The 70,449-nt window shown below is 47.5% G+C and overlaps 3 protein-coding genes and 1 long non-coding RNA gene across 6 annotated transcripts; 2 read left to right on the top strand and 2 right to left on the bottom strand.

Moving 5' to 3' along the window:
* The first annotated feature begins 44,298 nt into the window (after positions 1-44,298).
* LOC141994470 (uncharacterized) lies at positions 44,299-45,883 on the top strand. The gene is made up of 2 exons (XM_074964706.1): positions 44,299-44,773; positions 44,905-45,883. The coding sequence occupies exons 1-2, from the start codon at positions 44,378-44,380 to the stop codon at positions 45,589-45,591; spliced, it is 1,083 nt and encodes a 360-aa protein (XP_074820807.1). The 5' UTR covers positions 44,299-44,377; the 3' UTR covers positions 45,592-45,883.
* A 678-nt stretch (positions 45,884-46,561) lies between these two features.
* On the top strand, positions 46,562-48,907 carry LOC141994471 (uncharacterized). 3 transcript variants are annotated; one of them, XM_074964709.1, is made up of 4 exons: positions 46,562-46,611; positions 46,720-46,777; positions 47,342-47,446; positions 47,583-48,907. In XM_074964709.1, exons 2-4 carry the CDS (start codon positions 46,735-46,737, stop codon positions 48,341-48,343), a joined length of 909 nt encoding a protein of 302 aa, XP_074820810.1. In that variant the 5' UTR covers positions 46,562-46,611; positions 46,720-46,734; the 3' UTR covers positions 48,344-48,907. The 3 variants fall into 3 exon arrangements, with proteins under 3 accessions (XP_074820810.1, XP_074820808.1, XP_074820809.1); XM_074964707.1 differs by having other exon boundaries at positions 47,580-48,907; XM_074964708.1 differs by having other exon boundaries at positions 46,608-46,777; positions 47,580-48,907.
* Positions 48,908-55,111: 6,204 nt separating this feature from the next.
* On the bottom strand, positions 55,112-56,872 carry LOC141994469 (uncharacterized). Its single transcript, XR_012641133.1, has 4 exons — positions 56,823-56,872; positions 56,657-56,714; positions 55,986-56,090; positions 55,112-55,852 (listed from the first exon to the last, which is right to left on the bottom strand). It is a non-coding gene; the product is annotated as an uncharacterized LOC141994469 (long non-coding RNA).
* Positions 56,873-57,550: 678 nt separating this feature from the next.
* LOC141994468 (uncharacterized) lies at positions 57,551-59,335 on the bottom strand. The gene is made up of 2 exons (XM_074964705.1): positions 58,661-59,335; positions 57,551-58,529 (listed from the first exon to the last, which is right to left on the bottom strand). Exons 1-2 carry the CDS (start codon positions 59,054-59,056, stop codon positions 57,843-57,845), a joined length of 1,083 nt encoding a protein of 360 aa, XP_074820806.1. The 5' UTR covers positions 59,057-59,335; the 3' UTR covers positions 57,551-57,842.
* Between the last annotated feature and the right edge of the window lie 11,114 nt (positions 59,336-70,449).

Genomic DNA, 70,449 nt, shown 5'->3' with positions numbered 1-70,449 from the left:
CAAGTGGGGACTACATACCCATGATTTTCTGTATTATTTCAATGTTAGTGCTCCCGTATGGAGAACACTTCTCAGTACAATTAGGCGTGGGCAAATCCCGAGCGCACATTACTGGTCTCAGCGTAATCAAAGCTCCAATAGTTCATGTCGCACTTTACTCCCCTGGCTAGGGGTGGCTGAATTGGAGTGTGCTATTGTAAATATTTCAGCCACGTTAGAGGTTATAGAAAATAATACCATAGATGCAATCTAAGCCCTGCAATTAGAGGTAGCCTCTTTATCGCACAGTGTATTACAAAATCGTATGGTATTAGACTATCTATTAGCCGCTCAAGGCAGCATTTGTGCCTTGATTAATTAAAGTTGTTGTTTTTACTCAAATCAGGATAAGCGTATGGAGACTGATGTTCATAATATAATGGACCACTTGAAGGTGTTATATGACGTGGGCTCTGAGACTTCTGCATGGGATGACCCTTGGTAGTGGCTAACCTCCGGGCTTCCGGATCTTGGCACCTGGGGGAGATGCATTGGGCTGCTGCTATTGATTGGACTAGTGGGGTTTGTATGTGTGTTTGTCCTTCTTCAATGTTGCGTGAATTGCTCCTCCGCCCTCCTGGCCTGACTAGCAACCCCCAAACCAGTGCACACGCTCACCGTGCGCTGGTGGCAGTAACGAACATACCGCAGTCCACCAAGGGGTGGAGTGTAGGGGCAAGGTTGTGGAAGATTGGCGAGGAGCTAAGTGGCGGACCGTGTATGTCACTGAATGTAAATGGAGGATGCAGGCAGTTCAATGAACTTTATCCGACAGATCCTGCCAAAATATAGTTTAGCATAGTTCAGCATACTTTTTGCCTGTAAACAAGTCAGTTTATATAACAAGAATAAATCATGAATGTAACAGATGTAACCGGTTGTTGACCCCAAGTAACCTCAAGATAAGCACGGAGAATATAACACCGCAGAGGACTCCCCCCGGCAGAGTCCTGCCTGGTCAGCTGTCCCAAATGGCCAGATTAAAAATGTCCTTTTACATCTTCTAGGCTTTTCCCTTTCTCTGGAGGTGATAGATCGGATCACCTTCCTAACAGCCCCATGTTGACTAGTTTGGAACGTGAGGATGTGACCGTTCGCTTCCCAGCTCATGGCTGCCTCTGCTGCTTAGCCAAAGGCATTGGTCTAAGAACAGGGCCTCAGACTGTCACAGTGAGAGAAGGCCCTTACACAGATTCTTTCTTGTATACCTCTATTACTAGCTAAATGATAAACATATACCTAAATTCTTAAAGTATAGGCCTTTACAGGCAGGCCTGAATATCTATATCCTAACAGGGAGGGAGAGAGCCGCATCCCCAGGTGGCCCTCCACAGGACGGTGGGCACCGGTGGTTCGCAAGCCTGAGGGGTGGTTGCCCCCACCACATGGCCGGAGCTTGAGCAGGAGCTGGGGGTTACCCCAGTTAGGCTAGAGGAACTGATATCCAAGCTCCGGCTGGTCAAAGCAGGACTTGCGGAGTGAAAAGCGGCAGGAGACCTGGGATGCTCCGCATGGTGGACGAGGCACTGCTGGCTCAGAGTCAGAGGACAGGACGATTAGAGACTGATTTGAAGCAAGCATATGAGGCCCGTTCACTAACCCAGGAAGTCATCACCGGTACAGCCAAATGGGCTGAGTGGTTAGAGCACAAATGCGTGGTTATGGCAGCTCGCATTGCAAACCACCAGCGGCGAAAGGGGGGACAGTGGGACATGCACCCCCTTGCCGTATGCACCCTGGTGCACAAAAGTGACTGGGACCCAGAGACCTGGAACGGGGACCTTTGGGAGACAAGCGAGGACGAGTCACCTGTGGATGGGGAGGGCGGGAAGGCAGGGCTGTACCCGCAACTGTGGCCCATTGTTGAGACATGATACAAGGGACCGCACGGGGATAATGATAATATGGTATGAAGGGATACTATCTGGGAATTTAAATCCTCTGAGATACAGGATTTCGTGCAGCATTTCAAGCAGCATCCCAAAGAATCACTGCTGGCCTGGCTGCTGCAGTTGTGGGACAAGGGAGTGGATGCGATTAGCCTTATCCCCACTGAGCTAGGCAGGATGGGCTTGCTAACCATAGACCCCCTCCTTTGTAGAAGTCTCGAGGCAGGGGCTGCTATGGAGGCGGACTTCCTGTATCCCTGCCTTATGTCATGGTTGACCATGGCTATCAAAACCATCTGGAGTTTGCCCACAGACATGGATGACGGGTTGGGACAGTGGGCTTCCATCCCAGAGGGGGTTAGCCAGCTCCAACAGCGGGGCATGCTCACCGGCATATTTGTCGAGGATTTTGAAGGGGCCTGACGCCATGGAGCTGACCCGCACCATCCATACCCGGCTTCTGTGGAATGCCCCCCCACAAAGGCGATGATCCTTCCAATGGTTGGGGGGGCCATAGGGTCAGTGGGAGATGCAGCACAGCTCATGATGCAATTAACAGATATTGATGGTATGATGAAGACCACAAAGCCGTGGCAGGTGAATGTGAAGCAAAAGGAGAGGGTTAACCACAATACTATGTTCAAAGACCTACTGAAAGAGGGGATTCCCTTGGAGGAAGTGGATGGGAAAACCAACGCTAAGCTGTTAAGACGCTGGTTACAGCTCAAGCCGGAACAGCATACCAAGGAAAGGGTGGGGGCCCCGATGAAAGGAGGGCCCCCAAACAAGGTAGATAGTACCCCTCAGTGGCCCCAACCGTCTGCGCCACTGGCAGACTCTATTGAGTGGAAGCTGCCCACCCAATATTGACGGGGTGGTGGGCCTGAGTGTCATCCTTTTGCTGATATCTCCCCATCCCCCCCTTGCAGGCACAGTGAACTAGGCAGTCGCCTAGGGTGCCAAGTTATACGGGACACCAGATTCGAGGAAAAAAATCAAATAAAAAAAATGAAAAAGATGAAAAAAATACAAATAAAATAACAAAGACGTCATTATTTCAATTCCTGTGAGTGTACGGAGGGAATATGAATTATAATTAATTTCTCTACATTTCTGAGAATTTATGAATATGTCAAATCTTTTATTTACTGCAAAAATAAATATTTTGGCAAAAAAAATGTCAATTTGCAATGTAGGGTCCAGATGACCCACTCCGCAACTTTGATAAGTAATAACTCAGCCACAGTGAAACACATCTGCCACCAGCAAGAGCTGCAATGCTAGTGACACCTAACTTGAATATACATCAAGGTCACATAGCCAGAAATCCATGTAGAGCGGAGATATCACAAGTTGATACATGTCAAATGGTCATTTTAACACGTCACAGTTAGATGGTTTAGAATTGAGCCAATACTGTGGAAAATTGTGTTTCTTGGTGCCAAAGGATAAAAAATAATGTCTTTCAGCATTATAAATCCAAAATGTGAGTATCTTTAAGCGTTATGAAACCTTAGCATTATTATTGTGCTGTATAATTATGAACTTTTCTTTGTTGTAGCTGGTTCACATGTAATAAATAAGGTCCATAAAAGAAAAGTAACAGCATTAATGCTTAATAGACTACAAAAGTGATGACGTCACACTCCAAGCGGGTAACCGTGAGGAAAGGGATTAGTTTCCAAACAACCAGTGTCAGCTTATAACGTTGAAAAAGATCATTTTGTTTCCGTGTAAACACTGTAACTAACTGTTATAACAGGTAAGGGAGTGTATGTTACTAATCATTGAACCTTTAAGCAGTGAAAAGGCGTGTTAGGATGGCTGCAGTGTGGTTTACATCACCAACCATGTGGTGTGTCAGCCATCGTTAATGCTATAACGCTTGCAGTAGGGAGCACAGTACATAATATTCAAATGCCCCATGGCAGAAAAAGAAAACTCTCAGGAGCTGAGTATCATAAAAGAAAGGCTGAGAAGAAAAAGGACCAAGCAAAACAGCAGGGATCCTTCCTGAAATATCTTCTCTTTAATCCAAATAAAGATGGAAGCAGTTCACAGCATTCAGATGAAGGAATTTTACTTGGAGAGGAGGTTAGCTCACATCCTCATGGAAACAGTTTGGAACATCAAGATGAAGGTATATTACTTCAAGATGAGGGTAGCTCACATCCACAAAAAAGCAGTTTTAAAACTCAAGATGATGGAAATTTACTTCTAGATGAAGGCAGCTCACAGCATCAGACTGATATGGAAGTGGAGAAAATTTATTCACCTTCAGAGACACATGCAGAAATTGAAGTAAATGAAGTAGAAGGAAGAAAGGATGAGGAAGTTACAAACAAGTTACAATATGGGGACCCAGCTTCATGGCCTAGATGTGATGACAGTGAGCAGCAAATCCTTGTGGAACATGGACCCGAACAAGTTCATGAATTTCCCTTCCTTAAGGATGGAAATATAAGAAAATTCTCTGCTCAGCATTATAAGAGAAAACTCATTAATGGGGAAGAAATTCATCGAAACTGGTTACAATATTCAGTGTCGAAAGACTCTGTGTTTTGCTTTTGCTGCAAGTTGTTTAGAAATCAAGCAATTGGTACATCACTTACTGAAAATGGTTCGAAGGTCTGGAAAAACATATCTTCAATTCTCTCTTCTCATGAAAGAAGTACAGAATATTTGGAGTGTTTTCAAAATTGGAAAGTACTTGAATTATGATTGAAAAAAAGGAAAAACTATCGATGAAGAAAATTTACGTGTGATCAAGGAAAAAAGAAGAATATTGGCAACAAATATTAGAGTCTCTGATTGCTTTAGTGAGAATTCTCGCTGGGCAAAATTTAGCATTCCACGGCCACAGTAGAAATGAAAAATTATACACTCCAGGTAATGGAAACTTTTAAAAATTTGTTGAATACCTAGCTTTGTTTGATCCAGTCACGAAGGAGCATCTACGTAAAATAACTGATCATGAAACACAGGTTCATTACTTAGGAAAAAATATGCAGAATGAATTGATTCAAATCCTAGCAAATGCCATTAAAAAGAAAATTGCAGAAGCTTCCCATTCTGCAAAATACTTTTCAATAATACTGGACTGTACACCAGATGTGAGTCATGTTGAACAAATGACGATGATCATTCGTTTTGTGGATATGGAAAAGTCTGCAGATGAAGATAATGTTGAAGTGCTCATAAAGGAACACTTTTTGGGTTTCGTACCACTGAAGGAGACGACTGGAGCATTTATGATTGAAACTATTCTACAAGAGCTTGAAACAATGTCATTATCTGTTGAAAACTTACATGGCCACAGCTATGATAATGGGAGTAATATAAAGGGTAAAGACAATGGTGTGCAAAGAAGAATGATGGAAATCAATCCTAGGGCCTTTTTTGTTCCTTGTGGTGTGAATTCTCTGAATTTGGTTGTCAATGATGCTGCTAGATGCTGTTTGGAGGCAAGCAGTTTCTTTGCCCTGGTGCAACGTATTTATGTGTTTTTCTCAGGCTCAACACGCTGTTGGGAGATTCTGACTCGCCATGTGAATTCTCTAACTGTAAAACCACAACAAGATGGGAGAGTCACATTGATGCTTTGAAGCCTCTTCACTATGAACTTGGAAACATTTATGATGCCCTAATTGAAATTTCTGATGATACTACCTTTACTGGATCATCTGGCAATACGGCACGTTCAGATGTGGAAGCTCTTGCAAATGGCCTTTCCAAGTTCAAATTTGTGACTTCACTCATTTTGTGGTATAATATCCTTTTCGAGATTAACCTCACTAGTAAGCAGCTTCAGGAAAAGAACTTGAACATACATTCTGCTATCCAAAAACTGCAGCAAACTAAAAATATTCTGGAGGAATTCAGAAGTGATGAAGGGGTTGAAAGAACACTGGTAGATTCTCTCGAGCTTGCTGAAGAAATAGACTTTCTGACAGAATTTGATCCAGAGCCAGTTCGCATTCAGCAAAAGCAACAGCAGTTTTCATATGAAGCACGAGACACCCATTCAGAACCCAAAACAAAGGTTCAAAGTGAATTTCTACTTCGCAGTCCTCGACTCTGCTATTCACTTGGTTGACAAAAGATTTCAACAGATGCAGCAGTTAGAGTCAGTATTTGGCTTTCTATTTGATATCCACAGCTTGCAAAAGAAAACAGCAAAACAGATAAGAGAATTTTGTATAAAACTGGAGTCGGCATTGACTCATGAAAATTCAAAAAACATTGATGCTGCAGATTTGTTTAGTGAGCTTCAGGCTTTTTCAAGACAACTTAAACATTCCACTCCTGAAGAAGTACTGAAGTTTATGAAAATAAACACAGACAATTTTCCAAACATTTTTATAACTCTAAGCATTCTTTTAACTTTGCCAGCTTCCGTAGCTAGTGGGGAACGTAGCTTCTCAAAGTTAAAATTGATAAAAACGTATCTGCATTCAACAATGGTGCAAGAGAGACTTGTTGGACTTGCCACAATGTCAATAGAACATGAAAACTGGATCTAAAAGAACTAGTGACTGAATTTTCAAAATTTAAAGCAAGAAAAGTCATGTTTTAAGAGCACAGAGTGTTTTTTATTCAGAGTGTTTTGTAAATACAGGTTAAAGTTCACTGAAGAGTTTTCTTATTTCTTTCTATATTGGAAGTGGTAGTAATGGCAGTTAAAGCAGGATAGCGTAATGGACGATTTTGGATTTGTAATAATAAAAATAATTAACATTTTTAATGCATTTTTATTTGAAATTGGACTGAAATATCATCTAGCTGTTGTGTACAAATCTATTCTGAAAATTGTGTCTCTATTTTATCTGATCTCAGAAACATTGGTTGGACAGATGGACAAACCGAATAATTAAGCCTCTGTTTAAAAAAAAAGCTTAAAAAGCATTAAAAGGAAAAAAGGGGTCAAATGTTTCCCAGCTTACCAAAAACCTCAGCCTAGATCTGCTCTTGAGGTTTGGTGGGCATCGATTGCATGGTTCGCCTAGGGCGCCAGTTGCTGGCAGCTAGTCTAGGACCGCCCCTGCAAATCATATTGACATTCAGTGGAAGTTGGGTCCCTGGGCTCCTTTTGAAGATCACAGCTCACATGGTCAGACCATGAGGCTGTATCTTACAAAAGAGCCACTGCCGATGAACTGAGCCATAATGGAGTCAGTCTCTGAGCCATCTAATGCAGACTCTAGTCAGGATCCATACCACTTGCCCATATCTTCAGTGACTTCTTCTACCTTCAGTGGATTGGCCAGCAATGTGTTTGGGAGTGTCCTAGCATGATGGATGGTGGCAGTCACAGCAAGGCTTTGAAGATGCAGGACAAGGTTACAGCAATATCTTGGCATAAATCCACAGCCAAGCCAAGTTTGTCATCACTGTGCATGTGCAACACACTTAGTGCAGCAGGGCCACAGAGGGGGATGAGTCTGCTACAGCCTTGGCTAGTGGAAGTAGATCTTAGTTCAGACAGAAGCTCATGCTGTGATTTCCAGGGTATGATGGGTTTGACCCCTTGGGAAGTCACCTGATGTGCTGAGATACCACTGAGCCTACTTGTTCTGCCAGCATGGGCCCCCTTTTACCTGTCTTGCTGAACCAGGCTCTTAAAACCTCCTCTAACACACACACAGGCATGGCCACACCCAGCTGCAGATCAGCTCTGTGAAGACCCAGCTTAAGGGACTTGCTCCAGCACTCAGATGTCCACCTCCCTTGGAGTACAGACCCAAAGATATATTATATTCACCTCTTCCCTCAATGTGGAAGAGAGTATGCACAATTTCTCACCCCCACCCCCAGTTAGAAATCACATAAATTGGGTTGTATTATGAACCAGAAATAAATTTATTAACTATAACAGGTGTATTTTAAGTAGTTAAGGAGGTAGCACACAAAACAAGGCTGATTACTAAGAAAATCATAGAAGATTAGGGTTGGAAGAGACCTCAGGAGGTCATCTAGTCCAACCCCCTGCTCGAAGCAGGACCAACACCAACTAAATCATCCCAGCCAGGGCTTTGTCAAGCCAGGCCTTAAAAACCTCTAAGGATGGAGATGCCACCACTTCCCTAGGTAACCCACGCCATAAAATAAAATAAAACAGAGCACGCATACTAAGCTTAATACATTAAAGAAACTGGTTACATGTGAGTTCTCACCCTAAATGTGGTTCTAATAATCTTCTTCACATGCCAGACACCATTCCAGCCTGGGTCCAGTTCTTTCCCCCAGTGTCCTAGCGGGGAGCCAGCTATGGTCACTCAATTAGGGTGAACTGGAAAGAATGGGGTAGACAATCCCCATAAAGCTGGTGGATATTCCAATACTTAGATTTACCAAGACAGCATAAAACAGCTTCTTTATTACCTTACTGGTTACTCAGAAGTCCAAACAACACAGTTCCCTTAAAGTGATGCTGCCTCAGGCCTCCATCTAGGTACCCATGTCAAATAAGATGAAAATTTCTGTAAATCTTATTTCATCATATAAAAGAAAAGGTTCTACCAATCCCAAAGAATCGGACACATTACCTCCCAGGTTATTGAATATTCCATATCTTACCCAAATATACGCTACAGCCAATTCTTATTAACTAAACTAAACTTTATTAAAAAACCAAAAGAGAGAGAGTGTATGGTTAAAAGATCAATATACATACAGTCCTGCTTTGAGCAGGGGGTTGGACTAGATGACCTCCTGAGGTCCCTTCCAACCCTGATATTCTATGATTCTCTATGATTCAGACTTGAGTTCAGTTCATTTAGGTGCAGATTCATAGCAGATATGGTGAGCTTTGTAGTTGCAAAGAGTTCTTTTAGAAACAGTTCATAGGTTATAGTCCAATGTCCAAATATCATATTCAGGGCATACCAACATAATTGGGACCTCAGTCTTGCGACTCAAACTTCCTCTGATGAAGCCTAAGCAGATCTGAGATGACAGAATCAGGACCCAAGGGTCTTTTTAAGCAGTGTCCTAGCATCCACTTGACCACACAGCCCTGGTTAAATAATAGGCTTTTGATGTAACCCTTTGCTTTCTAAACACCGCTAGTAATTAGTTATAAAAATTAACATAGGACAATTTATCCATTAGGCAGTCGATTACAAACTTCAAAGAGACATGACATTATTTTACCCAAGAGTCATCCAAATGTTAATATTCCCTTTTGATCTCTGAATCAATAGTTAGTGACAGACAAGAACTGTCTGTTTATGGGTAGCATCTAAGAGACATACAATTAGTATTATTTCTAACAATATAGGTTTGCATTTCAGAGTTCTAGCCTATTTAGCATGAATGGCCCTAATTATAATTCACATACCTTTCCAACATGACTTTAAAGGTGGGCTTTGGGTCTTCCAGCCCGCAAGCTGTTTAACCCTTTCTAGCCATGCGTCACACCCCCTGTTCAGTCTTAGTTGTTCCAGCAGTCATGTTGGGTAGGGTAGCAGGAGAGAACTCAAGGCCAGGATTACCTCACTCCCCACCCTTAAGTAGGATTTGCATAAGGCGGGAAGTCCTTTGTTTCCTAGTTTGACACACACACACCCCAGCTTCTCATGGAAAAGTACAGAATTCAAAATGGATTCCAGTATCATGTGACATGGTCACATGCCTCTGTAGGGCCCCTGTAGCCATTCTTCACAGGCTGACTCATATGTTCACAGGAAGACTAAGCTCTTTTACAGTCCATTGTCTCTTGTTGATGGGCCATCAGCACTGTCAGGTTTTTTCATTGTTGTACCTGAAGTGTTAGCAGGGGGTGTCACCCAAAGTAACATAGTTGAAATAAAAAGAAAAGGAGGACTTGTGGCACCTTAGAGACTAACAAATTTATTAGAGCACAAGCTTTCGTGAGCTACATCTCACTTCATCGGATGCATACAGTGGAAAATATAGTGGGGAGATTTTATATACACAGAGAACATGAAACAATGGGTGTTACCAAACAGACTGCAACAAGAGTGATCAGGAAAGGTGAGCTATTACCAGCAAGAGAGCGGGGTGGTGGTGGGGGAAAGGGGTTTGTAATCCAACCCCTCAGACAGAGATAAACACCTACAAGATCTCTGTCAAGCGTTCTTACAATACTCACCTGCTGAAGTGAAGAAACAGATTGACAGAGCCAGAAGAGTACCCAGAAGTTACCTACTACAGGACAGTATGAAAATAACAGAATGCCACTAGCCATTACCTTCAGCTCCCAACTAAAACCACTCCATCGCATCATCAAGGATCTACAACCTATCCTGAAGGATGACCCATCACTCTCACAGATCTTGAGAGACAGGCCAGTCCTTGCTTATAGACAGCCCCCCAACCTGAAGCAAATACTCACCAGCAACCACACAACAAAAACACTAACCCAGGAACCTATCCTTGCAACAAAGCCCGTTGCCAACTGTGTCCACATATCTATTCAGGGGACACCATTATAGGGCCTAATCACATCAGCCACACTATCAGAGGCTCATTCACCTGCGCATCTACCAATGTGATATATGCCATCATGTGCCAGCAATGCCCCTCTGCCATGTACATTGGCCAAACTGGACAGTCTCTACATAAAAGAATAAATGGACACAAATCAGATGTCAAGAATTATAACATTCAAAAACCAGTCGGAGAACACTTCAATCTCTTTGGTTACTCGATTACAGACCTAAAAGTGGCAATTCTTCAACAAAAAAACTTCAAAAACAGACTCCAATGAGAGACTGCTGAATTGGAATTAATTTGCAAACTAGATACAATTAACTTAGGCTTGAATAAAGTCTGGGAGTGGATGTGTCATTACACAAAGTAAAACTATCTCCCCTTGTTTATTTCCCCTCCTACTGTTCTTGTAAAGTGCTGGAAATGGCCTACCTTGATTATCACTACAAAAGGTCCTCTCCCCCCTCCCCCCCCCAGCTCTCCTGCTGGTAATAGCTCACCTTTCCTGATCACTCTTCTTACAGTCTGTATGGTAACACCCATTGTTTCATGTTCTCTGTGTGTATAAAATGTCCCCACTATATTTTCCACTGTATGCATCCGATGAAGTGAGCTGTAGCTCACGAAATCTTATGCTCAAATAAATTTGTTAGTCTCTAAGGTGCCACAAGTACTCCTTTTCTTTTTACAGATACAGACTCACACGGCTGCTACTCTGATAGTTGAAATATGGATACATAGTCAATATTCCTAATTTCAGATACAGAAATGATACATGCATACAAATAGGATAATCACATTCAGTAAATCATAACCTTTCCAATGATATCTCATATGCCATCCTGCATAAAGTATATCTGTTATGTCATATTCATATCGTAAGAATATTTTCATAAAGAATATGGAATGACATGTCAGACCTCCCTTCTGAGGTTACTGCCAGAGGGTTGGTCACTGACCAATGAGGAGGCAGTATGCCTAAAATCCCTTTTTGTGGTTATACAACCTCCAATTACCAAAAACTGTAATGTAATTCATAGGTGTTTTTGCAAAGTTCTGGGTTTCTGTTCCCAGGTTGCCAGAAAACATTGTGTACATAATGCATAATGTCAGATGTTAAAGTGTAGGAATCTTGGCATTTAGCCACCAATGCCATGAAGCAGTGTACCTCAGTTTCCCCTTCCACGCACCAGTCTAGATTGGTTATGCTTTCTCTTCTCTGCCCAGCTTTAAGCCTGTCTACAGATACTAGCTGAGAAGCAGTACTCTTATAGGACTTTCTTGTTACCACTCCCAGTCTGTACCAAAGGTTTTTCCAAAAATCATGCATGTTACATATTTTTATAGTATTTACCACCAGTGTCCAATTCTTTGTTTTAACCCACACAGTGTGTAGTAAGAGACATAAAATTGCCAGCAAATTCATGACAGGGAGGCGCTTCCAAGTATGATTATCATAACACGCCTTCTATCTAAACAGTTCAGTTTGTTTAGAATTTACTGTATTTCTCACCCCCTCAGTAAAGGTTCTTACTTCAGGTATGTCTTTGGGGTTTTGGCAAGGAAAGGGTGTAAGAAGACCTCCTATGTTTCTGGCCCACCCCCTGCTGTGTAGCATTTCCTCTCCAGTGTTAAGCCCATATAAAGGATCCACCTCCTCTCCTGAGATTCCTTTGTGTTCATCACCCCCATCACTCAATGTCTGATGCTTAGCTGTGGGGAGGGGTTTGCCTGCCCGGGAAGTGGAAGTGGCTGTGTCTGCCCCTTCATCAGGTGGATCATTAGCATGTTCACAGTCACCAAAATGCTTGGAAGAATCCCCCTCCCCTGCCTTAGCATAATAGAATATCAGGGTTGGAAGGGACCACAGGAGGTCATCTAGTCCAACCGCCTGCTCAAAGCAGGACCAATCCCCAACTAAATCATCCCAGCCAGGGCTTTATCAAGCCTGACCTTAAAAACCTCAAAGGAAGGTGATTCCACCACCCTCCTAGTGAAAAAGTTTTTCCTAATATCCAACCTAAACCTCCCCCACTGCAACTTGAGACCATTACTCCTTGTTCTATCATCTGCTACCACTGAGAACAGTCTAGATCCATCCTCTTGGGAACCCCCTTTCAGGTAGTTGAAAGCAGCTATCAAATCCCCCCTCATTCTTCTCTTCCGCAGACTAAACAATCCCAATTCCCTCAGCCTCTCCTCATAAGTCATGTGTTCCAGTCCCCTAATCATTTTTGTTGCCCTCCGCTGGACGCTTTCCAATTTTTCCACATCCTTCTTGTAGTTTGGGGACCAAAACTGGACACAGTACTCCAGATGAGGCCTCACCAATGTTGAATAGAGAGGAACAATCACGTCCCTCGATCTGCTGGAAATGCCCCTACTTATACAGCCCAAAATGCCATTAGCCTTTGTCATAAATAGAAAGGGAAGGGTAAACCCCTTTAAAATCCCTCCTGGCCAGAGGAAATCTCCTCTCACCTGTAAAGGGTTAAGAAGCTAAAGGTAACCTCGCTGGCACCTGACCAAAATGACCAATGAGGAGACAAGATACTTTCAAAAGCTGGTAGGAGGGAGAGAAACAAAGGGTTTGTGTGTCGGTCTACATTTTGTCTTTGCTGGAGATAGACCAGGAATGAAGCCTTAGAACTTTTAGTAAGTAATCTAGCTAGGGTATGTGTTAGATTATGATTTCTTTAAATGGCTGAGAAAAGAATTGTGCTGAATAGAATAACTATTTCTGTCTGTGTATCTTTTTTGTAACTTAAGGTTTTTGCCTAGAGGGGTTCTCTATGTTTTGAATCTAATTACCCTGTAAGGTATTTACCATCCTGATTTTACAGGGGGGATTTCTTATTTCTAATTCTATTTTTATTAAAAGTCTTCTTGTAAGAAAACTGAATGCTTTTTCATTGTTCTCAGATCCAGGGGTTTGGGTCTGTGGTCACCTATGCAAATTGGTGAGGCTTTTTATCCAACATTTCCCAGGAAAGGGAGGGTGCAAGTGTTGGGAGGATTGTTCATTGTTCTTAAGATCCAAGGGTCTGGGTCTGTAGTCACCTAGGCAATTTGGTGAGGCTTTTTACCAAATCTTGTCCAGGAAGTAGGGTGCAAGGTTTTTGGGAAGTATTTTGGGGGGAAAGACGTGTCCAAACAGCTCTTCCCCAGTAACCAGTATTTGTTTGGTGGTGGTAGCGGCCAATCCAAGGACAAAAGGGTGGAATATTTTGTACCTTGGGGAAGTTTTGACCTAAGCTGGTAAAGATAAGCTTAGGAGGTTTTTCATGCAGGTCCCCACATCTGTACCCTAGAGTTCAGAGTGGGGGAGGAACCTTGACATGGTGGCAGAGTGGTGGGATTAACCTGAAATCATTTTGAGATCCAGTTGAGATTTTTTTGAACTAGAAATACAGATTTTAAAAAAAAAGGAAGTCCAGAAGCAGCTGAAACTGAAAGCAGCTTGTTTTTCTCTGCTTTGTGGCCAAGCAGAGACAAAAGGGGATTATCTTTGTGAATTGCAGGTTTTCTTTGCCTGGAGGCAGGGTACTTAACTCCTGCAGGGAAATTCACAGTCTTCCAACCCAGAGTTTTTTGTTTCCCTAAAAGTAAATAGAAGGAGGGGTGTTCTACCCATTTGCCTGAAGACAAAAGTGGCAGGGGTTTTTTTTTTGGATTTTGATTTTTTACAAGGAGCACAAGTTTAAAAAGGAAACTTGTTTTTTCTTTGGGCTGGGTAAACAGGTTTCCAAGTAGTTGGAAGTTTTTGCTTTGATTTGGGCCCAGAGCAGAGACAAGGGAATTGTCTTTTTCTGTAGCCTGACAATCACTATCAGAGAATAGGTATTCTATTCCAGCACAGCAAAATTTTACAGCCAAGTTTTGTTTGTTTATTTCTAAACCTCGGGTGTAAAGTTAGTTAAAAACAGAGAGGTTAGAATGACAAAATCTGCGGCTAGACTACAGCTGGAATTAGCCAAATTTCAGGCTGAGGAAAAACAAAGGGAACATGAAAGACAGATAGAACTCATGCGGCTGGAGAAGGAGGTACAGGAGGCTGCCCACAAGAGGGAAATGGAGGCAAGGAAGCATGTGGAGGAGGAGAAGGAAAAAGAGAGGAAGCATGTGGAGGAGGTAGAGAAGATAAAGGCTCAGCAGAATATACCAACAAACCCTAGCAATCCTTCTCCAGGTACCACTTCCCATCCCAGAAAGTTCCCCACCTACAAGGCAGGTGATGATACTGAGGCCTTCTTAGAAAACTTCGAAAGGGCCTGCCTTGGGTACAGCATCTCTACCGACCAATACATGGTAGAGCTGAGGCCACAGCTCAGTGGACCCTTAGCTGAGGTGGCGGCTGAAATGCCTAGAGAACACATGAATGAGTATGAACTGTTTAAATCCAAGGCAAGAGTCAGAATGGGGATAACACCCGAGCATTCTCGTCGGAGGTTCAGAGCCCTAAGGTGGAAACCAGACGTGTCATTTACCCGACATGCCTACCACATTGTGAAACATTGGGATGCCTGGATATCAGGAGCAAGTGTTGAATCTCCAGTAGATGTGCCCTTCCTAATGCAAATGGAACAGTTCTTAGAGGGTGCTCCTGAGGAAATAGAAAGATACATCCTAGATGGGAAGCCCAAAACTGTAATCGAGGCAGGAGAGATTGGAGCCAGATGGGTGGAGGTGGCAGAGAAGAAAAAAACTGGTCGCAGTTGGAGCGGAGACCAGAAGGGACAACCCCAGACCACACCCTATTACCGGGGGCCGCCCAAAGCCCCACCTACCTCCCAAAGAACCCTCCAGACCCCTTATCGTCCCACCACCCCGTTCTCCAGCAACCCTCCTCGCCCCAGTGACCCATCAGCTGGACGATGTTTTAAATGTAACGAGCTGGGGCATGTAAAGGCCAACTGCCCCAAGAACCCCAACAGATTACAGTTCATTGCACCGGAATCACACCAGAGGTCCACAGGCCCAGATACCTCCCAGATATCCTTGGAGCGGAGGGAAACTGTGAGTGTGGGCGGGAAGAAGGTCACCACGTGGAGGGACACCGGAGCACAAGTGTCAGCTATCCATGCTTCCTTAGTGGACCCCAATTTAATCAACCCAGAGATCCAAGTGACGATTCAACCCTTCAAGTCCAACTCTTTCGATTTGCCTACAGCCAAGTTGCCTGTCCAGTACAAGGGCTGGTCCGGAACGTGGACTTTTGCAGTCTATGATGATTATCCCATCCCCATGCTGTTGGGGGAAGACTTGGCCAATCATGTGAAGCAGGCCAAGAGGGTGGGAACGGTCACCCGCAGCCAGGCTAAACAAGCCGTGAGGCCTAGCTCTGTTCCGAAAACTTCTATCAGGACCCGGTCAGAGGTGATGGACCCGGACCCCAGACCAATGTCTGCAACAGCAGTAGTGGATCCAGTCCCAGAGACCCAGACGGAACCAGTCCCAGAACCGGAACCAGCTGAACAACCAACACCAGACCCATTGCCAGCACTGAATCCAGTACTTGCAACCTCAACACCAGAGGGCCCCACCGACCCTGAACTGGCAGCAGCCGATAACCCGACACAAGAGGCTCAGCCGGAGCCTGAACCCCAACATAGTGCACCAGCGGAGAGCGGTTCACAGTCAACAGAAACAGCTCCATCCCCTATATCGCTTCCAGAGGGACCAAGCCTAGGTCCACAATCCAATGAGGAACTGATGGCTCCAGCATCAAGGGAACAGTTCCAGACCGAACAGGAAGCAGATGAAAGCCTCCAGAGAGCTTGGACGGCGGCACGGAGCAACCCACCGCCTCTCAGCTCTTCTAATCGATCCAGGTTTGTTGTAGAAAGAGGACTTTTATACAAGGAAACTCTTTCTGGTGGACACCAGGAAGACTGGCATCCTCAGAGACAGTTGGTAGTTCCAACTAAATACCGGGCCAAGCTCTTGAGCTTAGCCCATGATCACCCTAGTGGCCATGCTGGGGTGAACAGGACCAAAGACCGTTCGGGGGGGTCATTCCACTGGGAGGGAATGGGCAAGGATGTTTCTACCTATGTCCAGTCTTGTGAGGTGTGCCAAAGAGTGGGAAAGCCCCAAGACCAGGTCAAAGCCCCTCTCCAGCCACTCCCCATCATTGAAGTTCCATTTCAGCGAGTAGCTGTGGATATTCTGGGTCCTTTTCCGAAAAAGACACCCAGAGGAAAGCAGTACATACTGACTTTCATGGATTTTGCCACCCGATGGCCGGAAGCAGTAGCTCTAAGCAACACCAGGGCTAACAGTGTGTGCCAGGCACTAGCAGACATTTTTGCCAGGGTAGGTTGGCCCTCCGACATCCTCACAGATGCAGGGACTAATTTCCTGGCAGGAACTAGGAAAAACCTTTGGGAAGCTCATGGGGTAAATCACTTGGTTGCTACTCCTTACCACCATCAAACAAATGGCATGGTGGAGAAGTTTAATGGAACTTTGGGGGCCATGATACGTAAATTCGTAAATGAGCACTCCAATGATTGGGACCTAGTGTTGCAGCAGTTGCTCTTTGCCTACAGAGCTGTACCACACCCCAGTTTAGGGTTTTCCCCATTTGAACTTGTATATGGCCGTGAGGTTAAGGGGCCATTGCAGTTGGTGAAGCAGCAATGGGAGGGATTTACACCTTCACCAGGAACTAACATTCTGGACTTTGTAACCAACCTACAAAACACCCTCCGAACCTCTTTAGCCCTTGCTAAAGAAAACTTACAGGATGCTCAAAAAGAGCAAAAAGCCTGGTATGATAAACATGCCAGAGAGCGTTCCTTCAAAGTAGGGGACCAGGTCATGGTCTTAAAGGCGCTCCAGGCCCATAAAATGGAAGCATCGTGGGAAGGGCCGTTCGCGGTCCAGGAGCGCCTGGGAGCTGTTAATTATCTCATAGCATTCCCCACCTCCAACCGAAAGCCTAAGGTGTACCATATTAATTCTCTAAAGCCCTTTTATTCCAGAGAATTAAAGGTTTGTCAGTTTACAGCCCAGGGAGGAGACGACGCTGAGTGGCCTGAAGGTGTCTACTACGAAGGGAAATGTGCTGGTGGTGTGGAAGAGGTGAACCTCTCCATGACCCTTGGGCGTATGCAGCGACAGCAGATCCAGGAGCTGTGCACTAGCTACGCGCCAACGTTCTCAGCCACCCCAGGACTGACTGAACGGGCATATCACTCCATTGACACAGGTAATGCTCGCCCAATTAGAGTCCAACCTTACCAGGTGTCTCCTCAAGCTAGAACTGCTATAGAACGGGAGATCCGGGATATGTTACAGATGGGTGTAATCCGCCCCTCTGAAAGTGCATGGGCATCTCCAGTGGTTCTAGTTCCCAAACCAGATGGGGAAATGCGTTTTTGCGTGGACTACCGTAAGCTAAATGCTGTAACTCGCCCAGACAACTATCCAATGCCACGCACAGATGAACTATTAGAGAAACTGGGACGGGCCCAGTTCATCTCTACCTTGGACTTAACCAAGGGGTACTGGCAGGTACCGCTAGATGAATCTGCCAAGGAAAGGTCAGCCTTCACCACACATCTCGGGCTGTATGAATTTAATGTACTCCCTTTCGGGCTGCGAAATGCACCCGCCACCTTCCAAAGACTTGTAGATGGTCTCGTAGCGGGATTAGGAGAATATGCAGTCGCCTACCTTGACGATGTGGCCATATTTTCGGATTCCTGGGCAGACCACCTGGAACATCTACAAAAAGTCCTTGAGCGCATAAGGGAGGCAGGACTAACTGTTAAGGCTAAGAAGTGTCAAATAGGCCTAAACAGAGTGACTTACCTTGGACACCAGGTGGGTCAAGGAACTATCAGCCCCCTACAGGCCAAAGTGGATGCTATCCAAAGGTGGCCTGTCCCAAAGTCAAAGAAACAGGTTCAATCCTTCTTAGGCTTGGCCGGTTATTACAGACGATTTGTACCGCACTACAGCCAAATCGCCGCCCCACTGACAGACCTAACCAAAAAGAAACAGCCAAATGCTGTTCAGTGGACCGAAAAGTGTCAGAAGGCCTTTAACAAGCTAAAAGCGACCCTCATGTCTGACCCTGTACTAAGGGCCCCAGACTTTGACAAACCGTTCCTAGTAACCACAGATGCGTCCGAGCGTGGTGTGGGAGCAGTTTTAATGCAGAAAGGACCTGATCAAGAATTCCACCCTGTAGTGTTCCTCAGCAAAAAACTGTCTGAGAGGGAAAGCAACTGGTCAATCACTGAAAAAGAATGTTACGCCATTGTCTACGCTCTGGAAAAGCTACGCCCATATGTTTGGGGACGGCGTTTCCACCTGCAAACCGACCATGCTGCACTGAAGTGGCTTCACACCGTCAAAGAAAATAGCAAAAAACTTCTTCGGTGGAGTTTAGCTCTCCAAGATTTTGATTTCGACATCCAACACATCTCAGGAGCTTCTAACAAAGTGGCTGATGCACTCTCACGTGAAAGTTTCCCAGACTCAACTGGTTAAAATCGTCCTTGAGATGTGGAAAATATTGTTAGTCTTTATGTACTTGGTAGCATATTTAGAGATGCATGTGTCTTATTAACTCTGTTTTCCTAGAGCTCCAGGAAGAAATCCCAGCCAGTGTTTCACCCTAGCTGAGATTTGGGGGGCGTGTCATAAATAGAAAGGGAAGGGTAAACCCCTTTAAAATCCCTCCTGGCCAGAGGAAATCTCCTCTCACCTGTAAAGGGTTAAGAAGCTAAAGGTAACCTCGCTGGCACCTGACCAAAATGACCAATGAGGAGACAAGATACTTTCAAAAGCTGGTAGGAGGGAGAGAAACAAAGGGTTTGTGTGTCGGTCTACATTTTGTCTTTGCCGGGGATAGACCAGGAATGAAGCCTTAGAACTTTTAGTAAGTAATCTAGCTAGGTATGTGTTAGATTATGATTTCTTTAAATGGCTGAGAAAAGAATTGTGCTGAATAGAATAACTATTTCTGTCTGTGTATCTTTTTTGTAACTTAAGGTTTTTGCCTAGAGGGGTTCTCTATGTTTTGAATCTAATTACCCTGTAAGGTATTTACCATCCTGATTTTACAGGGGGGATTTCTTATTTCTAATTCTGTTTTTATTAAAAGTCTTCTTGTAAGAAAACTGAATGCTTTTTCATTGTTCTCAGATCCAGGGGTTTGGGTCTGTGGTCACCTATGCAAATTGGTGAGGCTTTTTATCCAACATTTCCCAGGAAAGGGAGGGTGCAAGTGTTGGGAGTATTGTTCATTGTTCTTAAGATCCAAGGGTCTGGGTCTGTAGTCACCTAGGCAATTTGGTGAGGCTTTTTACCAAACCTTGTCCAGGAAGTAGGGTGCAAGGTTTTTGGGAAGTATTTTGGGGGGAAAGACGTGTCCAAACAGCTCTTCCCCAGTAACCAGTATTTGTTTGGTGGTGGTAGCGGCCAATCCAAGGACAAAAGGGTGGAATATTTTGTACCTTGGGGAAGTTTTGACCTAAGCTGGTAAAGATAAGCTTAGGAGGTTTTTCATGCATGTCCCCACATCTGTACCCTAGAGTTCAGAGTGGGGGAGGAACCTTGACAGCCTTCTTGCAACAAGGGCACACTGTTGACTCATATCCAGCTTCTCGTCCACTGTAACCCCTAGATCCTTTTCTGCAGAACTGCTGCCTTGCCATTCAGTCCCTACTATGTAGCGGTGCATGGGATTCTTCTGTCCTAAGTGCAGGACTCTGCACTTGTCCTTGTTGAACCTCATCAGATTTCTTTTGGCCCAACCCTCTAATGTGTCTAGGTCCCTCTGTATCCTATCCTTAAAGAAACAGAGTTAGTTTTCACAAGTACAGCAAGAAATTTTTTTTGCCAAAGTGGGGCTAGGAGTGGGATACCCTCGGTCACCCCTCTCTCTGTTCCCAAGAGGTCAGCTGTATGGCTGCTCCCCTCAGGGTGGCCAGATACACAGTTCCCCCTTAAAACCTAAGCCACAGGTAAGGTGCCTTGGATTACAGATGCAGATCCAGCAACTTTCTCCTGGGCAAACCCTCCCCTGTAATGAGCGGGGAGACACTCCTGTACTCCCCTCACGTTCCTTCTTAATTTCTTTCTCGGGGCCCTCATCAGGGTAACTTGTCCCCTGTTCAGCTGTAGGCTTCCAGCTCCCAGCCATGACAGATCCTTCCCTGGTGAGCCCTGTATCCTTCTCCCTCTTTGAATTGGGCTGGCCCACAGTCACAGAGCCCATGGAATCTTCACCCCTCCTGCAGCAGTTTCTCAGATCCCATCTTCCCCCTCTAGGGCAGTGGTTCTCAAAGCCGGTCCGCCGCTTGTTCAGGGAAAGCCCCTGGCGGGCCGGACCGGTTTGTTTACCTGCCGCGTCCACAGGTTCGGCCAATCACGGCTCCCAGTGGCTGCGGTTTGCGGCTTCAGGCCAATGGGGGCTGCGGGAAGGTTTACCTGCCACGTCCGCGGATTTGGCCGATCGTGGCTACCACTGGCCGCGGTTCACCGCTCCAAGCCAATGGGGGCTGCAGGAAGCAGCACAGGCCAAGGGACATGCTGGCCGCCCTTCCCGCAGCCCCCATTGGCCTGGAGAGGCGAACCACAGCCACTGGGAGCCACGATCGGCCGAACCTGCGGACGTGGCAGGTAAACAAACATGTCCGGCCCGCCAGGGGCTTTCCCTGAACAAGCAGTGGACCGGCTTTGAGAACCACTGCTCTAGGGCACATCTCCCTATGCATCCTAGAACAGGATTTGTCCCTTACTTAGCTGCAACTTCCTGGCAGCCAGCAACCTGGACAGTCTCCCTAACCATGGGCGGCGAGTTCTATGGGCCCATGGTGCCCGGGCACCAGGAATATTCCTGTCCCAGGGGCCCAGCTCCAGCAAAGTTTCCCACCTCCCCCCTACACACACACTCCCCCCGCCCTTCCCCCAGCCCCACCTGCCGCCCCCAGGAGATTTAAAACAGCCCGGGGGCTCCCGCTGCCACCCAGCAGTGCAGCAGGGCTGAGCGGCTTCCTGCGCCCTCGTTCCACGTGGCTGCTGGCAGGTCCTTGCAGCCCGTGTGAGGGGGTTGTGCAGCTGTGTGCTGCCCCCGCCCCAAACACCCCTGCGTCCAATGGGAAGCTGCAGGGGCGGTGCCTGGAGACATCGGCGTGAGGAGACCCCCCACCCCCCGCCAGGCCTGCCCGGCCTCGGAGCCGCTGCCGGAGGGGGTGCCCCAGGTAAGCATCGAACCCCCCCATCCACTTCCAGAGCCTGCACCCACACTCCCTCCACAAACACACCCTTCGGCCCCCAAATTTCCTCCTGCACCCCCACCCCCCTCTCACCTCCAAACTCCCTCCCAGAGCCTGCACCCCTCCCCCCTAACTCCCTCTTGCACTCCCACCCCTCCCCTGCACCTATTTTTGTCCCCAAACTCCCTCCCAGAGCCTGCACACCCACCCCCTCCTGCATCCCCGCCCCTGCCCAGAGCCTGCATCCAGCACCCAAACTCCCTCCCAGAGCCTGCACTCCAGACCCCCTCCCCCACCCAAACTCCCTCCCAGAGCCTGACCTCACCACATCTGCACCCAAATTCCCTTCCAGAGCCTGCACCCCTCCTGCACTCCAATCCCCTGCCCCAGCCCAGAGCCTGCACCCAAAGTCCAACCCAGAGCCTGCACCCCAGACCCTGTCCCCCACCAAACTCCCTCCCAGAGCTCGACCCCTCACACCCCCTGCACCCAAACTCCCTCTCAGAGCCTGCATCCCCATCCCTTCGTGCACCCCAATCACCTGAACCCCAGACTCCCTCCCCCACCCAAACTCCCTCCCAGTGCCTTAGGCTGGTGTGTGTGTGGGGATTCTGGGTGTTCTGGGCACCACCAAAATTTCTACAAACCTGCCGCTCCTGTTACCATCAGGCAAACCATTCCCCAGAGAGAACAGCCACCAGACAGGAGCTTTCTACCCACCCCCACTCCTTGTGGCAAATTGCTTTGCATTCCTGGAGAGGAATTAAAGAGACACTCTCCCATTTCCACAGAAATTTCTGCACCAATATCTCTCCATGCAGGGAGTTCCTTGCCCTGCACTCTGGCAGCCTTCGTGTGCTTACTGGCTGGCTGTGTAGTGGCAACCTTTACAAATCCTGTGTGATAAGTGACAACTGCCTGAGGTGTCTCTGAGCTCTGAGTAGCAGCTTTCAGAGACACCTCAGGCAGTTGCCACTTATCACACAGGATTTGTAGAGGTTGCCACTACACAGCCAGGCAGTAAGCACATGCCAAGCCAGATGGCAGAGGTTTTGTTAGTAGGGGGTCACAAAATTATTGCAACAATAAGCAAATGATTGTTCAATCAATAGAACAATGTACATAGTAGAGGATGAGTGAGGCAAAATCCTTTCTCTGGCTTGGAAATTACTGAATATTTTGGGCCTAAGAATGGATAGTTTACAGGGAGAATTTCCAGAAAATAAATCAGGGAAAATGGCCCTTGAGGCTTTTGGAGGATATGGCACAGAGGAGGTTAAGGTCTTATTTATGATCAGATGGTAAGTATTTCTATTGAGATGCAGATAAACGTAATAAGGTGTCTTCCATTTAGGCTAGCGCACAAATGAAGTTTAAAATGCATTACCCTGCTGAAAGCACTTACCAGCCATGGCTGAGAAGTACAAATGAGTTATCTGGAGACACGTCTTGCAATAATGGTTTTCAAAGAGAGGACTCTCTAAATGCCATGTCTCCTTTGGAACTGAAAAGGTTAATGGGACTTTGGACATGGTGACTGGCTGCAGCAGAACTGGCCACAAGGATGACATTTAAGTGATCCTTGCCAAATTTAACCCTGTGCGGCTACAGGGGTGCGTGCCTCAGACATGTTGACAGATGCAGGGGTGTGTATGGAGATGGGTAGATAGAGCTGTGTCTGCAGATGGACAGACTGACTGGGATGTTTCAGAAGACATGTATGTGAAAGTAAGAAAACTCAGGTAGGTAACCATATCCGATGAAGTGGGCTTTAGCTCATGAAAGCTTATGCCCAAATAAATGTGTTAGTCTCTAAGGTGCCACAAGTACTCCTCGTTTTTTTTGCTGATACAGACTAACACAGCTGCCACTCTGAAACCTGCCAGCATGAGGACAGAATTTCATTGCTGAATCAGGAACCATGGGAGCCAGAGCATGAGTTCACATCTATACATTTTTCCCAGGGCACATCCCCCAGCTATTCCAATCCCTCCACCCCTTGCCCCTGCCCAAGCTCTCATAGTGAATCACACTCCTGGGGAGAAATCCTGGCCTACTGACTGCAGAGGGACTGGGAACCCACCCTGACCTGCAGCAGCCGCTTCCATGCCACCCCACACAAGCTCTGTTGGTGAGCCACAATCCTGACCTGTAACACCTTCTGTTATTCCAGTTCTGCACCCTAACCCCCCTCCCCACAAGGGCACACACACACTCTGCAGACTGAACCAGCTGCACCCCTGTCATACCAGTCCTGGGTCCCACACATCTCTGCCAATGCACCTCAGTCCTAACCTGCAGCCCCTGCTATTCCTGTTCTGAACTCAACACAACTCTTCGCATGCACCTCCCATGTAGTCTCTGGAGACAGCTGAGAAGAAGGATGATCAAGGGGAGCACCAGCCAGAGACTTGGGAGCCCCAACTTCTATTCCCTGCTGGGCCATGTGACCTCGAGCAACTCATTTAGTCTTTCTCTGCCTCAGTCCCCCATCTGCATAATGGGGATGATAGCTCTGGTGCTGTGGGCATAAATACATTATAGGTTGTGAGATGCTTGGATACCACAGTGATGGGGACCAAAGATGTACCTGAGATTCATCAGGGTCATCCCCTTTTGCCAATGCCAAGGGCAGGTAGGGTCGAGGTTATGAGCAGATTCCATCCATGTCTATTTTGAGCCACGATGTGAGCCTGTTGGGGGTTTGACTGGATGGTAGGACTGTCTCCTTGAACATGCACAGCCTCTTTTCCCTACAGAACAACTTTAGGCAGTCAGGATGGGGTCATTCCACCAACATGCCCAAACCATTGTAGTTGGTGCCTGTTGGTGATTGTTGTCACACACTGCATTTTCACTCTTCAGAGTAGATGGCACGGGTGAAATCTTGGCTCCAAAGTCAATGGAGGGGCGAGTTATATTCCCTTGTGGTGCCCAGGCTCCAGCAATATTCCGGGCTGGGGGCCCTGCTCCACCAATGTTTGGAGCTGGGTCTCTCCCCTGGCCCTGCCTGGAGCAGCCCCTGGTTCGGAGTGTCCGCCCCGGCCCCCGCCTGACCCCCCCCCCCAACCCGCCTGAGTGAAAGCAGCGCAGCGCAGCTCTCGGGCAGCAGGCTGAGGCAGTTGCTACTACTACTGCACCTCAGGAGGGGGAGGAGGCACACAAGTGCTTGGCACTTGACACCGAGGGGGCTTCCAGTGGGAGACATCTGGGGTGGACCTCCTTGACTCACCTGAGCAGCTGCTGGGGTTTCGGTGAGTGTTTGACCCTGTGAGCCACATCCCCCACTCACCCCCAGCCACCACTCCTACAAACACTGGACAAGGGGCAGCCCCATCCCCCAGCCCCAGTGAGGCTATGGCGAGGGGGAGCAGGGGAGGAAGGAAGTCACATGTGATGGCAGTCCCCTCCCCCCAGCACCCACCACCCCCTCCCAGAGCCCACACCCCCTCTCCGGCCCCCAGCCTCCCTCCCAGAGCCTGCACCCCCAGCCTAGAGCCTGCACCCAAACTCTGTCCCAGAGCCTTCACCCCTCACCCCCTCCTGCACCCCCAGGCCCTGTCCCAGCCCAGAGCCTGTAGCCAGCACCCAAACTACGTCCCAGAGCCTGCACCCCCACCCCCTTTCCACACCCCCCACCTGCACCCAAACTCCCTCCCAGAGCCTGTACCCAAACTCCCTCCTACACCCCCACCCCTTACCCCAGCCCAGAGCCTACAACCAAACTCCATCCCAGGGCCTGCATCCTCTCCCTCCGCAGCCCCTCCCATCCCCAAACTCCCTCCCAGAGCCTGCACCCCTCCACCGATCCTGCACCCCCACCCTGTGCCCTAGCCCGGAGCCTGCACCCAGCACCCAAACTCCATCCCAGAGCCTGCACCCCAGACTCCATCCCAGAGCCCAACCTCTCAACCGTCCTACACCCCAATTCCTTGCCCCAACCCAGGGCCTGCACCCCAGACCTCCTCCACCAACCCAAACTCCCTCACAGAGCCATAGGCAGGTGGGGGGCGGAGTTCAGGGGTGGGCTCTGAGCATTCTGGGCACCACCGAAATTTCTACAAACCTGCTGTCTCTGCTATTCACTTTGAATGGAGCCAGAATTTGACTTCTACATGGGATGTCAGATTAGAGTGAGATCCATCAAACTTATTGCATTTGTCACCTAGACCTAACATTTGAACTCAGGGTTCCATCAAGGAAGCAATAACGTGCCTCAAACTCATCCCACCGAAGGTCTCTGGGCTTGATGTTCCACAGCTACTTTTGTTCTCCCCTGTGGCTGGAGAGAGATGTTGGAAAAGGCTGGCAGCTCCGTGCCTTTTCCCCAGGACATATAATTTGTTTTTTCATGTTTATATGAGATTTCAAAGGGGAACACAAATACATTATGGGGGGAGGGAGGAAAGAATAATAGCAGAAGTGCTGACATTGAAAAGAAAGCTATTTTTTCTCTGAGTAATTCTCTATGAAATTGTTTGGCAGAAGCATATCTTGAAAATTAAATGGATCAGAAGGAAAAGGAGAAAATTCATTTTGATTATTTTCTTTTAATCTTAATTTCTTTTCTTCTTGTCTGGGAAGAGAAAAGCTTTTTGACTGGTGAGAACAGAGGTCATTTCTATACTGAGGAGGGAGGAATCCTAGCAACAGAGTGAAGAGGTTAGAAGCACACTTCATTGGGGGTATACAATAACATCTAGAGCAGATTCCTTTTCTATTAGGGACTGCATCCATGACTCATTCCAGGTGGGTTTAGAAATCCAGTCCAATTTTTCCCCACCCATTGAAGAGCCAGGACAGATCCTCCCAGAAACAAAGATCTCTCTGGGTTGCCATGACCACCTATTCCGGAGCATTTGTCAGGTCAGTGATGTGCTCATCTAAAGTAGAGGGGCATGTTCATACCCTTTGTTTGCCAGCTTGAGAAACTGGCTGGGTGAATTTAAAGGTGAACTGTAAAGCAAAACAAAAGACCATAAACCTCCTTGATTGGGAGACAGTCTGGCCCAGTGGAGAGTGCACTGGACTGGGACTCAGCAGACCTGCATCTATTTTCAGTTCTGTTGCTGGTCAACCTTGGGCAAGTCACTTCACTGCTCTGTGCCTCAGTTTCCCAATCCCTAGAATATTTAAGGAACTAGCCAATGCAATCTCTGAACTATTAACGGTTATTTTTGAGAACTCATCGTAGAATATCAGGGTTGGAAGGGACCTCAGGAGGTCATCTAGTCCAACCCCCTACTCAAAGCAGGACCAATCCCCAATTTTTGCCCCAGATCCCTAAATGGCCCCCTCAAGGATTGAACTCACAACCCTGGGTTGAGCAGGCCAATGCTCAAACCACTGAGCTATCCCTCCCCCAAGGGTGGGTGAGGTTCCAGAGCACTGGAGAAGGGCAAACGTTAATACCTATCTTGAAAAAAGAGGTCTCAGGGAATTATAGACCAGTCACCCTAATGTCAATACACAGAAAGATACTGGAACAAATTATTAAACAGTCAGTTTGTTCAAACCTAGAGGATAATAAAGTGTTAGGTAAAAGCCAGCATTCATTTGTTAAGAACAAATCTTGGCAAACCAGCCTAATTTCCTTCTTTGACAGAGTAATTGGTCTAGTGGATGTGGGGAAGCAGTAGATGTGATATATCTCAACTTCAGAAGGCTTTTGACAGAGTCCTACATGACATTCTCATAAGCAAAAAGGGAAATATGGTTTAAGTGGGTGCACAACAGATTGAAGGACTACTCAGAGTAGTTAACAGTGGCTCAACGCCAAACTGAGGTGACATCAAGTGGGGTCTGTTCTATTAATTTAGAGGGGGTATAGGGGCCAAAGTTGTTAATATCACCCAGTCACTGTCCAACAGTAAAGAATGTTAAACAAGGTCCAGGGTATGGTATACAAAGAACTTCAGCCTGCTTAGTACCATGGCGCGCTCACCATAAACATCCCTTTAATAATCTATTAAAGATACAGAAAAGAAGGAAAAACAGTTAAAGTCTTTGAAACATACAAATGAAAACTTTATTTAATGCTTTACAGCATTTTTTGTTCCCTTTCCCTTTAGCTGGAGGAAGTTTTAGGAGGAACCCCCTGTAGTGAGGGGATAGCCGCGGCCAACCCGCCAGAAGCCGGGGACACTAAGGAGCTGTTGGGGCTGCCACTCGCCATTTACCCCAGCGAGACCGACAACAACCCCAGAACCCCAGATCTAGGAGTGTAGGAGGGAGGCCAGGGAAGCCGAATAGGGTTTGGCTGTCAGGGCCGGCTCTAAGTTTTTTGCCACACCAAGCAAAAAAAAATTTGGCTGCCCCCCTGGGCCTTTTTTTGGCTTTTACACATGTTTGCACTTTGCAATGTTTTTTGTTTTGTTTTGTTTTTTGACTGTTTAAAATTTTTAAAAAAATGAAAACAGACAATTTGTAGTTAGTGAAATAAAACAAATTTCTTACTAGCGTACTCGTTTACTCACCGGGCCGGCCATGGAGTGAGCTGGGCTGCGTCTGCCTGGGCAGAGCTGGGGCTGCCCCTGCACCGGAGGCCTTGGCATAGGCAGGACATCAGCGCCGACCCCAGGGCTCACATGGTCTGTGCGGGACGGACCAAGTCATGCTGCTGGCGGGGTGCCCAGCCCTGCTGTTGCTGCTGAGTAACCAGAGGGGCCTGGAGCTGCGTGGGAAGCACCGAACAGCTCTGCCTCCTGTCTCTCCTTCCCCTTGAGCACGCCTGGGGACTTGACGCTGCCCTCTGGAGCTGGGCGTCGCAGCCCCGTGCCAGCAGGAGCAAGCAGCAGGCGTTGGGGCTGGGGCGAAGGGGGCTGCTCAGTCCTTCCAGCTAGGGCACAATCACCTCCGCTCCCCCGGTGCCAATCCCAGTCTGAAATGGCTGTAGCAGCCCTGCCCATGGCCCCACGTCTTGCTATGCAGTGTGGGAGCTGTGGGCAGGGCTGCTACAGCCATTTCAGACTGGCATTGGTGCCATGGGAGCGGAGGTGATTGTGCCCTGGCTGGAGGGACTGGGCAGCACCCCCCAACACTCCCTGCTTGCTCCTGCCAGCATGGGGCTGCAACACCCAGCTCCAGAGGGCAGCGCCAAGCCCTGGGGCGTGCTCGCGGGGAAGGAGACAGGACAGGCTCTAGGCACCAGCAAAGCAAGCATGTGCTTGGTATGGCCGAATGCTGCCCCTGGAAATGTGCGGCCCCAAGCATGTGCTTGCTTTGCTGGTGCCTAGAGCCGGACCTGTTGGCTGTGTTACTGAATACAAGCCGACCAGCGTATTGCAGCTGGATTTCCCAGCTGGCAAGATGGCGGACACTCTGTCACTGTTAGGGCCCTAGGTGGGGACTCAGTGGAGCAGGTGGGCCTGCGTCCCCCTACTTCCTGCCACCCCACCATCAGGGGTGGCAGCCTCCCCACCTTTAGGCCAAGAGGCCTACATTGGTCTGACGCCCACTGAGCTAGAATGCCAGATGGTTTAGCTGGCTCTCCCATCAGTGAACTAATCTCCCCCTAGACTGCTGGGCTGCTCTGCCTGACAGCAGGCCAGAGCCCCCTTACCTGGTTGCTGCCTGCCCTGAGTGAGGGTCCCGGTCCGCTAGACTTACTACTGAGTGGCCTGACTGCAAGCTAGAGGCATTAACTGAGTGCGGCCCCATCCTGATTGAAGGTGCGGGGCCTAGACATGTGCTGCTACCCTGCCTGACTGTGGGCCAGACCCATTAATTGTGTGCTGCCCCACTCTGGCTGAGCGTCGGGGCTACCAGACCCAATTTATACCCAGCCTGGGATTGAAGGCTAGGGTCTATTAACTGGTGGCTAATTCCCCCAGAATGGACTTGCTCTAGGAGCATCGCAGCAAGGGGGTGTGGTCTCCCTCCCTGACAGATGGGGAGAGAACTGCGACCACCTTACCCATGGTGGAGAATGCAGGCAGCGATAGTGCCCTGAGAAAGAGTGGGGACTGCCCTTGTGCTTAGACAACAATCTTCCTGAACACTGCTATGGAACTCGAGCAACTCATGAAGTGGTGGGCCGAAATCCAACATCAGCGGTAGGCTGCCCAGCTACAGCAATAGCCGCCGGAAGCAGAGAGGCAGGATAGGAACCGGAACTATAAAAGGCAGGTCCTCTGGCTCAGTTGAGGCACAGCTGCCAGAGAAGCATGACATATTTCCCCCTCCCCCCCACCCGCCCGCTGCTGAAGCCTGAACATGACAGAGGTTGCTATAGTGCCAGAAACCCAGAGGGACTGCTGAAGCTGCCAGATACCAGGGACACCAGGGAGATGTTGGGGCTGCCACTTGCTGTTTTCCCCAGTGAGACCAATGACAACCCTGGAACCCAGGTACCCCCGGACTTGGAGTGTAGGAAGGAGCCCAGAGAAAGGAAATAGGGTTCGGCTGTGTTACTGACTGCAAGTCAGCAAGTATGTTGCGGACTGATTTTCCCGCTGACCCAGTTGCAGACCACTCTGTCACTGTTAGGGTCCTGGGCGGGGATGCAGTGGAGCAGGTAGGCTTGCGTCCCTCTACCCCCTGACACCCCACTATCAGGGGTGGAAGCCTCCCCACCTTTAGGCCAGGAGGCCTGCATTGGTCTGACGCCTGCCTGAGCTCAGACACCAGATGGTTTAACTGGCTCTCCCATCAGAGAGCTAATCTCCCCTGAGACTGCTGGGCTGCTCTGCCTGATAGCAGGCCAGAACCCCCTTACCCGATTGCTGCCCCACCCTGAATGAGGGCCGCAGACAGCTAGACTCACTACTGCTCTGCCTGACCGCAGGCTGGAGCCCTTTACCTGATTGCTGCCATGCCCTGAGTGAGGGCCCCAGGCAGAGAGACTTACTACTGCGTGGCCTGACTGGAAGCCAGAGCCATTAATTGAGTGCGGCCCCATCCTGATTGAAGACTCTGGGCTATAGACTTGCCACTACCCAGCCCGACTGCGGGCCAGACCCATTAACTGTGTGCTGCCGCGCTCTGGCTGAGTGTCGGGGCTACCAGACCCAATTGATACCCAACCTGAACTGAAGACTAGGGTCTATTACCTAGTGGCTAATTCCCCCAGAATGGAATTGCTCTAGGAGCATCGCAGCGAGGGGGCATGGGGAGAGAACTGTGACTGCCTTACACGCCCCTATTCCCCTATCCCTCACCCCCACTTGTTTGAATATCTTAGGTGGTAGCAAAAATAACTGTCCTTTTGGGAGAAAGAGAAAAAATTAGCTGAGATAAGCACTAGCTGCTGTTAAAGTCCAATCCTGTTTCATCCCAGGTGGTGGTTGGGATTCAGCTGGAGCTCATAGGGGTGGCCATGTCACCTAGATTCCTTCTCTCTTTAGCTTGGGTTGCTCAGGACAGGTCTCAAAATTAGAATGAAGAAGGTTTGGGGTTCCAGGAAATGGTGGGGTGATAGCCATGATGGAAAAGCTTGCTCCAGTAGTCTCTCTGTCCTGATTCCCCCACTCAAGTCTACCCAAAAGGGAGTGATGGGTAGAATAGCCCATCCCCTTATTTTGTTCACCAATTAGACCTAACATCAGACACACCCCTTTTGGTTCATTAATATCTGATTCCACATCTTGGTGGGTATTGGTGAGTATCTGAGTGTCTGTTGTGTGGACAGTTTGACTGTGTGCTTGATTGTCTGAAAAGTGTGAACTGGGAGTGCTTTTTTCCAGGTGAGCCTTGAGTGGGCCTGACTGTTATAAAAAGCCAGTCACCTGTGAACCAGCTGAGCAGCAAACAGCGGAGAGGCTAACAGAGGGAGTTTGCCTGGGGAGAACCCACTGAGGCTTTCATCTTGCAGACTTCTCTGAGTAGTTACTACAATGCCTGAGGAAGCTCTTAGAAGGAAGGTAATATGGATGGTGAGCGTTGAGCTGTTGTTACCTGCACAGGATGTGCCATGTTTGTCTTTCTTCCACAGGACAGAAGCGACTTTGTCTCTCCAAAGTGCAAGCTGGTCTCCATATTGGAAGAGAAGGTTCAAGGTCTGGAGAAAAAAGTATCAACCTTGCGTTGCATAAGAGAAACTGAAGATTTCCCGGACAGACGTCAGGATATGCTTCTACAGACACAACATTCTGAAGATTCAGAGCAGGCTGCGCAGTGGGTCAGAAGGACAGTGAAGAAATTTGGCAGCATGTCACCTCCAGAAGAAGAAAGGGGAGCGTCCATGTACCAGATACAGGTAAGCAACCATTTTCATGTTCTCTCCACAGGTACTAACGCAGAGAGTGGACTAGATGATACATCTGAGGGAAGGGAGCAGAAGGAGACTCTACCGATTGGAAGGCATGAGATGCACTGTCCTATGGTTGAGGGTTCCACGACCACCACTCCCAAGAGAAGGAGGCGGGTGGTGGGGTTGGGGAGTCTCTCCTCAGGGGGACTGAGTCATCTATCTGACACCCTGACCGGGAAAACCGAGAAGTCTGCTGCTTGCCAGGAGCTAGGATTCACGATGTGAGGGAGAGAGTGCCGAGACTCATCAAGCCCTCGGATCGCTACCCCTTCCGGCTTCTCCACGTGGGCACCAATGATACTGCCAGGAATGACCTTGAGCGGATCACTGCAGACTACGTGGCTCTGGGAAGAAGGATAAAGGAGTTTGAGGCGCAAGTGGTGTTCTTGTCCATCCTCCCCGTGGAAGGACAAGGCCTGGGTAGAGACCGTGGAAGTCAACGAATGGCTACGCAGGTGGTGTCGGAGAGAAGGCTTTAGATTCTTTGACCATGGGATGGTGTTCCAAGAAGGAAGAGTGCTAGGCAGAGATGGGCTCCACCTAACAAAGAGAGGGAAGAGCATCTTTGCAAGCAGGCTGGCTAACCTAGTGAGGAGGGCTTTAAACTAGGTTCAATGGGGGAAGGAGACTAAAGCCCTGAGGTAAGTGGGGACGTGGGATACCGGGAGGAAGCACGAGCAGAAGAGCGCAAGAGGGGAGGGCTCCTGCCTCATACTGAGAAAGAGGGATGATCAGCGAGTTATCTCAAGTGCCCATACACAAATGCAAGAAGCCTGGGAAACAAGCAAGGAGAACTGGAAGTCCTGGCACAGTCAAGGAATTATGATGTGACTGGAATAACAGAGACTTGGTGGGATAACTCACATGACTGGAATACTGTCATGGATGGATATAAACTGTTCCGGAAGTACAGGCAGGGCAGAAAAGGTGGGGGAGTTGCATTGTATGTAAGAGAGCAGCTGCTCAGCTCCAGGTATGGAACTGCAGAAAAACCTGAGAGTCTCTGGATTAAGTTTAGAAGCGTGAGCAACAAGGGTGATGTCGTGGTGGGAGTCTGCTATAGACCACCGGACCAGGGGGATGAGGTGGACGAGGCTTTCTTCTGGCAACTAACGGAAGTTACTAGATCACAGGCCTTGAAGTCTCCAATGAGAACCAATTACCCTGATATCTGCTGGGAGAGCAATACAGTGGTCCACAGATAATCCAAGAAGTTTTGGAATGTGTAAGGGACAATTTCCTGGTGCAAGTGCTGGAGACACCAACTAGGGGAAGAGCTCTTCTTGACCTGCTGCACACAAACCGGGAAGAATTAGTAGGGGAAGCAAAAGTGGATGGGAACCTGGGAGGCAGTGACCATGAGATGTCGAGTTCAGGATCCTGACACAAGGAAGAAAGGAGAGCAGCAGAATACGGACCCTGGACTTCAGAAAAGCAGACTTTGGCAACCTCAGGGAACGGATGGGCAGGATCCCCTGGGAGAATAACATGAGGGGGAAAGGAGTCCAAGAGAGCTGGCTGTATTTTAAATAATCCTTATTGAGGTTAGAGGGACAAACCATCCTGAAGTGTAGAAAGAATAGTAAATATGGCAGGTGACCAGCTTGGCTTCACAGTGAAATCCTTGCTGATCTTAAGCACAAAAAAGAAGTTTACGAGAAGTGGAAGGTTGGACAAATGACCGGGAGGAATATAAAAATATTGCTCAGGCGTGCAGGAGTGAAATCTGAAAGGCCAAATCACACCTGGAGTTGCAGCAAGCAAGAGATGTTAAGAGTAACAAGAAGGGTTTCTTCAGGTATGTTAGCAACAAGAAGAAAATCAAGGAAAGTGTGGGCCCCTTACTGAATGAGGGAGACAACCTAGTGACAGAGGAAGTGGAAAAAGCTAATGTACTCAGTGCTTTTTTTGCCTCTGTCTTCACAAACAAGGTCAGCTCCCAGACTACTGCACTGGGCAGCACAGCATGGGGAAGAGGTGACCAACCCTCTGTGGAGAAAGGAGTGGTTCAGGACTATTTAGAAAAGCTGGACGAGCACAAGTCCATGGGGCCAGATGCACTGCATCCGGGAGTGCTAAAGGAGTTGGCAGATGTGATCTGGAGGATGGCCATTATTTTTGAAAACTCATGGCGATCTGGGGAGGTCCCGGACGACTGGAAAAAGGCTAATGTAGTGCCCATCTTTAAAAAAGGGAAGGAGGAGGATCCGGAGAACTACAGGCCAGTCAGCCTCACCTCAGTCCCTGGAAAAATCATGGAGCAGATCCTCAAGGAATCAATTCTGAAGCACTTCGAGGAGAGGAAAGTGATCAGGAACAGTCAGCATGGATTCACCAAGGGCAAGTCATGCCTGACTAATCTAATTGCCTTCTATGAAAAGATAACTGGCTCTGTGGATGAGGGGAAAGCAGTGGACGTATTGTTCCTTGACTTTAGGAAAGCTTTTGATACGGTCTCCCACAGCATTGTTCCCCGCAAGTTGAAGAAGTATGGGCTGGATGAATGGACTATAAGGTGGATAGAAAGCTGGCTAGATCATCGGGCTCAACGGGTAGTGATCAATGGCTCCATGTCTACTTGGCAGCCAGTATCAAGCAGAGTGCCCCAAGAGTCAGTTCTGGGGCCAGTTTTGTTCAATATCTTCATTAATGATCTGGAGGATGGCGTGGATTGCACCCTCAGCAAGTTTGCAGGGAGGAGTGGTAGATACGCTGGAGGGTAGGGATAGGATACAGAGGGACCTAGACAAATTAGAGGATTGGGCCAGAAGAAATCTGATGAAGACAAGTGCAGAGTCCTGTACTTAGGTCAGAAGAATCTCATGTACCACTACAGAATAGGGACCGAATGGCTAGGCAGCATTTCTGCAGAAAAGGACCTAGGGGTTACAGTGGACGAGAAGCTGGATATGAGTCAATGGTGTGCCCTTGTTGCCAAGAAGGCTAATGGCATTTTGGGCTGTATAAGTAGGGGCATTGCCAGCAGATGAAGGGATGTATTCTTTCCCCTCTATTTGACATTGGTGAGGCCTCATCTGGAGTACTGTGTCCAGTTTTGGGCCCCACACTACAAGAAGGATGTGGAAAAATTGGAAAGCGTCCAGCGGAGGGCAACAAATGATTAGGGGACTGGAACACATGACTTATGAGGAGAGACTGAGGGAACTGGGATTGTTTAGTCTGCAGAAGAGAAGAATGAGGGGGGATTTGGTAGCTGCTTTCGACTACCTGAAAGGGGGTTCCAAAGAGGATGGATCTAGACTGTTCTCAGTGGTAGCAGATGACAGAACGAGGAGTAATCGTCTCAAGTTGAAGTGGGGGAGTTTTAGGTTGGATATTAGGAAAAATCTTTTCACTAGGAAGGTGGTGAAGCACTGGAATGCGTTACCTAGGGAGGTGTGGAATCTCCTTCCTTTGAGGTTTTTAAGGTCAGGCTTGACAAAACCCTGGCTGGGATGATTTAGTTGGGGATTGGTCCTGCTTTGAGCAGGAGGTTGGACTAGGTGACTTCCTGAGGTCCCTTCCAACCCTGATATTCTATGATCTTTTGTACCAAGCAGGATTTTCACATAGTCCTTGAACCATAGGAGTAGGTCCTTTTGTTCAGATTAATTCAGTCTCTCTCCTTTTCATTCCTTTCCCCATCAGCATTTGTTATAGGTCATTGTGACATGTTCTGAACTTTCACATACTTTTTACCGTTGTACTAACAATTAGAGTAAAGTTGTAGGATCAGTAATTACAGCAGGTCCCATAGGGGTCTATCCTGGGTCTGGTAATGTTCAATATTTTCATTTAATGCCTTGGATGAGAGAGTGGAGAACATACTTATAAAATGTGTGGATGATCCCAAGGTGGGAGGAGTTGCAAGCACTTTGGACAACAGGATTAGAATTCAAAATGATCTTGACAAATAGGACAACTGGTCTGAAATCAACAAGATGACATCCAATAAACCACTTCACTTGGGAAGGAAAAAGGAAACGCATGACTGTACCATGGGGAATAACAGGCTAGGCTGCAGTAGCGCAGTATTGCAGAAAAAGATTTGGGCCCAATCGTGAATCACAAACTGAATATGAGCCCACAGTGTGATGCTATGCTGAAAAAGGCAAATGTCATTCTGTGGGGTGTCAATAGGAGTGTTGTATGTAAGATATGGGAGGTAACTGTCCCACTCCACTTGCCACTGGTGAGGCTTCAGTTCGAGCTCTGGGCACCACACTTTTTAAGAAAGATGGGAACATATTGGAGAGAGTCCACAGGCAGCAATAAAAATGGTAAAAGGTTTAGAAAACCTGCCCTATGAGGAAAGGTTGAAAAAACTGGGGATGTTTAGTCTTGAGAAGAAAAGTCTATGGGGGGCGGGGGCGGCTGATATAAAGAAAAGGAGGAGGATTAATTATTCTCCAAGTCCACACCGAGGGTAGGACATGAAGGAGTGGCTTAGTTTGCAGCAATGGAGATTTAGGCTGAACATGAGGAAAAGCTTTCTCATGATAGGTAAGCACTGGAACAGGTCACAAGCGGAGGTTGTAGAATCCCTGTCATTGGAGGCTTTCAAGAACAGGTTAGATAAACACCAGTCAGGGATGGTCTAGGATACTTGGTTCTGCCTCAGTGCAGAGGGATGGTCCAGATGACCTCTTGTCAATGATTTCTGAGATATTTAATGTAATGCGCCATTTTACAAAACCATCCATGGTCAAACACACTCTTTTGCTCTTAACTATAAATCAGTTCCTTCGGTTTAAAAAATCTGGCTGCTTAATAAATTTGACTCTGCTAAATCGCCCGATAATTCAATAACATGACTTTTAAATCACTTAAAATATTTATGTAATTAAGTTGCTAATTAATTGCTTCTTAAATAAATTAATTCACAATACTAGAAATTATTTTAATTTGCTGGAAATTTCCAGCAAAATGGACAGACTCTTTGGCTAATTTGAATGAGCATCACTTAGAAAGTTGAACTAAATGTTTCTGTGACGAACTTGTGGGTGACGTAGATCAGAATTCGGGAATCAGTCAGTGCTGCGGTCTCCAGCACAGACACAAATGGGTGTCTAGTTCTTTGTGTCTAATCCTTCAATACACTTCCCAGGTCCACACCTTAGCTATGAAAGTCAAAAGATTACAGAGGAGATTTTTGAAAGGCACAAATGGGACCTTGATGCCCAGTTTCCACTGAAAATCAATGAGATTTGCCTGCCTAGCTCCTTAATTGCCTTTGAAAATCTCAGCCTACGTCACTTCAGACATGTCTCAGAGATGGACACAAGTTAGAACATCAAGCTCTTGGCTCATACTTTAAACACCCCTCAATGTTGATTGGCTGAGCTTGCTGGTTCCTACACCCAGCTTGATGGCCTTGCTCTATCAGGTGATTCAGTGACTTTTGAACAGCTCCACTGATCAATTCCAATCTGTCAGGGAATGTTCTGGGCCCTGATGGTCAGAATCGTGCTGATTGTGAGGAAAATTGGAAAACCCGAAGAGGGAAGTGGGCAGACGCAGGGAGCCCCTGGTATCTGTTTAGCAGAGCCACAGCTTCAGGCACTTCTTTAATTGTATGTGGATCAAAAAACTGATTGATGGCATGCATTAATGCCTCCCAGCATAATACCCCATCCCTTCTCTGCCCAGCCTCCCAGCAGGGGTTAGCATAGAGTCACTGATTCTTAGCTAAGCATACTGTGGCCCTGAATAGCTTGTCTCCCAGACAGAGTGAGAAATAATAATAGTGAGGGGGAAGCACTAAAGAGGTGTACATGTTTGGGGGAGAATGGGGGACTCTGGTAAAAGGGTATGGGAAAGAAGGACACACACAGATCCCTTGGCATATGGCTAAGGGGGGATAGGGTGTGGGAGGAAGGGATAGTGTGGGGATCACAGCCATAAGGGGGGGGGGAGAATGGGAAACCCTGTTATGGAGGGATGGGGGAATGTGGGGCATTCAGACCACTGGCTGTGGGAGATTGGGGAGGGAGGGTAAGTGGGGGGGGACGGGACAGAGACTGTGGCCTGGGGGGAAAGGAGAGAATGGGGAGGTACATAGAACCCCGTGTGACATTATTGACAGAATCTGTAACCATATAGATTGCTGTTGCCATGTGATGGACAGCTTGTCTTTGGAACAAGCTGCTGCAGCTCCTCCATTTTGTCTTCAATTTTGCTTCTTACCTCTGGAGGGACTTTGCTACACTGAAGCTTTGAACAAAGGACTGATGACCCATCCCAGCCGTGGATGTACTCCAGAAACTTGGAATAAACTGCAGGCTCAAATCATTACTGTTACAAGCTTGAACCAAGAACTTTGCCATTATTCTATGTAATTGATTCCATTTAACCAATTCTAGCTCTAATCTATATCTTTTTCCTTTTATGAATAAACCTTTAGATTCTAAAGGATTGGCAACAGTGTGATTTGCGGGTAAGATCTGATTTGTATATTGACCTGGGTCTGGGGCTTAGTCCTTTGGGGGCGGGAGAACCTTTTTTCTTTTACTGGGGTATGGGTTTTCATAACCCTTTGTCCCCATAATGAGTGACAGTGGTGATGATACTGGGAAACTGGAGTGTCTAAGGAAATTGCTTGTGTGACTTGTGGTTAGCCAGTGAGGTAAAACCAAAGTTTTTTCTATTTGGCTGGTTTGGTTCGCCTTGGTGTGCATAGAAACCCCAGCCTTGGGCTGTAACTACCCTGCTTTAAGCAGGTTGTCCTGAATTGGCACTCTCAGTTGGGTCCCAAAAGAACCAGCATCGTTACACCCTGGCTGGGGGAAGAGGGCATAGAAAGATGGGGAATAGGGGTGAACACACAGCCTTAGACATGGGGGAGAATGGGGGACAGTGGTATGGGGGAAAGAGGCATGGGGGATTGTCATAAATATTCAGTTAAGGGTAGCATAAAATCCCTCCTTTACCTGTAAAGGGTTAATCAGTTCCATTAACCTAGTTGGCACCTGACCAGAAGGACCAATGGGGAAAGATACTTTCAAATGCGGGGGGTGGGGGGTAAGAGGTTTTTGTTTGTGCTCTTTGTTGTTCTCTCCAAGACAAAGAGAGAGAGACCAAGCAATCCAGCTCCTACTGAATGATACATCTAAAATTACAGAAACAGTAAGTAATAGCAAGGAAATGCATTAGAGTGTCTTTTGTTTTAGCTTGTGAATTTTCCCTATGCTAAGAGGAAGGTTTATTCCTGTTTTTTGTAACTTTAAAGTTTTGCCTTGAGGGGAATCCTCTGTTTTAAATCTTATTGCCTTGTAACATTACATTTCACCCTGATTTCACAAAGGAGCTTTTTACTTTCTTTAAAATAAAAGTTCTGTTTTTAAGACTCTGATTGGGATTTTTAGTGTCCTAAAAACCCAAGGGTCTGGTTTGTCCTCACCTTGGTTACTTTCAAGCCTCCCCAGGAAAGGGGGTGAAGGGACTTGGGGGGATATTTTGGGGAAACAGGAACTCCAAGTGGTCCTTTTCCTAAATCTTTGTCTGACTCACTTGGTGGTGGCAGCGATACCATCCAAGGACAACAAAGAATTTGTGCCTTGAGGAATTTTTTAACCTAAGCAGGCACAGCATGCTGAAGAATCTGAGAGGGCAGTGCAGAACAGGGAAGAAAATTGGCAGCATGTGACCTCCAGAAGAAGGCTCTCTGCACAGGTACTATGGCGGAGAATGGTTTGGAAGAGTCATCTGAGGGAAGGAATCAGAAGGAGAGCCCATCAACTGGAAAGCATGGGATGTGTTGTCCTAGGGATGGGGGTTCCACAACCACCACTCCCAAGAGGAGGAGACAGGTGGTGGTGGTCAGGGATTTCCTCCTAAGGGGGGACAGACTGCTGTCCCGACTGGGAAACTCGAAGTGTGCTGTTACCTAGTTTTCACTAGAAACCAACCCAGGGTTACACTTACATTGATTTTATTAAATGCTGCTATTGGATCAAACAGAAAAGGGATGTAGCTTATTCATGCACGCACATATTCAACGCATTCATACCCTCATGCACCCACACACTCATACAGGCAGAGAGTTACCGGAGACAGCAGAGGAAGCTGAGAAGCCGAAGCATAGTAGATCTGGTGTGTCTGCCTGCAGTCACGGGTCTGGGCCAGGAAGCAGGTAAAGAAGAAGGGCTTGTGAGTGTGCTTTCTTACTTTTATTGGAACTGGGCGGCTCATGTCACTTACACTGAGTTTTCCTTCTGTGTCCATCAGAGAAGCATTCCCAGACCTCGTTCTTTTCATGCATACCAGGTTCTTCTTTTCTTTACAGCACCCCGTGATTGCCTTCTCAGGGCAGATTAAATTAGACACATCTATCTCCGGGCTCTTTTCTCCTTGCAGTTCCCCTCCATCCAGTCCCACACTCCCTTGTTCACACTCTCCCTGATCACGTGATGGAATATTGCAAAGCTTGGAAGTTATAGAAGTGGTAACTGAAAAGGTTACAAAGCTTTCAAAAGTTACAAAATTTAAAAGGCTATGCTAACAATGACTAAAAGTTACAAAGTTTGTGAAAGGTTACCCAACTTAATAGCAATGACTGAAAAGTTTCGAATATTACAATCGCATTTTACTGGATTGAGCAGAGGCTTTACACAACATGTGCTGCTTGCCTGGAGCTAGAGTTCAGGATGTGATGGAGTGTCTGCTGAGACCGATCAAGTGTTCGGACCACTACCCCTTCCTACTTTTCCATGTGGGCACCAATGACGCTGCCAAGAATGACCTTGAGCGGCTCACTGCAGACTACACAGCTCTGGGAAGAAGGATAAAGGAGTTTGAGGTGCAAGTCATGTTCTTGTCCAGCCTCCCTGTTGAAGGAAAAAGCCCAGGTAGGGACCATAAAATTGTGGAAGTAAATGCATGGTTATGCAGGTGGTGTTGGAGAGAAGGCTTTGGATTCTTCCACCATGGGATGTTGTTCCAGGAAGAAGGATTGCTAGGAAGAGATAGAATCCACCTAACGAAGAGAGGGAAGAGTTTATTTCCAGGCAGGCTTGCTAACCTAGTGAGGAGGGCTTTAAACTAGGTTCACCAGGGGATGGTGACCTAAGCCCGGAGGTAAGTGGGGAAGTCGGATACCGGGAGGAAACACAAGGAGAAGGGTGCAACAGGGGGGCCTCCCGATTCACACTGAGAAAGTAGGGCAATTGGCTAGTTATCTTAGGTGCCTGTACATGAACACAAGAAGCCTGGGAAACAAGCAGGAAGAATTGGACATCCTGGCACACAAGGAAATAAGATATGATTGGAATAACAGAGACTTGGTGGGGTAACTCACATGACTGGAGCACTCTCATAAACCGTTCAGGAAGGACCAGCAGGGGAGAAAAGGTAAAGGAGTTGCACTGTATGTAAAGGAGCAGTCTGTTTGCTCAGAGCGCCAATATGAAACTGGAGAAAAGCCTGTTGAGAGTCTTTGGGTTAAGTTTAGAGGTGAGAGCAACAAGGGTGATGTTGTGGTGGGCATCTGCTATAAACCACCAGACCAGGAGGATGAGGTAGACGAGGCTTTCTTCTGGAAACTTGTTAGTTGTCTGATCACAGGCCCTGGTTATCATGGGGGACTTCAATCACCCTGACATCTGCTGGGAGAGCAATACAGCAGTGCACAGACAATCCAGGAAGTTTTTGGAGACTGTTGGGGACAACTTCCTGGTACAAGGACTGGAGGAAACAATTAGGGGCCGTGTTCCTCTTGACCTGCTGCTCACAAACAGGGAAGAATTGGTAGGGGAAGTAGAAGTGGGCAGAACTGGGCAGCAGTGACCAGCTTGACTTAACAGAGAAATCTTTGGTGAGCTTAAACACAAAAAAGAAGCTTACAAGAAGTGGAAACTTGGACAGATTACTAGGGAGGAGTATAAAAATATTGCTCGAGCATGCAGGGGTGTAATCAGAAAGGCCAAAGCACAATTGGAGTTGCAGCTAGCAAGGATGTGAAGGGTAATAAGAAGGGTTTCTACAGGTATGTTAGCAACTAGAAGAAGGTCATTGAAAGTGTGGGACTCTTACTGAATGGGGGAGGCAACCTAGTGACAGATGTAAAAAAAGCTGATAGTACTTTTGGAAAGTCCAAAAGTACTTTTTTTGCCTTGGTCTTCACAGACAAGATCAGCTCCCAGACTGCTGCACTGGGCAGCAGAGTATGGGGAGGAGGTGAGCAGCCCTCAGTGACCCGCCCCTCAGGCAGGGGAGCACCAGCAAGAGTCAGTGACACTCCCCTCAGGCAGGGAGGCGCCGGCAACAGTCAGTGATGGTCCCCTCTGGCAGGGGAGTCTGGCAAGAATCCTTAGCACTTTATTGGGGTTCTGCCACCCTGAGGCAGGGTGGCAGGGGTTGGGAAACACAGCACCACCCAACTCCACTAATTCCAGCCCTGGGCCCTGTCAGTGGCAAGAGGAGAGGATCCCGCCACTGGGTCAGTGAGGATCTATCCGCAAAACGCTGACCAAACACTTACTCACCGCACTGTCCAGTTCCACTCCTGGGCTACTTCCTACCCAGGTCTCTTGAGTGAGTCCCTCTGGTTCCTCCCTCTCATCAGGGTATTCAGATGCCGCTAGCCCCAGTAGCTCCAGCTCACCCTCAGCATCAGGCTCACTCGGGCTGCTGCCCAGCTCCTCAGGGTACTCTGCCGCCAGCAGTCCTGGTAGCTCAAGTCCTTCCTCTGGGTCAGGTTTTCCCTGGTCTAAGGCATCCCCTGGTTCGGCAGCAGGGTCAACAGGGAACAGGCAGGCCAGCCAGCTAGCTGGCTGGCTGTCTCCCTGGTGCTGACTTGACTGAGCTAAGGGCCCCACCTTTTGTACTTCCTGTTCCATCCCTCCCCTTCTGCGGGGTGGAGTAAGCTTGGCCTGGCTCCACCCACTGAGGCTGAGAGAGTGGCTCTTTACCCTCTGGTTCAGAGGGAGGCCACCCCAGCTCCCTACAGAGAAGACAAACCTTATGACCTTACGCTGTAAATTCCCTGTGCAGTGCAAGATGGTATAATTTTGGGTTTATACTCCAGAGGAGGTGAGGAGCTAGGAGGTACCCTAGCTGGAGCCTTCCCATTCAGGTTTGCAGCTTGTCACAGCCGTACAGTATAAAATGGAGTCCAGGCTGGTGGGTCAGTGGGGCTCAGTGGTGACCCAGCTCCAGGTGGCACCCTGGGGAGAACCTGTCACAGTGGGATTCTGTGTCTGCACAGAGCCCCTCCCATTTCATGGGGGCTCCATGCCAGCACAGTGGTCTGGGCCTGTGGTTCTCAGTTCAGGACTGGGACTGTAGACTGAAAAGGTTTGTTGGAGGGTTTGATTTAGCATGTGCATAAGATTACAGGATTTTTTCTATGAGGACAAGGGAGCATTGGTGGGCTTAGTGGGAGCAATGCACTTCAAGGACAGATTTTAAAGCAGAATCGGATTCTATCCCTCTGCTCATAACGATGGTTTCTGAGCCCATTCTGGTAGGGAAGGTCTTTGCAGTGTAGTCCCATGGGGAAGTGCCTTTGTGCAATGACCATGGCTGCCTACATAGACCTCTGTACGGACTCTAGCCCAGAGAGTGAGGCCTGAAATCTCTATTGCTTGAGCTAAGAGTCCACCTTGAGTTGTAAGGCAGCAGGAGGCTGTACTTACCAGGACCAGCCAGTAGAAAGACACTGTCACATATGCCAGACTGGTGAGTAGTATAAGGGCCCTACCATCAATCAAACCCTGACCCCGCCCCTTGACCCCTTAGCCCCGCCCCCTTGACCCCTCAGCCCCGCCCCTTGACCTCTTAGCCCCACCCACCGGAAGTCCCGCCCCATGGGTTATTACTTCCGGGGTCAAGGCTGCCACATGACCGGAAGCAAGGTGTGTCATGTGACACCCACCCCACCCCTTGACCCCTTTAGCCCCACCCCTTGACCTCTGCCCCCCCACCGGAAGTCCTGCCCCATGGGGTATTACTTCCAGGGTCAAGGCTGCCACGTGACCGGAAGCAAGGTATGTCATGTGAACCCTCTAACAACTCCTCCCACTGCCCTCTACCAATCAGGATGGGTTTCGCCCCGTAGGACTTCCCCCCCAAGAGGAGCGTTGACCAATCAGGGCGAGTTCCGGAGGGGGGTGTCCTCTCCGGAAGTGGGTCTTGTGACCCCTCTAACAACTCCTCCCCCCCCCCCCAATCAGGATGGGTTTTGCCCCGTAGGACCTCCCAGAGAGGAGCTTTGACCAATCAGGGCGAGTTCCGGGGTGGGGGTGTCCTCTCTGGAAGTGGGTCTTGTGACCCCTCTAACAACTCCTCCCCCCACCCCGCTACCAATCAGGAGGGGTTTTGTTCCGATAGGACCAAGAGGAGATTTGACCAATTAGGATGAGTTCCGGGGGCGGGGTGACCCGTCCGGAAATGATTCGTGTGACCCCTCTAACAACTCCTCCCACCAACCTCTACCAATCAGGCCGGCCCGAGAGCAGATTTGACCAAAATAGGGCAGGTTCTGGGATGGGGTGAACCACCCAGAAGAGGGGCGTATGACCCCTCTGCCAATCAGAGCGCAGCACCATCACCCCATAAGGCCCAGCGTCGGGCAGAAGAGGCTGTCTTTTACCAAGAGCGCGTGTTTTAGAAATCGTGGAAACATGGACTCCTTCACCACCCCCGTGAGAACTTCGGACTTTGTTTTAGCCCCGAGGGCCTTCAACAAACCGCGGAGAAAGCGCTACATCAGCGACAGTTCCGAGGAGGAGGAGGAGGGGGCAATTCAGGGGAGCCCTTTGGCCCAGCCATTGATGGATACCCCGGACCCTGAAACCCAGCCGCTTGTGGGGCCCCACGATGAGCGTGATGGCCTCTTGTTGGCCACCCCCCGGGAGGAGGAAGGTGATCGCAGCTCGGGGAAGTCACTAGTGGACAAGATGAACGCTCAGGTAAATGAATGCTTAAGAAGTGACGGTCGGGATGGGGTTGTAACGGGACTAGGAACCAGGGATTGTGTAAATCAAAAACCGAGCAGTGGGGTGCTTACGCTGTTTCTTTTTTGAAAAAAATCTCTCAACAGCTCAATGATGCCTTTCTAGAGGACCCGGAGACTCTAGACAGCGTTGCACCAAGCAGCGAAGATGAACCGGGCCCACCTTGTTTTTGCTCAACGCCAATACAAAATGTTGAAGAGGACTCCGAGGATGACGGCTATGAGGAGTTTAGGAGGAGGCTTGGCATGGAACTGACTGAGCCAGTGCCACGTCGTGAGCGTAACAAAGTCATGCAGACTATTGTACGCGTTGCTGTTTATTCTGTTCTTAATCACTGTCTTAGGGAAAAGCTTTTTGAAGATTGTGAGGGCTGTGTCATAGATGCACCAGGCCAGCGGCACCATGACTGTGTGACTTGGACTTCAGTGGATATAAACTGCAAGCTCCGGGGCCTGTGTGCTGAGCTGTGTTTGGAAAGCTTATTAAACACTGTGATTGCCATAGGTTATGCTATGCAATGTCTATGCCTAACCCAAGAACATTTAGCACAAGGGGTGACCTTGATAAATGCTGTGCAATTCAGTGGAGACCCTGACCATGTTTTAAAGAAAATGACCAAACCGGAAGATGCCTGCTTAGAGCGTTATATTGACCGTCTGGTCCGCACAAAAAGTTACAGAACCCTGCTTAAGAAAAAGGCTATTTGTAAGAAATCTAAAAGGATTAAGTTAGAAAATGGTGAGGTGCCAAACATGCGATATAAAACTTGGTAGCTGTAAATTTTAAAAAAAAATCTATTGAAAAGGGCTTTGTGACTATTTGTATTTCTGTTAAAAGGTCTCTGGCCCTTAAGGGAGCTTAAAGTCTTTTTTTCTTTCTTTCTTTTTTTAATGGAGCATCTTGGTTTGTTTTGAAGGAGCTGTATGTCTTTTAAATAAAAAAAATTGTTTGTGAGAACCTAGCTCTTGTGTCTTTTGTGTAAGAGAGACCCATTTACAGCAAAAAAAAAAAAAAAGCTGAAATGTATGTTGTGGGAGGGGGAAAAATACCCTAAAAATGTGTTTACAATAAAACAAACGGGGATGGTTCAGACATGTGGTTGAGTACAATAGAGTTGACTTATTCTGTTGAACTGAACGGGTTTAACCACCCCCCCCCTCACTGAATAGCCAGGGTGACTGTGATTACTCACCCTTGTTGCCATAGGGTTAATTTTGATGGGGGTGCACCCATAGTAAGGGAGGTGGGTGGGTGAGGATGGTGAGTTCTGATTAATATGAAATGAAATAAAACCTCAGGAGTTTGCAGATGCTATTGGGCAGTTTAAATATAACCCCTGGAGTTGGTGGAACGCTATAGGCCAGTCTAAATATGGCCCAGGAGTTGGTTGAAGGCCACGGGGCACTTTTTCTAGAAATCACCCCCCGTTCCACCAAACTTTAAGCATGAAAGAACATGTTTTTAAAAACAAAAACAAGCCCCAAGACATTCATTGATAGCTGCAAAGGGCCCCTCACTTGAAATGGTTACTGTAAGAAGGCCCTACAGGGTGGGGGGAACAAAAAGTATTTGAACTTAAAAAAGAAAAGCAGCCCAATTGTGCAGAAAAACTTATTCCCCACCCCCGATCACAAAAGGGAATGCTAGGGAGGGGTGATCCAATCAACCTGCTAACTATTTTGAAACAAAAGAGTTAGGATGGTGTAAAAAAAAAACAACAAAACCTCAGGTAGCTTGGAGACTGTCTCTTTCAACAGAAACTCTCTTGAATTGCTGCTGGGCTGCAAGTGGAGGTATGTTCCCTGGTTTTTTTTTTTAACTCTGAAAATATATATATATTATATAATGCCATTTTTTGGCCATGCTATCTTAGTAAATAATGGTGCATATCTGTATTGCAGTGTGATCTGTTTAGCATGGAGCCAGTAACTTTAAGTTGCAGTTCATCACCAGGCCAAGGTAAAAACCATTTTTAACTGTAGTTGTGCTTAATAACTTCAGGTATTACATAGGTTGAATAGGGATTTGGGAGCTAATACTAACTAACATTTTGGCTTGTTTTTCTTACCCCAAAGACCCCAAGCACACATGGCTGGGGCAGGGCGGGGGCCAGAACAACCAGGGATCTTTTTAAAAGCATGTGGGTTTATTGAAAAGTATTTTGTTGCAAACAGTGTTTTAAACTCTGTGTGTGTGTGTGTGTGTGTGTGTGTGTAAAACATAGGCGGTTTTTAAAAAGTATATGTCTACAAACTGATGGTGATGGTGTGTTTCCAATTAGCAGGGTTTTTACTTTGCAAAATGAGATGTATTTAAAAAAAAAAATATTTGTGGGGGTTGTTTTCAAAGTGGTAGAAATAAACTCAAAACCTGTGATTGTTGTACAGCCTGAAATGGATTATTTTGTTTTAAAGCTATGACTTTTTTAAATAGAAAAAACACTCTAATGGATATTATTTTATTTTATTTTAAAGTTTACTAGACAGTTTCATGTGTTTTATTAGAATGTTGTTTGCTTTACAGCACGGTCAAAACTTGAGCGGGTAAAAATGCTCAAAAGAAAAAGGAAAGAGACAATTGAAAAGAAAAATTCACAAGTATCAGTGACAGATGGATGGATGAAGCCGGGTAAATATATTTTGCTTATTAGTCTGGTTAATTTATGAGGTTTTGTATTTTAAGTACATACATAGGTGTGGGTGAGAAAGCTGGCAAAGTTACATTTTTGTAAAATGCTTTTTTTCCCCCCTCCTGCCCCAAGCAGGCATATGCAGCCCTTCTGACAAGGCTGTAGTGGGAGCTACAAGGACCCCTCCCCGAGAACCACCAAAGAACCAGGAATCTGCTTTGAGACCTTTATCAACGCAAAACAGCACAAGAGTGCAGATGAAGCATCAGCCCAGTCCAAACCTCATTTACGTCAAACCCAAGGACAAAACAAAACACTCTGGTAAAAAACATCCATGCAAAGACAACTCCAGTTCCTCAGCGGCCACCGCCACGCCAAGCCCTGAGAAAACTGTGAGCGAAAACGCCCACATTCACAAACCCGGAACAGGCGCTCTAGGGATTGTGAATAAAAAACCAAGGATTGAAAACACCTGCGATGCCAAGGTATTGCAACCATGCAAACACAACTCCAGTTCCTCAGTGGCCACCGCCGCACCAAGCCCTGAGAAAACTGTGAGCGAAAACGTCCACATTCACAAACCCGGAGTAGGCACTCTAGGGGCTCTGAATGTGTGCAGAAACACACACATTCACAAACCCAGAGCAGGCACTCTAGGGGTTGTGAATAAAAAACTAAGGACTGACAAAGATCCCCCATATTCTAGTATTTGGGAAGAGTTTGATGCTTCATTCAGAAAACTGATGGACGCTGTATCTTCGGGGAGTCTAAAACTACGGCATTCTAAAAAGATTTGGAAAAAATACGACGCTTTGTTCAGAAAACTGATGGACGCTGAATCCTCAGGGGGCCTAAAAGAAAGGGGGGCTGGAAAGGGTGGCTCTGATCAGGCATGACTAGGTGTGGAAAGGGGTACCCTCAAGGGTGCACATCAGCTCGTGTGTAAACAAAAGGGCGGACGGCGCTTGGGGGATAAACAGATGGCTGCCAAAAAATTCCAGGCCAGGGTCGCTGTAAAAATTTTAAAAAGGGCTAAAGAGGTAATGAGGGAAAAAAAACAAAAAGAGATGCCCCCTACCAGAGGCTCTCAAACTGGCATGTCTGAAAATGGGGAGGCGAAATCAGACTCTGGTTTAGAAAATTCCCCAGAGTGCTCTCTAGACGGAGGCCCATCGACTCCCAATGCCCCTCACGGAGGCGTCTCAGAGTCTGACTCTCAATTAGTATCGGATGTAGAAGATGCCACTGATGGTTCCGTAGAGGAACCCCCAAGTAACCCTGAAAATGCAGAGGTGTATATGGAGAGAGTGAGAAGTTGGCAACGTGAATTACCTAGATTTGGGGGGTCGGTGTATTGTGAGGAGTTTCGTTTTGTCCATCTTGAGCAAATAAATTCAGCTCAACAGGCTGTTGAAGCCATACACAGAGGGATACAGCTAGTTCTTGATGATGTTAATGGTAGGGTAGGCCCTGATGATTACGTACAGTTACGTTTAGAGAGCCGTCGTTTAACTAACCCTTTGTTTTCAGTCAGAAGAACTAGGGATGAGCTGTCCGCTGAGGATTTCTTGAACCAGACCTCAAAGCTGCTTCAGAGCAATAGAGAATTGCATTTCGATGGGACGTTGCGCCTTGTTGTGACAGTTGTAAAAAATAGGGGTGGGGGCGCTCGAAGAGTTTTAAATTCTATCCTTAGTAGTCAGATTATTCATAAAAAGAGACAATGTTTAGTAGACCTGACTTACACCGGTACCAATCTATGTTTTGCGGGAGGGCTCTTGGCTGTCATGGCCGGTCATAAACCTACAGATGCAGAATTGTTAGCAGAGGCGAGAAAGTTGCACGAGAAACTGGGGTGGTCAGATCAAAAAAAGGTTATGCTCACTGATGTAGCAAAGTTTGAACAGCATTTAGGAGTTAACATACAGGTGGTGCTGTATGCGGTGAAAGGTGGCTGGGGTTTTTTTAAAACGGGGGGCCCCGTGTACCCTAAGACTTATTTCATCCTGTTGCACAATGAACATTACTATGGGGTTCTGGATGTGAAAAAGTTGTTCGGAGCAAAAAATTACTGTGAGTTTTGCCACACGGTGTACAGTCACGACCATTCTTGCAGGTATCGTTGCCGTCTCTGCTTGAGCGCAACATGCTCTGACAACATGGGTGTGCAGCTGAGGTGTCCTAGCTGTAAACTGTATTGTCGGTCCAAAGAGTGTTTAGACAGACATGTCAACTGTGCGTCAAAAAACCAAGTTGAATGCCTGTCTAAAACTTTGTGCGGTAAGTGTCAGGCGTACGTGGACAAGCAGCACAGGTGTAAAGGGAGGCGCTGTAAGCAGTGTCAGGGTTTGATCGTTGGAGATGTAGACATTCACCTCTGTTTTATGGACAGCCTTAGAAAGCCCGAATCATCAGAAAAGTATATTTTTTATGATTTTGAATGCATGCAGGAGACTGGGTTGCACACTCCCAATTATATTTTTGCAATGTCCCTAAAGCCGGAAAAATCCTGGGAATTTAAGGGTGACGAATGTCTTTCTATGTTTGTTAAGACCTTTATTGGCAAAGAGTTCCGGGACTACACGTTCCTAGCACACAATTCCAAAGGTTATGATGCGTATTTCTGTGTTAGACAGTTACTGAAGGAAAAGATGTGCATAGAACTGATCACTCAGGGCAGTAAACTAATGTGTGTGGAAGTTAAGGCCCTTGGCATTCGTTTTATAGACTCTTTAAACTTCTTGCCCATGAAGCTTAGCAAGCTCCCACAGGCGATGGGGTTTGAAGGTTGCAAAGGGTATTTTCCACATTTTTTTAACACTTTAGAAAATCAAAATTATGTGGGGCCTATGCCCGGTGTGGAGCACTACGGTGTAGAAAGCATGATGCCCAGGGAAAAAGCAGAGTTTCTCGACTGGTATCAAGACCACAGCTCTGAGACTTTTGACCTGCAGAAAGAGCTTGCGTATTACTGCCAGCAGGATGTAAAAATTTTGAGACAGGCTTGTATCCTATACAGAAAAGAAATTATGAATATGACGGAGAAGGTCGATCTAGTAGAGAGAGAACCCGGTAAATTCACTGAGATAAAACTGTGTATAGATCCGTTCCGGTACATAACGCTGGCATCCGTCTGCATGGCTATGTACAGGTTTATGTTTTTGGAGCCTAACACGGTAGCTCTTCTCCCTCCAGACAACTATCACAGACAGAAAAAGAGATATTCGACCCCATCTATCCAGTGGCTGTTGTATATCTCTCAAAAAGAACATATACAAATACGGCACGCTTTACAGGGTGGGGAACTACAGGTAGGCCCCTACTTTTTAGACGGTTATGCCAATATTGACGGGGTACACATAGCCTTTGAGTTTAATGGGTGTTTTTTTCACGGCTGTGTCGCCTGTCATTGTGAAAAAGCACAAAATCCTATGACGGGGACAACTTTTGGGTTTCTTTATTACAAGACGCAGCTCAAGACCGACTATCTAAAACGGCTTGGTTTTGTAGTGAGGACTCTTTGGGAGCACGAGTGGGTGGTGATGAAAGAAACAGACAGGGAGCTTGCGAGCTTTTTAAACTGAGCCCAGTTACCCCAGCCTCTCATGCCTAGGGATGCTCTTTTTGGGGGGAGGACGAACGCCATCCGTCTATATTATAAACCTAAGCCCGGCGAAGAAATCCACTATTATGATTTTACCAGCTTGTACCCTTTTGTAAACAAAACGAAAGACTACCCTATCGGGCACCCCGATATAGTTTATGACAAATTTGGACCCCTTGCAAATTATTTTGGAATTGCAAAAGTTAAAGTGTTCATCCCACGAGGCCTCTTTTTCCCATTGTTACCTGTCAGAGTGGGCGGCAAGCTTATGTTCCCGCTATGCCGAACCTGCGCGGAAACCGTGCAGCGGGAGACGTGCACCCACACTGACGAGGAGAGGGCCATCCTGGGGACTTGGTGCACTGTGGAATTGAATGCAGCCATAGCGAAGGGGTACGTGGTGGCTAAAATCTATGAAATCTGGCATTTTAATGAAAAATCTGATAAACTCTTTTCGGAGTACATAAAATTACACCTCCGCCAGAAACAAGAGGCTTCAGGGTATCCCAGCTGGTGCACAGACGAAGACAAACAAAATAAGTATGTTAACGATTTCTACCAGAAAGAAGGCGTGCTTTTACGCCGACACGAGATCAGGCTAAACCCCGCTAAACGCCAAATTGCTAAACTGTTTTTAAATTCTCTGTGGGGTAAATTCGGCCAAAGAACCAACCTACCCAATACCAGCATCGTGAGAGACCCTGACGAACTCTTTCAGTACCTATTTTCCCCCAACTACGAGGTTTCATCCTGTGAGTTTATCGACGATGAAACAGCGTGCGTATCTTGGAAGCACGCAAAAGACCGTTATTCTGTCTCTGGCAATACCAATGTTTTCATAGCCTGTTTCACCACTGCTTATGCCCGCTTAGAACTATACAACCTCCTAGACGGATTGCAAGAGCGGTGCCTGTACCACGACACTGACTCTGTGATATTTGTGAAAAGGGAGGGGGCCTGGAATCCCCCTCTGGGGGATTATTTAGGGGACCTCACGAGCGAGATCCCACCAGATCAACACATCACCGAGTTTGCTACGTTCAGGGTAATACCTTTGACCTTCATACAAGCCTTTCCTCCCGACAGTTTGTACCCGTATGTTTTTGGGCCTGCCGACACAAACTCGGTGATGTGTTGATCTGGTGGGATCTCGCTCGTGAGGTCCCCTAAATAATCCCCCAGAGGGGGATTCCAGGCCCCCTCCCTTTTCACAAGGGAAAAGGGTACAAGCTGGTAAAATCATAATAGTGGATTTCTTCGCCGGGCTTAGGTTTATAATATAGACGGATGGCGTTCGTCCTCCCCCCAAAAAGAGCATCCCTAGGCATGAGAGGCTGGGGTAACTGGGCTCGGTTTAAAAAGCTCGCAAGCTCCCTGTCTGTTTCTTTCATCACCACCCACTCGTGCTCCCAAAGAGTCCTCACTACAAAACCAAGCCGTTTTAGATAGTCGGTCTTGAGCTGCGTCTTGTAATAAAGAAACCCAAAAGTTGTCCCCGTCATAGGATTTTGTGCTTTTTCACAATGACAGGCGACACAGCCGTGAAAAAAACACCCATTAAACTCAAAGGCTATGTGTACCCCGTCAATATTGGCATAACCGTCTAAAAAGTAGGGGCCTACCTGTAGTTCCCCACCCTGTAAAGCGTGCCGTATTTGTATATGTTCTTTTTGAGAGATATACAACAGCCACTGGATAGATGGGGTCGAATATCTCTTTTTCTGTCTGTGATAGTTGTCTGGAGGGAGAAGAGCTACCGTGTTAGGCTCCAAAAACATAAACCTGTACATAGCCATGCAGACGGATGCCAGCGTTATGTACCGGAACGGATCTATACACAGTTTTATCTCAGTGAATTTACCGGGTTCTCTCTCTACTAGATCGACCTTCTCCGTCATATTCATAATTTCTTTTCTGTATAGGATACAAGCCTGTCTCAAAATTTTTACATCCTGCTGGCAGTAATACGCAAGCTCTTTCTGCAGGTCAAAAGTCTCAGAGCTGTGGTCTTGATACCAGTCGAGAAACTCTGCTTTTTCCCTGGGCATCATGCTTTCTACACCGTAGTGCTCCACACCGGGCATAGGCCCCACATAATTTTGATTTTCTAAAGTGTTAAAAAAATGTGGAAAATACCCTTTGCAACCTTCAAACCCCATCGCCTGTGGGAGCTTGCTAAGCTTCATGGGCAAGAAGTTTAAAGAGTCTATAAAACGAATGCCAAGGGCCTTAACTTCCACACACATTAGTTTACTGCCCTGAGTGATCAGTTCTATGCACATCTTTTCCTTCAGTAACTGTCTAACACAGAAATACGCATCATAACCTTTGGAATTGTGTGCTAGGAACGTGTAGTCCCGGAACTCTTTGCCAATAAAGGTCTTAACAAACATAGAAAGACATTCGTCACCCTTAAATTCCCAGGATTTTTCCGGCTTTAGGGACATTGCAAAAATATAATTGGGAGTGTGCAACCCAGTCTCCTGCATGCATTCAAAATCATAAAAAATATACTTTTCTGATGATTCGGGCTTTCTAAGGCTGTCCATAAAACAGAGGTGAATGTCTACATCTCCAACGATCAAACCCTGACACTGCTTACAGCGCCTCCCTTTACACCTGTGCTGCTTGTCCACGTACGCCTGACACTTACCGCACAAAGTTTTAGACAGGCATTCAACTTGGTTTTTTGACGCACAGTTGACATGTCTGTCTAAACACTCTTTGGACCGACAATACAGTTTACAGCTAGGACACCTCAGCTGCACACCCATGTTGTCAGAGCATGTTGCGCTCAAGCAGAGACGGCAACGATACCTGCAAGAATGGTCGTGACTGTACACCGTGTGGCAAAACTCACAGTAATTTTTTGCTCCGAACAACTTTTTCACATCCAGAACCCCATAGTAATGTTCATTGTGCAACAGGATGAAATAAGTCTTAGGGTACACGGGGCCCCCCGTTTTAAAAAAACCCCAGCCACCTTTCACCGCATACAGCACCACCTGTATGTTAACTCCTAAATGCTGTTCAAACTTTGCTACATCAGTGAGCATAACCTTTTTTTGATCTGACCACCCCAGTTTCTCGTGCAACTTTCTCGCCTCTGCTAACAATTCTGCATCTGTAGGTTTATGACCGGCCATGACAGCCAAGAGCCCTCCCGCAAAACATAGATTGGTACCGGTGTAAGTCAGGTCTACTAAACATTGTCTCTTTTTATGAATAATCTGACTACTAAGGATAGAATTTAAAACTCTTCGAGCGCCCCCACCCCTATTTTTTACAACTGTCACAACAAGGCGCAACGTCCCATCGAAATGCAATTCTCTATTGCTCTGAAGCAGCTTTGAGGTCTGGTTCAAGAAATCCTCAGCGGACAGCTCATCCCTAGTTCTTCTGACTGAAAACAAAGGGTTAGTTAAACGACGGCTCTCTAAACGTAACTGTACGTAATCATCAGGGCCTACCCTACCATTAACATCATCAAGAACTAGCTGTATCCCTCTGTGTATGGCTTCAACAGCCTGTTGAGCTGAATTTATTTGCTCAAGATGGACAAAACGAAACTCCTCACAATACACCGACCCCCCAAATCTAGGTAATTCACGTTGCCAACTTCTCACTCTCTCCATATACACCTCTGCATTTTCAGGGTTACTTGGGGGTTCCTCTACGGAACCATCAGTGGCATCTTCTACATCCGATACTAATTGAGAGTCAGACTCTGAGACGCCTCCGTGAGGGGCATTGGGAGTCGATGGGCCTCCGTCTAGAGAGCACTCTGGGGAATTTTCTAAACCAGAGTCTGATTTCGCCTCCCCATTTTCAGACATGCCAGTTTGAGAGCCTCTGGTAGGGGGCATCTCTTTTTGTTTTTTTTCCCTCATTACCTCTTTAGCCCTTTTTAAAATTTTTACAGCGACCCTGGCCTGGAATTTTTTGGCAGCCATCTGTTTATCCCCCAAGCGCCGTCCGCCCTTTTGTTTACACACGAGCTGATGTGCACCCTTGAGGGTACCCCTTTCCACACCTAGTCATGCCTGATCAGAGCCACCCTTTCCAGCCCCCCTTTCTTTTAGGCCCCCTGAGGATTCAGCGTCCATCAGTTTTCTGAACAAAGCGTCGTATTTTTTCCAAATCTTTTTAGAATGCCGTAGTTTTAGACTCCCCGAAGATACAGCGTCCATCAGTTTTCTGAATGAAGCATCAAACTCTTCCCAAATACTAGAATATGGGGGATCTTTGTCAGTCCTTAGTTTTTTATTCACAACCCCTAGAGTGCCTGCTCTGGGTTTGTGAATGTGTGTGTTTCTGCACACATTCAGAGCCCCTAGAGTGCCTACTCCGGGTTTGTGAATGTGGACGTTTTCGCTCACAGTTTTCTCAGGGCTTGGTGCGGCGGTGGCCACTGAGGAACTGGAGTTGTGTTTGCATGGTTGCAATACCTTGGCATCGCAGGTGTTTTCAATCCTTGGTTTTTTATTCACAATCCCTAGAGCGCCTGTTCCGGGTTTGTGAATGTGGGCGTTTTCGCTCACAGTTTTCTCAGGGCTTGGCGTGGCGGTGGCCGCTGAGGAACTGGAGTTGTCTTTGCATGGATGTTTTTTACCAGAGTGTTTTGTTTTGTCCTTGGGTTTGACGTAAATGAGGTTTGGACTGGGCTGATGCTTCATCTGCACTCTTGTGCTGTTTTGCGTTGATAAAGGTCTCAAAGCAGATTCCTGGTTCTTTGGTGGTTCTCGGGGAGGGGTCCTTGTAGCTCCCACTACAGCCTTGTCAGAAGGGCTGCATATGCCTGCTTGGGGCAGGAGGGGGGAAAAAAAGCATTTTACAAAAATGTAACTTTGCCAGCTTTCTCACCCACACCTATGTATGTACTTAAAATACAAAACCTCATAAATTAACCAGACTAATAAGCAAAATATATTTACCCGGCTTCATCCATCCATCTGTCACTGATACTTGTGAATTTTTCTTTTCAATTGTCTCTTTCCTTTTTCTTTTGAGCATTTTTACCCGCTCAAGTTTTGACCGTGCTGTAAAGCAAACAACATTCTAATAAAACACATGAAACTGTCTAGTAAACTTTAAAATAAAATAAAATAATATCCATTAGAGTGTTTTTTCTATTTAAAAAAGTCATAGCTTTAAAACAAAATAATCCATTTCAGGCTGTACAACAATCACAGGTTTTGAGTTTATTTCTACCACTTTGAAAACAACCCCCACAAATATTTTTTTTTTTAAATACATCTCATTTTGCAAAGTAAAAACCCTGCTAATTGGAAACACACCATCACCATCAGTTTGTAGACATATACTTTTTAAAAACCGCCTATGTTTTACACACACACACACACACACACACACACACAGAGTTTAAAACACTGTTTGCAACAAAATACTTTTCAATAAACCCACATGCTTTTAAAAAGATCCCTGGTTGTTCTGGCCCCCGCCCTGCCCCAGCCATGTGTGCTTGGGGTCTTTGGGGTAAGAAAAACAAGCCAAAATGTTAGTTAGTATTAGCTCCCAAATCCCTATTCAACCTATGTAATACCTGAAGTTATTAAGCACAACTACAGTTAAAAATGGTTTTTACCTTGGCCTGGTGATGAACTGCAACTTAAAGTTACTGGCTCCATGCTAAACAGATCACACTGCAATACAGATATGCACCATTATTTACTAAGATAGCATGGCCAAAAAATGGCATTATATAATATATATATATTTTCAGAGTTAAAAAAAAAAACCAGGGAACATACCTCCACTTGCAGCCCAGCAGCAATTCAAGAGAGTTTCTGTTGAAAGAGACAGTCTCCAAGCTACCTGAGGTTTTGTTGTTTTTTTTTTACACCATCCTAACTCTTTTGTTTCAAAATAGTTAGCAGGTTGATTGGATCACCCCTCCCTAGCATTCCCTTTTGTGATCGGGGGTGGGGAATAAGTTTTTCTGCACAATTGGGCTGCTTTTCTTTTTTAAGTTCAAATACTTTTTGTTCCCCCCACCCTGTAGGGCCTTCTTACAGTAACCATTTCAAGTGAGGGGCCCTTTGCAGCTATCAATGAATGTCTTGGGGCTTGTTTTTGTTTTTAAAAACATGTTCTTTCATGCTTAAAGTTTGGTGGAACGGGGGGTGATTTCTAGAAAAAGTGCCCCGTGGCCTTCAACCAACTCCTGGGCCATATTTAGACTGGCCTATAGCGTTCCACCAACTCCAGGGGTTATATTTAAACTGCCCAATAGCATCTGCAAACTCCTGAGGTTTTATTTCATTTCATATTAATCAGAACTCACCATCCTCACCCACCCACCTCCCTTACTATGGGTGCACCCCCATCAAAATTAACCCTATGGCAACAAGGGTGAGTAATCACAGTCACCCTGGCTATTCAGTGAGGGGGGGGGTGGTTAAACCCGTTCAGTTCAACAGAATAAGTCAACTCTATTGTACTCAACCACATGTCTGAACCATCCCCGTTTGTTTTATTGTAAACACATTTTTAGGGTATTTTTCCCCCTCCCACAACATACATTTCAGCTTTTTTTTTTTTTTTGCTGTAAATGGGTCTCTCTTACACAAAAGACACAAGAGCTAGGTTCTCACAAACAATTTTTTTTATTTAAAAGACATACAGCTCCTTCAAAACAAACCAAGATGCTCCATTAAAAAAAGAAAGAAAGAAAAAAAGACTTTAAGCTCCCTTAAGGGCCAGAGACCTTTTAACAGAAATACAAATAGTCACAAAGCCCTTTTCAATAGATTTTTTTTTAAAATTTACAGCTACCAAGTTTTATATCGCATGTTTGGCACCTCACCATTTTCTAACTTAATCCTTTTAGATTTCTTACAAATAGCCTTTTTCTTAAGCAGGGTTCTGTAACTTTTTGTGCGGACCAGACGGTCAATATAACGCTCTAAGCAGGCATCTTCCGGTTTGGTCATTTTCTTTAAAACATGGTCAGGGTCTCCACTGAATTGCACAGCATTTATCAAGGTCACCCCTTGTGCTAAATGTTCTTGGGTTAGGCATAGACATTGCATAGCATAACCTATGGCAATCACAGTGTTTAATAAGCTTTCCAAACACAGCTCAGCACACAGGCCCCGGAGCTTGCAGTTTATATCCACTGAAGTCCAAGTCACACAGTCATGGTGCCGCTGGCCTGGTGCATCTATGACACAGCCCTCACAATCTTCAAAAAGCTTTTCCCTAAGACAGTGATTAAGAACAGAATAAACAGCAACGCGTACAATAGTCTGCATGACTTTGTTACGCTCACGACGTGGCACTGGCTCAGTCAGTTCCATGCCAAGCCTCCTCCTAAACTCCTCATAGCCGTCATCCTCGGAGTCCTCTTCAACATTTTGTATTGGCGTTGAGCAAAAACAAGGTGGGCCCGGTTCATCTTCGCTGCTTGGTGCAACGCTGTCTAGAGTCTCCGGGTCCTCTAGAAAGGCATCATTGAGCTGTTGAGAGATTTTTTTCAAAAAAGAAACAGCGTAAGCACCCCACTGCTCGGTTTTTGATTTACACAATCCCTGGTTCCTAGTCCCGTTACAACCCCATCCCGACCGTCACTTCTTAAGCATTCATTTACCTGAGCGTTCATCTTGTCCACTAGTGACTTCCCCGAGCTGCGATCACCTTCCTCCTCCCGGGGGGTGGCCAACAAGAGGCCATCACGCTCATCGTGGGGCCCCACAAGCGGCTGGGTTTCAGGGTCCGGGGTATCCATCAATGGCTGGGCCAAAGGGCTCCCCTGAATTGCCCCCTCCTCCTCCTCCTCGGAACTGTCGCTGATGTAGCGCTTTCTCCGCGGTTTGTTGAAGGCCCTCGGGGCTAAAACAAAGTCCGAAGTTCTCACGGGGGTGGTGAAGGAGTCCATGTTTCCACGATTTCTAAAACACGCGCTCTTGGTAAAAGACAGCCTCTTCTGCCCGACGCTGGGCCTTATGGGGTGATGGTGCTGCGCTCTGATTGGCAGAGGGGTCATACGCCCCTCTTCTGGGTGGTTCACCCCATCCCAGAACCTGCCCTATTTTGGTCAAATCTGCTCTCGGGCCGGCCTGATTGGTAGAGGTTGGTGGGAGGAGTTGTTAGAGGGGTCACACGAATCATTTCCGGACGGGTCACCCCGCCCCCGGAACTCATCCTAATTGGTCAAATCTCCTCTTGGTCCTATCGGAACAAAACCCCTCCTGATTGGTAGCGGGGTGGGGGGAGGAGTTGTTAGAGGGGTCACAAGACCCACTTCCAGAGAGGACACCCCCACCCCGGAACTCGCCCTGATTGGTCAAAGCTCCTCTCTGGGAGGTCCTACGGGGCAAAACCCATCCTGATTGGGGGGGGGGGAGGAGTTGTTAGAGGGGTCACAAGACCCACTTCCGGAGAGGACACCCCCCTCCGGAACTCGCCCTGATTGGTCAACGCTCCTCTTGGGGGGGAAGTCCTACGGGGCGAAACCCATCCTGATTGGTAGAGGGCAGTGGGAGGAGTTGTTAGAGGGTTCACATGACACACCTTGCTTCCGGTCATGTGGCAGCCTTGACCCCGGAAGTAATAACCCATGGGGCGGGACTTCCGGTGGGTGGGGCTAAGAGGTCAAGGGGCGGGGCTGAGGGGTCAAGGGGGCGGGGCTAAGGGGTCAAGGGGCGGGGTCAGGGTTTGATTGATGGTAGGGCCCTTATACTACTCTGGTGTATTGCACAATGACTGTTTCACACATAAACAGGGAGCTGGGGGCATATGAAATTACCTGTCCATGCACATAGTTTGCAATCATAGTGGGATGGCAATGGGTTGCTGAATTCTGCAAATGAAATCCTTAAAATCTCCCTCCTCATTTCTTGTGTGTGTGTGTGCTTTTAAATCTTTTCAGCAACCATGATGAGAAGTTGCAGGAGCAAGCTCAGATAACAGGGACTTCAGAAATTCCCCTCTGGGCTACAAACAGAATTGCCCACAGGTTGTGGGAACCACCACTGCAGTATATGGTGTGTTGCGTCTACCTCGTAGACTGGGAAAGAGTGTGAGTGGAACAGGGCGTGTGTGTAGCTAATGGAATGACAGCAGCTTAATGGCTCTTGTACTAGATGACTGCAGTTCACCTGCGCACAATATGCGATCTACTGATAATTGCTTTAATTGTTTAATGAACATGGTGCTTAAGAAAAGAGCTAGGAGAGGGGGAAGGAGGAGGTTGCCAGGGGAGGTAAAAGGGGTGGAGGGATGAAGTCACAGTCAGAGGACATCAGAGTACTGGATGGAACATGGCCAAGCTAATGAAGTAGATGAAATTTACACTCATTACACTTGCAGGCTTAACCACTAGAACAAATAGCCCAAAGGGCTCAGGGGGAGCTAAGAGAAAAGCAAATCACCTGTCACGGAGTGTGGGGGAGTCCAGGCCCTGCACCCCTCTTCCTGGGATTCACTGAGACTCTCAGCCAGCCAGTAAAACAGACGGTTTATTGGACAACAGGAACACAGTTATTTTCAGCAGATGGTGCAGTAGGACTGCTAACTGTCATCATCGAACCACCATTTCCGCTGCAACTCTGCTCTCCGGCTCTCCTGAATGCACCTTGCAGGTCCTCTCGTCGTTCTCTATAAATATCTATTCTCATGGCATCCGTCGTCAGCCACTACTTCTGCTGCAACTCTGCTCTCCTGCAGACGCCATACCACGGCAAGCATGGAGCCCGCTCAGATCACCGCGGCAGTTGTGAGCATTGTAAACAGCTCGTGCATTATCCTCCAGTATGTGCAGAACCAGAATCTGCAAAAGCAAGCGAGGAGGTGACGGCAGCACGGTGACAAGAGTGATGAGGACATGGACACAGACTTCTCTCAAAGCTCAGGCACCGGCAATTTGGCCATCCTGGTGGCAATGGGGCAGGCTCATGCTGTGGAATGCCGATTCTGGTCCCGTGAAACAAGCACAGACTGGTGGGACTGCATAGTGATGCAGGTCTGGGATGATTCCCAGTGGCTGTGAAACTTTCACATGTGTAAGGGCACTTTCATGGAACTTTGTGACTTGCTTTCCCCTGCCCTGAAGTGCAAGAATACCAAGATGAGAGCAGCCCTCACAGTTGAGAAGCGAGTGGCGATAGCCTTCTGGAAGCTTGCAATGCCAGACAGCTACCGGTCAGTTGGGAATCAATTTGGAGTGGGCAAATCTACTGTGGGGGCTGCTGTGATCCAAGTAGCCAACGCAATCACTGAGCTGCTGCTATTAAGGGTAGTGACTCTGGGAAATGTGCAGGTCATAGTGGATGGCTCTGCTGCAATGGGATTCCCTAACTGTGGTGGGGCGATAGATGGAATGCATATCCCTATCTTGGCACCGGAGCACCATGCCGGCGAGTACATAAACCGAAAGGGGTACTTTTCAATGGTGCTGCAAGCACTGGTGGACCACAAGGGATGTTTCACTGACATCAGTGTGGGATGGCCGGGAAAGGTACATGACTCTCGCATCTTCAGGAACTCTGGTCTGTTTGAACAGCTGCGGGAAGGGACTTCCTTCCCAGATCAGAAAATAACTGTGGGGGATGTTGAAATGCCTATAGTTATCCTTGGGGACCCAGCCTACCCCTTAATGCCATAGCTCATGAAGCCATACACAGGCACCCTGGGCAGTAGTCAGGAGCTGTTCAACTACAGGCTGAGCAAGTGCAGAATGGTGGTAGAATGTGCATTTGGATGTATAAAAGCACGCTGGCACAGTTTACTGACTCGGTTAAACCAAAGCGAAACCAATATTCCCATTGTTATTACTGCTTGCTGTGTGCGCCACAATATCTGTGAGAGTAAGGCGGAGACATTTATGGTGGGGTAGGAGGTTGAGGCAAATCGCCTGGCTGCTGATTACAGGCACCCAGCCACCAGGGTGGTTAGAAGAGCACAGCAGGGCACACTGTGCATCAGAGAAGCTTTGAAAACCAGTTTCATGACTGGCCAGGCTACGGTGTTAACAGTTCTGTTTGTTTCTCCTTGATGAACCCCGCCCCCCTTGGCTCACTCTACTTCCCTGTAAGCCAGCCGCCGTCCCCTCCCCCCTTCAATCACCACTTGCAGAGGCAATAAAGTCATTGTTGTTTCAAATTCATGCATTATTTATTAATTGGTCACACAAATAGGGGGATAACTGCCAAGGTAGCCCGGGAGGGGTGGGGGAGGAGGGAAGGACAAGGCCACACTCCAGTTCAAAACTTATTGAATTCCAGCCTTCTGTTGCTTGGGCAGTCCTCTGGGGTGGAGTGGTTGGGTGCCCGGAGCCTCCTCCCCAATCCCCCCCCTTCTTGGGCATCTGGGTGAGGCGGCTATGGAACTTGGGGAGGAGGGAGGTTGCTTACACAGGGGCTGCAGCAGTGGTCTGTGCTCCTGTTGCCTTTCCTGCAGCTCAACCATACGCCGGAGCATATCAGTTTGATCCTCCAGTAGTCTCAGCATTGCATCCTGCCTCCTCCCATCACGCTGCTGCCACCTATCATCTTGCTCCCGCCACCTCTCCTCTCGCACGTCCCTCCTGTCCTCGCATTCATTTTGTGCTTTCCTGGACTCTGCCATTGCTTGCCTCCATGCATTCTGCTGAGCTCTTTCAGTGCAGGAGGACTGCATGAGCTCAGAGAACATTTCATCGCAAGTGTGGTTTTTTTCGCCTTCTTATCTGCGCTAGCCTCTGGGACGGAGATGATAGGGGGCGCATTGAAACATTGAAAGTGATCAGGAACAGTTAGCATGGATTCACCAAGGGAAGGTCATGCCTGACTAATCTAATCGCCTTTTACGATGAGATTACTGGTTCTGTGGATGAAGGGAAAGCAGTGGATGTATTGTTTCTTGACTTTAGCAAAGCTTTTGACACGGTCTCCCACAGTATTCTTGTCAGCAAGTTAAGGAAGTATGGGCTGGATGAATGCACTATAAGGTGGGTAGAAAGCTGGCTAGATTGTCGGGCTCAACGGGTAGTGATCAATGGCTCCATGTCTAGTTGGCAGCCGGTGTCAAGTGGAGTGCCCCAGGGGTCGGTCCTGGGGCCGGTTTTGTTCAATATCTTCATAAATGATCTGGAGGATGGTGTGGATTGCACTCTCAGCAAATTTGCGGATGATACTAAACTGGGAGGAGTGGTAGATACACTGGAGGGGAGGGATAGAATACAGAAGGACCTAGACAAATTGGAGGATTGGGCCAAAAGAAATCTGATGAGGTTCAATAAGGATAAGTGCAGGGTCCTGCACTTAGGATGGAAGAATCCAATGCACCGCTACAGACTAGGGACCGAATGGCTAGGCAGCAGTTCTGCGGAAAAGGACCTAGGGGTGACAGTGGACGAGAAGCTGGATATGAGTCAACAGTGTGCCCTTGTTGCCAAGAAGGCCAATGGCATTTTGGGATGTATAAGTAGGGGCATAGCGAGCAGATCGAGGGACGTGATCGTTCCCCTCTATTCGACACTGGTGAGGCCTCATCTGGAGTACTGTGTCCAGTTTTGGGCCCCACACTACAAGAAGGATGTGGATAAATTGGAGAGAGTCCAGCGAAGGGCAACAAAAATGATTAGGGGTCTAGAGCACATGACTTATGAGGAGAGGCTGAGGGAGCTGGGATTGTTTAGTCTGCAGAAGAGAAGAATGAGGGGGGATTTGATAGCTGCTTTCAACTACCTGAAAGGGGGTTCCAAAGAGGATGGCTCTAGACTGTTCTCAATGGTAGCAGATGACAGAACGAGGAGTAATGGTCTCAAGTTGCAATGGGGGAGGTTTAGATTGGATATTAGGAAAAACTTTTTCACTAAGAGGGTGGTGAAACACTGGAATGCGTTACCTAGGGAGGTGGTAGAATCTCCTTCCTTAGAGGTTTTTAAGGTCAGGCTTGACAAAGCCCTGGCTGGGATGATTTAACTGGGAATTGGTCCTGCTTCGAGCAGGGGGTTGGACTAGATGACCTTCTGGGGTCCCTTCCAACCCTGATATTCTATGATTCTATGATTTGCAGCTGCGGGAGATAAAAAGGGAGAGGAGTATTTAAAAAGACACATTTTAGAGAACAATGGGTAGACTCTTTCACGGTGAACCAAGCTGTTAACATTAAATAGTACATGTGCTTTCAGTACAAGGTTGCGCCCCTTCCACCCCCAATTCTCTGGGATGATCACTTCACCCCTCCCCCCACAGCGTGACTAACATCAGGGATGATTTCTTTACAGCCACAGGCAAACAGCCCAGCAGGAACGGCCACCTCTGAATGTCCCCTTAATAAAATTCTCCTATTTCAACCAGGTGACCACGAATGATATCACTCTCCTGAGGATAACACAGAGAGATAAAGAACGGATGTTGCTTGAATGCCAGCAAACACTGGGACCATACGCTGCCATGCTTTGTTATGCAATGATTCCAGACTATGTGCTGCTGGCCTGCCGTGGTAAAGTGTCCTACCATGGAGGACGGAATAAGGCTGCCCTCCCCAGAAACCTTTTGCAAAGGCTTTGGGAGTACATCCAGGAGAGCTTCATTGAGTTGTCCCTGGAGGATTTCTGCTCCATCCCCAGACACGTTAACAGACTTTTCCAGTAGCTGTACTGGCCGCGAATGCATCCCAAGTCTTCAGGGCAAATTAATCATTAAACACGCTTGCTTTTAAACCATTTATTATATTTACAAAGATACACTCACCAGAGGTGCCTTCTCCTTCTTCAAGGTCTGGGAGCTTGCCTTGGGAGGGTTGGGAAGGTATTGGCTCCAGGGTGATAAACAGTTCCTGGCTGTTGGGGAAAACAGTTTCATCCTCCTCCTCCTCATCATCTTCCTCATCCCCAAAATCCTCATCCCTGTTGCATGAGACTCTCCCCTTGCAGGAGTCCACGAACAGGGGTGGGGTAGTGGTAAGGGCACCACCTAGAAGTGTATGCAGCTCATCATAGAAGCGGCATGTCAGAAGTCTGACCCAGAGCGGCTGTTTGCCTCTTTGGATTTTTGGTAGGTTTGCCTGAGCACCTTAAATTTCACACAGCACTGCTGTAGGTCCCTGTGATAGCCACTGTCCTTCATGCCCTTGGAGATTTTTTCAAATATTTTGGCATTTCATCTTTTGGAACGGAGTTCTGATAGCACGGATTCATCTCCCAATACAGCGATCAGATCCAGTACCTCCCATTCGGTCCATGCTGGAGCTCTTTTGCGATTCTGGGACTGCATGATCACCTGTGCTGATGAGCTCTGCATGGTCATCTCTGCTGATGACCCGCCACACTGGCCAAACAGGAAATGAAATTCAAAAGTTCCTTGTGCTTTTCCTGTGTACCTGGCCAGTGCATCTGAGTTGAAAGTGCTGTCCAGAGCAGTCACAATGGAGCACTCTGGGATAGCTCCTGGAGGCCAATACCGTCGAATTGCGTCCACACCACCCCAAATTCGACCCGGCGATGTCAATTTCAGTGCTAATTCCCTCATCAGGGAGGATTACAGAAATAGATTTTAAGAGACGTTTAAGTCGACAAAAGTGGCTTCGTCATGCGGACAGGTGCAGGGTTAAATTGATCTAACGCTGCTAAATTTGACCTAAACTTGTAGTGTAGACCAGGGCTCAGACATAGCTGGTAGTGACTTGGATGCTAGAAGCTGTTTGTGACTGGAGGCTACAGCAGCAAAGCAGTGTAAAGGGCACCCCAGGTTAGAGGGTAGGGGTGACACAGCTAATCACTAGTCTGGATTGTGCCCTGGGCCTGCGAATGTCACACATCACTTCCACTTCACCCCATTTCTTAGATGGCTCATAGATAAAACCAGCATCTGGTAGCAGCATAGGTTCCTACTGAGACATGGGATGAAACAGTGGCTGGAGTGCTGGCCTGGAAGACCCAAGTTGTGTCCCTTGCTCTGCTACAGTCTCTCTGTGACCTTGAGTCCAGAGTTACAAAGTATTTTTGTTTCTAGTGGGATTTACAAAGGTGACTAAGTAGGTTTATGTACCTACATCAAGGGGAGTTAGATGCCTAACCTTCCTAGGCACCTATGTGACTTACCGTAGTGCTTATCAGCATCATTAAGACCAGATTAAAAAAGTTATCTGAGAGCCTAAGTGTCTCTGTGCCTCAGTTCCCTACCTGTAAGCTGGGGATCATAGCACTGCCCTGGGGTGTTGTGAGGACAAGTGCATTAAAGAATGTGAGGTGCTCAGACTACGCTAATGCAGGCTAGATAAGGATCTCCGGTAGATGAGGAACCAATGGAGAGCAAGGATCACCAGGGACTGCCCCTTACACATGTCACTTTGTGTCCTGCCAATAGGAAATGGTAGCCAGCTTAGGTAATGAGCTCCCGGTTAGGGACGCCGTTGAGGAGGGAGTTTGCTGCTGGCACTGTCTGTAATCAGTAGCAAGCTCTTTGTTGCTAGTTGAGTGGGAAGGGTCCTGCTATCCCAGTTCCCATTCATTACCTGCTTTAATTGTATTTTCCAAAGGCTGCTCAATCATGGCCACTCAGTGAGCAAAACAACCCAGACAGAATCTGCTTTACTATTCAGCTATTGCGCCGCTTAACGCATGTGGCTGCTGAATGGGGGGGGGGTGAGTATCGAAGAGTTGAATTTAGGTACTCAAAGAATGGCAGGTGGGTGTTTAAACCCCTTTGTGGATCTAACCCTCCATGCCTCAGTATTCTTCGAGAACCTAGCACTAGTTTGCATTGGCTCTGGCAGCACATGGCTGGAACTGAGCAGCCTCTCAAAGCATGAGGCTGCTGCATGTCACAACAGGAATTGAAAGGTTAGCCTACCAGCCTAGGACAGGGAGATACGTTGAGTGTAATGAGGCCTCTCTCAGCGATATCAGCCAGTGCATACTTCAACCAAAGGGCATGATTATCTGCAATCTGTGCTGCACCAGGTGGAGCCACACTCAAGCGGAGAACAGACCCAGAGAGAAACCCATTGTTCCCCATCTAAGCAAATAATAGATAATGATCCCTTGCTGGCAGCTAGATGCCAGATAATCATTTCAAGCTCTCCCTTGCTGTCAGGTATATTGTTATACCTTTGGGGATTAAAAAATGAGAGAGTCTTATTTGTTCTGTTTTAATAACTATCCCCTGTCTCTCTCTGGAAGGCTGCCAAGGAGAAGTGCAGTCTGCTGGAGATGGGGGTGATTTTTGAACAGTTTAATTCCAGCTGTTTCTGGGCCATGCCCCAACCACTGGATGATTTTCTTGGCTCAGATGTTCACATGGGGTTCCAAGCACTTCTCCGCTCTGAACTTTAATCCACTCCTGCCAGTTAGCAAATCCAGACCGTACAGTCAGTGCTCATGTGTTCACTAAGTAAACCCAGGTGATTCATTGTAGTAAAGGGGGGGAGGGAGGGGCTGGTCAGAGTTCACAGGCAAAAGGGTTAATTGATATCTGTGGCCAGCTTGTCAGCTGCTGTATACTAGTGTAACCCACACACCTCCTGGGGGTGTGGTGCTCTGTCCCCTCTCTTGGCACCTAGACTACTTGAAGATTAATGAGTTTGCTACAGCCTTAGCTGAGGGCTACATGGCTTTTAGCTCATGCAGTAGAGGCTGGTGCATTTAGCTCCTGAGGCCCCAGGTTCAGTCCTGCCCACGGAAGACTGGGGTCTGTCAGTGTTACGCTAGTGTAGATCCTTGGTTTAGATCGGGGTGGGTAAACTTTCTTGCCTGAGGGCCACATCGGGTTTCCGAAATTGTATGGAGGGCCGGTTAGGGAGGCACAGCCAGGTGTGGCCCCGGCCCCCACCTCCTATCCAACCCCCCCCCGTGCTTCTCGCCCCCCCAGGACCCACGCCCCATCCACCCCTCCCTGTCCCCTGACTGCCCCTGGAACCCCTGCCCCTGACTGCCCCCCGCTGCCCCATCCAACGCCCCCTCTCCTTACTGACTCCACCCCCCACCCAGGACCCCTGCCCCCATTCAACCCCCCTGTTCACTTCCCTCTGACCACCCTGCCCCCTATCCACACCCCTGCCCCCTGACCACCACCCCGAACTCCTCTGCCCTCTATCCAACCCCCCCGGCTCCCTGCCCCCTTACTGAGCTACTTGGAGCACCGGTGGCTGGTGGCACTACAGCCATGCCACCCAGAGCACCAGGATAGGCAGCCGTGCTGCCCAGCTGGAGCCAGCCAAAGCACCGCACAGCACAAAGCACTGTGTCAGGCCGCAGCTCTGCAGCTGTGCTGCCCAGCAAGAGCTTGCAGCCCTGCTGCCCAGAGCATTGCGCTGGCAGTCCAGTGAGCTGAGGCTGCAGAGGACGGGGAACAGCAGGGGAGGGGCTGGGGGCTCAGGGGCCAGGCAGGAGGGTCCCATGGGCCGTAGTTTGCCCATCTCTGGTTTAGATGGAGCCACGCTGACGTGTACCAGCTGAGACTCTGGTACGTGCTGTCCTCTGTCTTAAGACTGCACAGGAAAATATTTGCCCTAATGAACACTGGAGATTCAAGAGTAAGGGCTGGGTTTGGATCCGAACAATATCTTCTTTATGTGTACCTTTCTGCTTATATGAATACATAGGTAGGGGCTTTCTTCCAGCAGCACTATGCACGGTGCTGCTGAAATCCCAGCACTGATGCAGAAACTGCTCTTAAGGGGTGGATTCACTTTAATAAATACTTGCAGGCCTCCTTCACCCTTTATCCCTGCTAATATCTTATACTCAGAATCTTCTCGTCTCCTTATTTATTTCTATTACAGTAGCTAAGAGTCCCAGTCACAGACCAGGACTTCATTGTGCTATCCACTGAGATATTTGGGGCCTCCTTTCTATTCATCCACCCACTCCTGCGGGTGTGGGGGTGTGTGTGTGTGTGTGCGTGGGGATCTTCCCATTTCCTTTTTCCATTTTACTCCCAACCACCTTTCCAATTTCACTTTTTCCAAATCCCCAATCTCCAGTCTTGTTGTGCATTGGAACTATTGGCTTAGAGCACCACCTAGTGGAGTTTCTTTCCGCAGCCACGGAGGTCTTGTCCGTAGATCTGGGTAATATTTTTCAGACAAAACTTTTTTTTGGCAAGAAATCCAGATTCAGCAACACCAAAACAATTGGAAAATTCAAATTAGTTTTGCCAAATTGTTCTGGTTAGGGCAGAAGGGGGAATCTGTAAAAACTGAAAGATTTCATTTTTTTATTTGAAATGACTCGTGCTTCATCATTTCCTTTTAATTTTATATTTTAATGAAATGTTTAAAAATGGTCAACATTAAATGAAATATATTTAATTTGGGGTCCTGGAAATTTTTTTATAAGAGGGTGCTGAGAGCCATTGAACCAAACTGACAGGTTTCAGAGTAGCAACTGTGTTAGTCTGTATTCGCAAAAAGAAAAGGAGTACTTGGGGTTAGTCTCTAAGGTGCCACAAGTACTCATTGAACCAAACTGTAAACCACTTCAAGCTGGGCTGCGGCAGTGAGCATCCCCTGCACCCTAATTCCCAGCACCTATGCAAGGGGCTGTTTGCAGGAAGTGGAAGGAAGGAGAAGAGGAGAAATGGGTCAGGGACAGAGAGCTGGGAACTTGATCTTCACTGCCACATGTCAAGCACGGACAGCTATGAGTCAACAGTGTGCCCTTGTTGCCAAGAAGGCTAATGGCATTTTGGGCTGTATAAGTAGGGGCATTGCCAGCAGATCGAGGGATGTGATCATTCCCCTCTTTTCGACATTGGTGAGGCCTCATCTGGAGTATTGTGGGGCCCAAAATTGGACACACTTCAAGAAGGATGTGAAAAAATTGGAAAATGTCCAGCGGAGGTCAACAAAAATTATTAGGGGACTGGAACACATGACTTATGAGGAGAGGCTGAGGGAGCTGGGATTGTAAGTTTAGTCTGCAGAAGAGAAGAATGAGGGGGGATTTGATAGCTGCTGTCAACTACCTGAAAGGGGGTTCCAAAGAGGATGGATCTCGACTGTTCTCAATGGTACCAGTTGACAAAACAAGGAGTAATGGTCTCAAGTTGAAGTGGGGGAGGTTTAGGTTGGATATTAGGAAAAACTTTTTCACTAGGAGGGTGGTGAAGCATTGGAATGCATTACCTAGGGAGTTGATGGAATCTCCTTCCTTTGAGGTTTTTAAGGTCAGGCTTGACAAAGCCCTGGCTGGGATGATTTAGTTGGGGATTGGTCCTGCTTTGAGCAGGGGGTTGGACTAGATGACCTCCTGAGGTCCCTTTCAACCCTGATGTTCTATGATTCTATGATTGGATGGGGAAAGGGCTCTGTTATGCCCGTTACTGTGCTATCCCAGTCTGGATCTGTCAAGGCTAAATCCTCACTCTGGCACTTCGAGTGCAGAAGGTAGGGGCCTACAAGGATTCTAAAAAGTAATACTTGCCACTCCAGGCTTGTATTAAACTCCCAAGG

This window comes from Natator depressus, chromosome 10, assembly GCF_965152275.1.
Source record: "Natator depressus isolate rNatDep1 chromosome 10, rNatDep2.hap1, whole genome shotgun sequence".
NCBI classification, from domain to species: domain Eukaryota; kingdom Metazoa; phylum Chordata; order Testudines; family Cheloniidae; genus Natator; species Natator depressus.
Note: the sequence above shows the minus strand (reverse complement) of the source record. Positions and strands in the feature narration are given on the sequence as shown.

What these genes read in the sequence shown, in the direction of transcription:
- LOC141994471 (XM_074964707.1), top strand. Translation starts at nt 46,735, where the DNA reads ATGGAGCCAGTAACTTTAAGTTGCAGTTCATCACCAGGCCAAG. An exon ending in CAGTTCATCACCAGGCCAAG is followed by an intron (nt 46,778 to 47,341) that starts GTAAAAACCATT and finishes TTTGCTTTACAG; the next exon opens with CACGGTCAAAACTTGAGCGG. An exon ending in AGATGGATGGATGAAGCCGG is followed by an intron (nt 47,447 to 47,579) that starts GTAAATATATTT and finishes TCCTGCCCCAAG; the next exon opens with CAGGCATATGCAGCCCTTCT.
- LOC141994470 (XM_074964706.1), top strand. Translation starts at nt 44,378, where the DNA reads ATGACCCCTCTGCCAATCAGAGCGCAGCACCATCACCCCATAAGGCCC. An exon ending in TGGACAAGATGAACGCTCAG is followed by an intron (nt 44,774 to 44,904) that starts GTAAATGAATGC and finishes ATCTCTCAACAG; the next exon opens with CTCAATGATGCCTTTCTAGA.
- LOC141994468 (XM_074964705.1), bottom strand. Translation starts at nt 59,056, where the DNA reads ATGACCCCTCTGCCAATCAGAGCGCAGCACCATCACCCCATAAGGCCC. An exon ending in TGGACAAGATGAACGCTCAG is followed by an intron (nt 58,530 to 58,660) that starts GTAAATGAATGC and finishes ATCTCTCAACAG; the next exon opens with CTCAATGATGCCTTTCTAGA.